We start from the raw sequence: 72,089 nt of genomic DNA on the forward strand, positions 1-72,089 counted from the left end.
AGAGGAGGTTCGTGAGGTATGATCAGGTACCCCTGGGGCTCACCTGAGCTGCCCAGAGATGGCTTTTTAAACACAGATTTCCTCAGCTCTCTACACCCAAGTTTTTCTCCTTGATGAAAAAGCCAAGACTCCTGTGAGCCGAGTCTCGGCGGTGCTACGCTCCCGCCAAGGAGGCTCTGGCTTAACACGGCACTCGCTGCCGCTCGAGGCAGCCCCGGGCTGCTCCCTCAGAGGCGCCGCTGGGGGCCGGAGCCGTTCACACCGTCCCGCCGGAGGAAGACGCACCCGCCGCTCCCCCGCAGGCCGCCGACCACCGGCGCTGAGGGGCGGGAGGCGGCGCGGAGAGGCGCGTTGCCGCCCGCGGCGGGCAGGGTTACACAATCTCCGGCGGCGGGAGCGCGGCGGGCCGACAGCGCCGGCTCGAAATGGCGCCGTTCCTCCGCCGGCCCCCGCCCGCCCGGCCTCTCCGGGCCTGCGGTGCCGGGACAGGGTCCCCGCGGGGTTCGGCTGCCGGCCCGGGGAGGGCGCCCCCGGCCGCGTTGGGGAACGGGTCTCCCTTCCCCACAGACGGCTCCTGTGGGGGCTCCGCCCTGGGCCTCCCCCCCGTCCTCCCCGGGGAAAGCCCTCGCCCTGCCGCCGGACAGGCACCGTCCCTCCCGCCCCTTCCCTCGCCCTCGATGACGGGAGGCTGGCAGGCGTCTGGCGGGGCACCGCCGCCCCTCGCCGCGCGCGGCTCCCCGGGACGGGTGTGCTGAGGCGGTGGGGGGGGGGCCCGCCGCCTCACACACTCGGCTGCCGGGCACGGAGCGGTCGCTCCTGACAGAGCCATCGCCCGGCCCGCTCCCGCCTCAGCCAACGCCGCCGAGACGGAGGGCGGGGGCCGCCCGGAGAGCGGGACAGGCGCCCGCCCGGTGGCATCCCCTGCGGCCGGGGCTCAGCCCGCCCTGCCCGGGCGCCGCGACCCGGGGGCGCCGCCGGGGCAGCGCTCACGGGACGGGCCCCGGCCGCAGGGGTCGGCGGGCCGAGCGCCCCCGGGGAGGGCCGGGCGGCGGCGCGCTTGGATGCCCGCCCGCCGCGGAGTGGAAACGGGCGGGGAAAAGTTTCTCCCGTGCTCGCCCTCTCCCTCCCTCCCCGCGCGCAGGCACAGGCGCGCACACGCACTCGCACACCTCTGCCTTCGCAGGCGGCTGGGGGGCACTTTCGAAAATTATTTTCTTTCCACACCCAGCTCGCTTCTGACATCATTTCTGCAGGAGGGCGGGCGGGAGGCACCCGCCGCCGCCGCCGCCGCCAGACGGTCGCAGCCCGCGCGGAGTGCTGCCCGCCGGCCCCGCGCCCGCCCCGCGCCCGTGAGTAGCCTCGGCCGGGCGGGGGGCGCGGGGGCGAGCGGGGCGGGGGCCGGGGCCAGGGCCAGGGCCAGGGCCAGGGCCGCCGCGGGGGGAAGGGGGTTGCTTTGCCAACGAGGGGAGGAAGAAACCGCAAAAAAAGGCGGAAAAAATAAAAATCAAGGGTTTTGTTTACTACAAAACAAATTTTATTTCGGCGCCGCTGTGCCGAGCCGTCTCTCGGGGCTGGCGGGCTAGCTCTCACGCCGGCCGGGGAGCGCTGCCGCCGCCCCCGGCGAGCCGCGGCCCCCGTCCCGCTCCCTCGCCCCGGCCGGCCGGGGCGCTCCGGGCCGCGGGAGCCGGGCAGCGCGCTCGGCATCGGGGGTGGGGGGTGGGGGGAGCGGTACAGGGCGGGAGAACTGGGCTCATCGCAAGCGACTCAAAGGCTGGGCCAAACCAGCAGAAAGTTCGCGGTCTCCACAGGATAGTTCTTGGGGTTTTTTAATGTACTCTAAGCGGAGTTTGCGTATACGACAATAACAAAACGATTGTTTTTGGCAGCTGACCCCCCCTAGTGGAAGGAAAATGCATATAATTCAGTGCAGATTTCGGTTTATGAAGTTTTTGCCAGCGTTAAACGTTTTTCCACTTGAGTGGAAAACTACAGTTTTAATAAGCTAGTCTGTCTTTCTCACTGGTGTTTTTTTTCTGTCTGTAATGTGCAACTTATACCCGGGAGGTTATGTGCCAGATACCAGACGGACAGCTTTCAGTAACATGGGTTGCTTGTAATATTGAGTATTGAATTTTAGAGGTCAGCTCCTTGTTTGGACATCTCTAGGAAGAATGGTGCACCGCTGTCCTTTCCTCGGCAGACATACCCAGGGCTTGCTCCTGCTCACAGAATGCTGCCACCAAGAAACCTGCAGTTTGGCCTCTCCGTTAATTCCTTGGCAGAAATACTTTGTTCACATGGTGCAGGAAGGTCTTTTTTTTTTTCCAACACCTGGGAATAATATGTAAATGATCAGTAATTATTGCAGTTGAGCATCTTGGAAGTATCTTCTGACTTGATACAGGGCTGTGAAGAAACCCACTGAATAGCTGTAAAACACACACTAGATTTTCTTAGAGTTTTCTTTAGGAACTTTGGAAGTAAACAGCTATGGTTGGCTAATCTCCATCAAAAAAGAAAAAGTAGCACTTTCTCTTCACTTACTTTCAGACTCTGTACGTACAGTGCTGGTATGTTAACTATGTAAAATAAGTCTTCTTGCCTGCCCGAGCAGATGTTTTTTCTGTCAAATAAAATAGTCTGTAATGACTCTTCCATCCAGACCTGCTCTCTGATGTTGATTTTTGAAGGCTTTGCTGTCCAGGCAGGGTAGGGTAGTTCAGGTAGTTCAGAGCTGTGAGGCTGGGCTGCCAGGACTGAGATGGCAGGTGGCTGCAGAGGTGGATAGGCAGGAACCCACACAAATGGTGGGGGAGTACTGGACATGAGTTTCAGTGAGGGGAGAAAGGTGAATTGCAGCTTACTGGAGAGCGCAGCTACGTTTTAGTAAGAGAGTGTGTGACAAATTAAATGCCATGCTAAGGAATGCAGCTGGGGCATAGGTACCACAGCTGGTAAAATCAAAGTGGGAGTGGAAACAAAGGTATATGGAAAACATGTTCACCAGAAGCTGATGTGAGTTTAGTCAGTGTAAGATGTAAGGACTTGACCTTTGCTTTGAAGACATTGAAAGAAAGAACTCTTGCTATCCTCTGTATCCCTTTATGAACTTGTAGAATAAAGTTGGAGAATAGACTGTTGGGATACCTGGGGGAGGATTCATCCTGCATGCTGAATAAAGATGTGTACAGATTTTATCATGTCAGCTGCATGGCTGACATGGATGTTACCAGGTCAGCTGTCTGCCCAGCCAGGAAACCAGGAATTATTCTGCTGATGGCCGTCAACATTAACTCAAGGTGAAATGCAGTAATACCATGAAAACTCTTAGGAGGTGATCAGTTTCTTGTTAGTATGCTCATTTGGGAAGGAAAATGGTCTGTTAATATCATTTAAAATAAAAACAACATACTGTCAGTAGGCAAGACACTACTGGTGTTGTATTCTTTATTTGTGGTCTCTGGAAAGACTTCTATCCTAAGCACCCAAACAGTGTTGATTATGCTGTGGATCTGCCAGTGAGGAAAAACAGTGTATTCTATTTGCTTACACAGATTTAAAACCTTGTTAATAAAGGAAGTTGTTCAACAGACTGAGCAGGTCAAGACTGAAGGCTGCTGCAACGTCATTCTCTTAGACAAGGGTTCTGTCTCAATTCTTAGATGCTGTGGTTATTGTTTCTGGCCAGCATTGCTTAAAAGAAGTTAACATCTCTACCTTCATCTTACACCCGTTTTCAGTTAATGCGCTCTTCACACCCTGATTTATTAGCATCTCTCGCTTCACAGTTGCCTTGTGTCTTTCTCTTACTTCCATTGTCATGGCTTTTCTTTTGTTGTCTTGTTTGTCTCAAGGTTGTTTCCTATCTTGGGTTTGACGTTCCTACAATGATTAGAAGAATGTTGTACTGATGAGTCCCATACAGATATTTAGAGGAGCAAGACCTTCCTCCACTTCCGCTAAGTATATTAGTCATAGTCTGTCTCCTTTCATAATGCTGACTCCCTGTCCATTTAAAAATGAGGTGGATGGCAGCACAAGGAGACTCTTCCCTTTTCACCTCAGTGGTTTGTGTATATTTTAGTTTTCCACTTACACTTCATGTTCTGTTTGTGTCTTGAGCATCATGTAAGACATGACACCACCACATAAATCAGTACAAGAATGTATTTAATTAAAGAGATAAGTAGGTCTCTGGGGACAAGATCTTTTATATTGCTAGCTGGCAGAAGATGTACTTTCCAGGTCCTACTGCCATGTTCCTGTTGGAAGAAGACCCAGCAGAATGAGGCACTGTGTTATACAGGAACTAATAAGAAAGAGATTTACTCTGAAGAGATTTACTCTGAAGTGTACCAAACACTTTATATAAAATCCATGCGATACTTCAGCACAGCCAAATTTGAAAGTAGAAAGGAATGCACAGCTTTTATTGAAATCAGATTGGTCTCAGAGGGAAAGCAGGGGAAACATAAGCACAGCACTAAGGAATTCCATTCATGGAGCTGTTCAATGTTTGTTAGGGTTGGTTCGGTTTTTGGATGCTCAAAGCAAACCAGTGATGTTTGTGGTGGGGTCTCAGTCTTCGCTATTTTTGTTGAAAGCTTTACTATTTTAGAGAGAAGATAGTTTTGTAAAATATATCTCAATATGTCAGGTGATGCTCATGACTTCATTAGGAAGATAAGCATCTTAACTTTTAGAAAATAGAACTTGCTGGGTGGGATTTAAGAGAAAGCCTGATGGCCTGAATTCGTCCATCAAAGGAATTATTATTTCTTCACTGAATGGGGAAAATGTAATTACGCCTTTTTATTTTGCCTATGAAATTTCACGGGCAGGTTTAATGATGGTATGTGCATGCCAGGTGAAGCCTCATAATTTGGGTGTGACCTTAAAATACAACCCTCTGGCTGTGTAGAGATGTTCACAGGAGTCTGTAGGTGGGGCAGAAAGTGGACTGACTCAAATGCCCCTTAGAGATGGCTATAGGATATATATTTATGGTTTACTTCACTGATTCTTAAACACTATGCTGTGTTTGAAATTGCACAGGCCGCAAACAGCCAAGGTGGGCAGTATGAACACTCCCTCAGGTGTTTAATGCAGGTGTTAAGTGTCCTGAAATACATCAAAATTATGGCCTTCTTCCAGGCAGAAGGTGACCTTCCAAAGTCCCCAGATGTCCGTGCTGAGATGCATGTGCTGATGGTGGCCTCTGCAGCCAGTCTGCAGACTCATCTGGTCTCCAAGGCTGACAGTTCCCAATCCACAGAAGCAACAAAGCAGCCGCTTAATTCAAACGCAGAAACAAACCAAAGTCTAGAGACTGCAAGAAGAGTCTAATGTAGAGCTGGAGAGCCGGCTGAGCCTGCCCGTTTATTGCGTGCCAGCATGCTTGACGGGGCCTTTACCTGTCACTGTGGCTAGTACGAAGAGATGTGGCTCTGCAGTGACCCAAGCACTATATGGGCAGCCAGCCTGGTCGAGGTGGAGCCGTAGGGTAGAGCAAAGTTGACACAGGGAGTAGCAGGAGGTGACTGGGCTCCGTTTCCATAGAGCAGCCGGAGCGTAGAAGAATAGTGCAAATAGTGTGCGCAACTGTGCAATGAAACAAGTGCTAGAAATCCTTCTACCTGAACTGGTAAAGTTCACATGGCAGCCTTTAAGTTTTACTTCAATTGCACCAATTACAAATTAGAATGTAAAAATGAGATTCTGAAGGTAGGCTGAGTATTAAATCCAATCATATGCTACAGTATTGCTGTGAAACAAAATAGTAGTAGTTGTGGAAGAGTTTGCTCTTTTTATTTTATAGCCAACTGTTGCACTGTCAATAGAGATGTATTTTCACACTCTTGATAGATGATGTGTAAACTCTGAAATAACTAAAACCAAAATTTCTCAATACAGAGCTAGTTGAAGTCAAATCAAAACAAGCAGTTTGAAAATTTTACAACAGTGAATGTAACACATTTAATTGCTAGCAATTTCCATAGAGCATCTGCCAAAGTTAAAACAATATCAGCTTTCATTTCTACTGAATTAAACGCATTGCTTTCAATCTGGAAAGACAGACCTTTTCTGCCTTTGTTTGTTGGTTAATTAGGTGGAACAACATAAATCACTCGAGCTGTTCTGTTGTATCTGGACTAATCAGCAGCAGTCGGTATTCAGTAGAGCTCAGGGTCTGAGATTTGCTCTCAGAACTATATTAATGTCTAGAGTTAATGCTGCAGGTGTGCTTTTTTTTTCCTTTTCATTGGATCAGACTGAGGACATATTTAATCTGTCAACCTGATGAAAAGGTCTGGTATTATACTTGGTCTGTCCCTCCCTGCCCTGCTGAGGTATTGAACGGGGACAACCTCGACACCAAAATGTGGTCACACAGTGATTGAGCAGGGGTGAGGCCAGGCCACACCTCAGTTCAGTTATTTGCTTCAGAAGCAGGTTCCCAGGAGGCTTCTCATAGCTTGAATAGCTTATTGGTACACCCCCATGTCATTGTCCCAGCTCCATGAAACGGCTGTCTGATTCCCCGAGCCGGAGGCAGGGCTGTGCCAGCAGGCTGCAAAGAGCTTCGTGGTTCCTGACCACTGCTCTTGAGTGTTGGGAGGCAACGGTGGCCCTTAGGTCACCCTCAGAAAAGGGGGACAGGCCCCGCTCACTCTTCGTAGCTTTACCACCCACCTGAGAAATGAGTCCTCCCTTAAAGCTGATTGTGTGTCGTCAGTCCCATGTTCACAGCTTATATTACTCCGCTGTACGGATCAACAGTTGGCATTGCTCCCAGCATTACCTGAAATCTTTGAAAAACAGGAGAGAATTCAGCAGAGTGCCAGGGGCATGGGTATCATGCAAAAGCATGTTGCAAAACATACGGAGACCTCAAGGAAACTGTTGGGATAGCCTTCACAGGAGTGGAGAACTGGAGGGACCTCTCGGGTCACCAGGTCTACTGCCCTGCTAGCACCATCACTGGATCAGATGGTCCCTTTTTGTGGAGGTGGGTCTTTTTTTCCCGTGCTGTGGTGATTGTAAGGTTGTTCCAGAACCTGGCAGCTCTAAGAGTTAGAATTTCCATCCTAAATGTGCTCACACCTGATTTATAGCCATTTATTTTCATCTTTAGGTTAAACAGTTCTTTTTCCTTCCATGTGTTTGCCTTGACCTGCAAGCAAGTATATCCCCAGTCTGTCTTCATCTTTGAAAATGAACAGGTCAGAATGAGAAGTTCTTGCCTTGTTTAGCTTAGGAAAAAAAACTTTTAGTACTTTTAGACCAGCTTGATTGTTAGGAAGGTTTTATTGTGTACCACAACTTTGTTTATACTGAAGTGGTATCTGGTGCACAACTTAATGCAAACTGGCTGAACAGAGAGGATGCATTGAATGCCTGAAATGATGTGTGCTTTTTTTCAATTTCTAAGTGTACAATTAAGCTTTACCCATACATGCTTCAAGTTACAAACATTTTGTAACGTGTTTTGCAGATGCCTCTGTGAAAGCTGAAAGAATACATTTATGTTTTGTAAGAAACCAGAAACTACAGTATACAAACAGTTCCTTCTTTCAAATTACTGCTGGGTTTTCTCAAACTGTATGTGCCCTTTGAGAGCTGATCCCTTGAGCAGATTGCTTCCATGGGTTATCTTTCATTAAAGACCAGTTTTTGTTAGCGTTTTTCCAAAGGCACGTGACTCAGCATAAGCTGAAGGTGGATGAGCAGACGGTGCAGGGCACAAGCAACCACTATGATGGGAATTAGAGAGGAATTGTAACCATTTCAGGTGTTATTTTCAGGGAGCCTACCTTATACCACTGTGGGTTGTGTTGGGATTTAGAAGCAGACATAGAACAGGTTAAATCTGAGATTATGATTATCTAGTGTAAAAGTGCAGTTACAAGAAAAAGTGCTTAAGGGAAAAAGAAGAATATATAAAAGATTTACTTCTGAGGAAGATGCTGGTTTGTGCTGCTACAAGAGCACAAACGTCTTTCTGCTGAACACACAAAAACCTCTAAAGAGCAGTTATGAAAAGATAAAGGCTTAAAGACTATTGTTCAAATATGCCTGTAGTTGAGGGTCTGTTGGTGTAGGTAGCTGGCTTCTGTACCTGCTAAATTGTCTTCTCAGCATATAGTGGCTGTTACATTCTCTTCCAGGTTTTGCTGGAGTATTTGAATACATCTATCTTGAATCTTTTAAGCTTGAGGCTATTTTTTAGGATTTTCAGGTAAGACATGACAAGGCTCATTTTCCCTGTAAGTGCCACTTCCCCACCCTGTGACAGGGCATTGTGTTCGTGTTTTCCCGTAGGTCCTGCCTGTTTTCTTCTGCTCAGTCTTCCCACAAAGGCTTCATGGCAGAGTGACTTCCTTCTGCAGTGCGCACAGTAGGGCTATAGTGAAAGGAGTGGTAGGGCAAGTCTAAACCCAGTCCGAACTTGTTTGCAAATAAATGACTGACAGAGTTACAGAAGTGGCAGCAACGCTGGCATCCCTAGGTCAAAACTTTATTAAAAGCATTCCTAAGAAATTAGAAACATCAGCTGCTTTGGGTCTCAGTACTCAAAGCTAGCACTTTGCATTTTTGCTGCAATTTTTTTCTTGTTTTTGGTTGGATACATATGGGATAGCAGGGTTATAATTTCGCAAACTTTGGAGTTCTGGCTTAATAGCATAGATCTATGAGGAGGACAGGGTGAGAAGGAACGGAGGAAGTCCAGGGAAGATCTGCCAGGCCTAACTGTAAGCACGATCTGTTCTACTTTTGGTAAGTAGGTAGGGTTTCTGAGGGGGAGCTAAGATTTAGTGTTTATGAAATAGATTCAGAAAGAGGTGACAGGGTTCTTCAGTATCCCCTCACACATAGGTGATAGGTAGGCCAAGAACATGAGCTTGTTCACTGTAAGTTTACTATTGTTCAGGCAGTCCCACACAGTACCAATAGGATGGACAAACACCCAACCGCCATAATAACAAAAGGCTTTATTAAGCTGTAGGTGCACATTTATATTAATCTTGGTGCACACAAAAAGCAGACCTCAGGGCTTTCATTGCAAGGCAAGATTTTCTGAAAGAAGCTGGATAAAAACTAGGTCAAATCTTGACAGTTTGTCTCCAAGCCCCTGTATTTCACTATCAAAATACAACAAGCAGACTGCTTTAATTGTGCTGGAGGTTGCTAGCTCTTAACACAGCCTGCTGCAAGGGCACCAACAAGCCTAGATCTGGCAGAATGACCCTACTTTCATTTTCTGCCATTGAGTTAAAAAAGCATAAATGTAATTCAAATAGAGCTCTAGAAAATACTGTGAATTAATTTTTGCTGTCTTGAATTTTTTTTGCCTACATACAGTGATTGTGTGGAGCGAACATTGTTTCATTTTCTTCTGATTTCCTTGCTTTGTGATGAAGGACTTTGAAAAGCAGCTGGAAGTGTAAGTGAGAAGGTCTCTTCCTTCCACATAAAATAGATAGCACAAAGAGCTACAGCTTGAGTGTGTTCTCAATTAACTGATTGCTCGTAACAAAAAGAGCTGATGGTGTCTGTGCCATCTAGGGACTGACAGGACACTTAGCCCTCTTGATTCCAAGTCCAGCATCAAGCAGGGGCCTGAAATTTTATTTCTTGAAGAGCGTATATTGTTCTTCATGCTTAGCTTCATACCAGGAAAAAATTGGGTGGGAGCCTGTCTGCTGCATAGACTGTTAGTCTTAATTTGCACTTCTCTCCCAGGTTCCCATTCAATATTGTAGAGGTCTAGTCAGAGCAAGCAGCACTTCTTGGAGGTTTGCTAGCTGGCTAAAGAGATCACTGGTTGAAAGAGAACGTTTCTGTATTGACTGTTAGCTCTGTAATACCTGAGTATGAAAACAGGTCAGAATTTGAATCTACAGCTGAACATGAAGAATAGGTCAGCTAGGGTCCAGTTCTATGATATATACAATTCCCTGAAAACAGAGAATATGTGAGCACAAATACAGAGACTTCCACATCTGTTGGTGGACCTATATTTTTAATTACTGAATTACACTATAAATAAGACTTTAATAAAAGAGAAAACTCATTTTCTGTGTAGTTTGTACACCTGTGAGCTCTAACAGTAGCAGCTCACTTCATGCACCAGAGAACTATCAATATGTTTTTCAGGGATTACTGGCAGCAAAACCTTTGCATGCTGTTTATAAATCTGCATGTGATGTTAGCTTCAAGATTAGCACTCCTGTCCTATGAAATGTTTAAAGGCTGGTTCCTTAAAGTAAGGCTCCCAAGTCATCATCTAAATTTGAACTTGATTGCTTTAGTTGTATTTTCTTTTCTTTTCCAATATGCATTGGTGACACAGGAAAAAATAAGAAAGAAAGGTACAAGGATGTGCTTATCCTTTCCAGACTTCTCCTTGCATGATGGAAGGATTCTTCTGTAGCTGACATGGAAAGGATCCAAATGTGTCACAGCTGGGGTATGTGCACAGCAACACACAGGGGTGTGCAGAGACACAGGACAGGGAGGACGGGCTGCTGCGCTGGGCTCCTGTGTCAGGACAGCCTTGCATCTCGGGCATGTGGCCAGGTTAACCCTGCAGCAACAAAAAATGACAGGTGATCCAATGGAAATTACTGAAAGGATGGATTAATGTACAGATACCACAGACTGTGAATAGGGTCAGAGCAATAGTCAGCTTGGAGAACACTGAAAGGGCAAAGTGTAGGAAGAAAGTATAAGAGTTTGGATATTATCTGCCTCGTTTTAAGGAATATCACTCAGTAAATTATATATTGTAATGTTGGTGTTCCCAATTGTTAAATTAACTCAGGCAGAAGGAGTAATGAAATTGGAGTGAGTTGTTTCAACTGGTATAATTATTCCCTTGGTGTTAAATTTCCTGATTTTCTTGTCCTTTATGTTGTTTGATATTTAGGCATTAGAGGATTGTTGAAATCCTCAAAGCTTTTGCTAGTTTGGGAGAAACTCTGCTGTCTGAACTTACTTCACTTTTGGTTCCAGTTCTGAGAATCACACAAGAAAAACAGAACTCTTCATATCTGGTAAAAGGAAAAAAAAAAAAAGAATAAAAAGAAAAAAGTTAACAGTATCACTCTGTTCCTTATAAACCAGGGAATTTTATGCAAGTTCAGAGACAATGGTACAGGCAAAACATGAGCCAACTCCTGCGTTCTCTGTCATGAGACACCATGAGATGTGGCACAAGAACGCTGAGCAGAACGAGGTGATTATCATGTAAATCCAAACATCTTATGATGCATCACAAGATGACAGACTTCTCATGCCACCAGTGTATAAGCTTTTTCTTCTAATTTCACATATGCAGACATAATTATAGCACCGAGGGACAGAAGAATTGATCATTTAAGAAGGCTTGCTTTGATTCAGTTTTACACCAGTGACCTCAAGAAAGTTCAGCTGAATCGAATGCTTATTGATGGCCCGAAGACCTGCTGTTCTAGTTGCAATGAACAAATCTCAGTGCAGAAAGCTGCAGGTATGGTAACTTGTTTAGCAGGATCCTCTACCCCTTCTTTTGGGTGTGTCTTTTCAGCACACTAAAAGCGGGTGATGAGCAGTCTGCACGCTTCAGCCTTGGTCTGTACAGAGCAGGAGCTGTTCTGTGGTGTTTTCACTGTGTTTCTAGGAGTATAAACCAGGATTGTCTGTGTTAAGATTTTCTTCATACATGGACTCAGATGAAGATGATAAAAAAACTGACTTGATCTCACGAAGTGAGGGCAGCAGGCAACCTTGTAGGATAAGCTTTAGCCTTCTCAATGCAAATGAGCACAGGATAAACATACTGTACTATGTACATGTTTCTCTGGTTGCAAAAATCAAATATGCACAAACATGAGAAGTAGTCTGGCAGCAGAATTTAACCGCATGGGAAGAAATGAAAGCATGGGTTGCGGAGATGACATCTGGAGTGGAAAGTAGTGATAAACCTTCTGCTAACAACTGTCAAAGACAGAGTTTTCCTTTTTGCTTGCTTGCTTGCTTGCTGTACTAAACAGCAGAAAAAATTCAAATAGGCATGTTTCTTTGTAATGCTGGACATTAAAGATAAACTTTATCTTAAAGATAAACTAAGGCTTTTTTTGTGGGGGGTGTGGAGTTTGACATAGGGAGGCGATCCGGTTTTGTAACGTGTTTGCTTACTACAGTACAGAAATGTTGGGAACCCTGGACTGGATACTTTTTTTTACTGTGCAGTTCTGTGGTTGTTGTACTGTTTTATCTTGTAAAAAGGTACTTGCCTCTGCATGTCTAGAAGATGATAGCAGAGGCCCTTCTTAGCCACCCCTTGTAAAGCACATCAGGCGCTCATAACGAAAGTGCAAATTACTGCTTCCAGTAGTCTGTATTACTGAAAAGATTAAAGAAAAGTGTGACTGCTACATTATCCTCCCTGTGCAAAATAAGGTAGCACTGGAGTATTACCCAGAAACAGTTCTTCCACACTAATTGAAAAAATCTTTGTTGTTAATATAACTGGCCTTCTGTTTTCAATGTGTTTTGTGTAAGTGTCCTGCAACTTAACAGCATTTGTGGGAAACCCTACTACCACAGCAAATCTGGATGTGTTCAGTAGGTTTCTCATAACTTACTCTTTCTGCATTGAGTCTGCACTTCTAACTCAGCTGTACCTGCACATTTCTGCCTTGCAACATACTTTGTAAAGTGGTATTACATGGTGAGGCTTGCAATTGAAGAATTCATGTTGACATCCAATGTCATTCTTACTATAGCCCCGAAACCTGTTTTTAATGTCAAGTGATGAGCTAAGTCAAATTTTATGTTCTCTTTTGAGAGATTTGCTGGAGATTAGTACAGGGAGGTTCCTGAAATAGCTACATATTGACAGGAGGGTGGAGCTGGAAGGGGCCTCTGGAAGTCTCCAGTCCAGACTCCTGCTCCAAGTGGGGAGTTATTTCAGGATGCTCTGGGCCTTGCTTCAGTCAAGTTATGAAGATGTCCAAGAATGGAGATCCCACAGTCTTTTGGGCCCTGTTCCAGTGCTTAATCATGCTCATTGAATATAATTAATACATTTTTCACAATTGGAATATTCCTTGTTGTAACTTGTGACTGTTGCCTCTAGTCTTTTCATCGTGTACTTCTGAGAAGAGTGGCTCCATCATCTCTATTAAAAGACAACTGTAGTGTATCCAAAAAGCTTTTCTTGTGTCTGTGTGTGTGTGTAAAAACTATTAAAAGAATTCCAGCCACTTTGGGGAATGATGAATAATACCTGCTGCATCATCCCAGTCTTCATCTTAATACTTAAAAATTATAAACACCCTGACTTGAGAGCATAGTGCATATTACTTCAAATGATAGAAAGTAAAAAATGACTCTGCCCAGGAAGCTTTTTTTGATCAATACAAATAGTCTTACCTATAATCAAGAGCCTAAAACAGAAGAGCTGAGCAATGGTTCATTTAAGAGCAAGACTCCTGTAAGAGCAAGAAACCTTTTCATAGCAGCATGTATTAGCACTGATAATAGGGCAGTGCTTCCAAAGCTGCAAAACAGCAATGGAAAAAAATACTACAGAATCCCCTATCACATCACACATTGATACCAAAGTTTTACTTGAAGAGTCTGATCATTTCTATGCATCTTCTTAATATAGTTGTTTGCAGATTCTTGTTCAGTGCAATAGTACAAAGTACTAGCGTCCCAAATTTATGTGATTTAAAAATGCATTTTCAGTTCTTATTAACAACCCCTTTTAAGCAGTATGTTCTTGTGGCTGCATACATTAAATGTAAGAGATGATAGGACTTTAACCTAAATTGCTGGTTGTTCTGTTGAGCAGAATTAGTTCAGCCAGGTTAAACAGTAGTGCTAGCTTATTTGTTCTTGCAAGTACCCTCCATTTCAAAGAGCGAGGCAAAAGCTGCTGCCAGGTGGCATGCTGTTGGTTTGGCAAGCTTTGGCAGAGGTTTCAGCTGCTGCTAAAACAACCGGGAACAATTGTGAACCTGAAGAGAGCCCTTGAGAAACAGTTAACGTTGAATAAGAAACAAAGAGGACTACAGCTAGTATGTGGAATAGGATGTTACCGAAGTGTTTGGTCAGTAACAAATTATTAAAGTAAGAATTCGGAATGTTAATGCAAACAGTGTTCTCTGAAATTCTCCATGTGAAAACAAAACTGCATCCTTCCCTTGCTCATAGAGAGAGGAAAGGAGCTGCCTGTTGCTAGGAGAGGTACCCAGGCAGGCTGTCCTCAGAGGATCGGGGAAGGAAGAGCTTCTTGCTGAGGGATTGGAAGGATCTTGAGTCCACAAAATAAACTTTTAAATTCCAGCAGTGTCTGGAGTGGAGGAGGACTGGTTGCTAATAGTCTCCCCTGAGAGGTGAAGTCCAGAATTTCTGCCTCGAGAGGGATGCAGATACTGTAGGAGCTTCTGCATCATTGCTGGCTGCATCTTAGAAGAAGGGAGCTGCTCTTTGCTTCCTGCGCACAGATCAGGGTTTAGCTGGAAGACCCTCCTCCCCTCATTACTCCTTGCGCAGGCTGTGATGAACCAGAGGCACTCCTTGGTCTCCACAGGAATAGAAAGTTGCTAGGCGTGATTGAAGTCCACAGATCTTTTGGTGCACTTCTGGGATCCCTGCTCAGGTGTGACAGATTGGGTAACAAGTTCTTGTTGTCTTTTCCTGGTATTGATTACTTGGAATCGGTCTGTCTCCTTCCTTTCCCCCAGCGTATTTAATTCCCATATCTGTGTATAGTTGTTGTAGCACTGTGTGCACAGAAGTTGTAGTGGCTCATGAAAGGAGCCATTGCCAGCAAGTCAGTAGGAAGTATCTGAAAATGGCTGTTACGAAGGTTCTTCAGAACAGAAACTTCAAACTATTGTTACTGTCCTTTATTTTTTTGTAAAGACAAACCAAAAAGCTCTTTATTTTAATCTTGGCTTTATTTGGGTAAAACATAAAATGTTTTCTCCTCATCACCCATACATGTTTATCCATCCTGTTGGAAACACTTCTGTTTATGGCTGAAAGCAGTACAACAAAAACATTCACTTGATTGAAGATTAAGTGGATTTTTTTGTGCTGGCAAGTCTTGATTTTGCAAGATTGGTTTTAATTAGGTTACATTTTTCTGTCTCTCTTACTTTATGATGCTTCATGTAATAAGATGAAATTGTATTGTTATTCTTAAAATAATACTGAGTACAATTTGATTCTCTCTCCTTATATGGCAGATGACTTGCATTATTGTCTGCTTAGATACCATCTGTGCAACAAATGAAACTCAGAAAAAAACCCAACCACAAGACGAGAGTGCTGTGTGAAGACTGGTACATTTCACAATGAAAATATTTTGATGTGGCATTATACAAAACCACAAAATGTCTTTTCCTTCTTCCTTCCTTTCATTCAAGAAGGGCTTGATAGAGAGCCATGAATGACATTTCTAGAAGCAGAACTAGATTCAGACGATCTTGAGTCATACAGCAGAATCGGCTCTTTGGAGGAAATTACCACTTCTGTTCTTTGTTGTGGCTGAGACGGCAAAGTTTAACAGTGAGAAAATGGGAAGGTCTAAAAACTTGAGTAGCTGCTTTCCTTATTTTAGGATTTGACTTAGCTTTCCCATACAGTCATTCCAATTAGATACGGATATAAGGTTATCCGATCAATTTTCATTTTCTCAAAAGCACTCTAATAGTTCAGCTTTGTGCTTGTTATAATGCTGTACTGCAGTGAAATGCTATACTGCGGTGTAGATGTGAAGGATTAGTCTGGAACTTCTAGTCTCTATTCAGGATGTTCATATGCTGTCTGTTATCTTTTTGTTAAAGTTTTGCAGAGTAGTTGTATTTTGGCCTGATGAGAATGCCAGTGGAGCTGCTTTAAAAATGCTGTCAAAGTAGTCCTTTTATTTGGTTAAATTCTCCGTGTGGTTCGTGATTCTAGTAAATGGCAGGAGGGGAGAGAGGGTTAGACATGAAAAAAATCATGGAAGTCTTAAAAAAACCCCTAACTGCCTTTTCTTTGCTGTGTTACGTAAGTGGGATCATTTGACATAGGAGAATGTGTCCAAAGCAAAGGAAGTGGAGAAACATGCATTAATGTACTGATGGGTGATAACGTGCAGATAATGCTAGAGAACGGTGCACATTCAATGCAAAGAAAATACCAGCAAGACTGCAGATTCCTTATAGAATATAGCATATATTAATTGGCAAGCATTTTTACACAAGAAGAAAAAGATATACCAAGCAATTGTACATTTCTATGTATTAGTAACAGTAGTTTTCCCTAACCTATTTGTTACGTGGCCACAGATTTCCTGGGGATTTCAGTTCAGATAAAGTTTGTGGTTCCTTTGTACATAAGAATTTTTTTTTTTTCATTTGAGATGTGAAATGGTAATAAATGGGTTAGGTAAGGTATGAAGGTAAGCGGTTGACTATAGAGGGCATTAAGTGACTGAACGTTACATAACTAACTGGATTATTACATGACTAATGGGTTTATTCAACCCTACCAGTCAGGGCAATATATTGGAGAAAGTGGTAGCCTTAAGTCATTCGTCAATGGATAAAACTTGTAACTATATGAACAAAGGGCAACCTATATGGAACCTAAGGTACAACATAGCTGTTACTAAATGTAGGAGGTAGTTCTTGATGCACTTAATTTTGTTCTACAAGCATCCTTTTGAAATCTGTGTTTCTTCCTACTTTGAAAGCATGGCTGAAACAAGACCTTACCAAAGCCAGTGGAAATTCTAGCATCACATGCAAATGAGGCTGTAATTTGAAAAGTACTCCTCTGAAAGTCAACATGAAGGAGTGTTTTATATCCTTGCTGGAGAAGCACATCGAAAGAAACTTCTCTATGTGTTTACCCACTGCAGCCATCCCACTGGCAGGTTGCAAAATGCACCTCTTGTCTTCATTTCAAGTTGTGATTCATTTAACACCAGTGATGCTAGTTACGTGTCACATATAACAAACAGAAAGCTGTTATGCTGATGTAAAGTCTGATTATGTGAAATCTTTTATCTCTAGAGAAAGAATGTGTGCTGTGGACTCAAACTGCATGCGCCGTTCCTGAATCTAATAGCACCTTGCTCTGAAATACACTTCGCGCTGACCTTGACTACTCACAGCCACAGTGAAATAGCATAATGACAGGTGGATCAGTTAACAGCTTTTAAAGACTGATCATATATGCTTTCATTTTTAACAGATTTATCTCAGACTAAAGCCTCCACAGATCAAGGATGTTGATTCTTCTGGCTTTCATTATTGTGTTTCACATAACCTCAGCAGCACTGCTGTTCATCTCAACTATTGACAATGTAAGTGTCATTTCTTCTGTTTTTCTCTCAAACACACAGGTGTTTCTTTGCTTCATAAAAATGAAGTTTTTCTTCTCTAGTTGTCTTCAACTTGCTTACTGAAAGCACGTAACTTTGTTAGGCACACTGCTCTGCTTATACCTTTTTGTAACAAAAATGCCTGGAATATGCATATTGCTGGTATACCTGGATAAGACTGTACCAGTACATGCCATACATTTGTATGGCATCATGTTGTAAGCCCACGTTACACAGCTAATCTTCTCCCCGTGAGATACTTGGCCAGAGAGTATATTTAGAAATACTACCATGCTTGCAGGGTGGAGCTGTGGGACTTGGTTCAGCTAGATATGAGGGAAAGGCGGGGGGGGAATCTATCGTCCTTTTGTGTCAAGTACGTGAAGTCAAATAGCTCATGACTGATGCGTGGGGGTAATTTCAGTCAAGGTATGCTTTGCCTCAGAAGTGGTTGTCCAAGATGCCCAGTTAAATCATGAAAGAGACACCATGAATTTATGTTTCCATTCAGTTATGCAGTTTCAGCAGAAAATTTTAGAATAATTTATGTTGCATTCTTTTCAAATTTCCTTTTTATTTTTGTGGCCAGAAAGAATTTACCTTCCAGTATTTACATCTAGCTCTTAATTGAATTTTCCTCTTTCCGAAACAGCCCACTGTCCTGATTGGTACTCTTAACTGTGCACTGGAGTCTTTCTTTCTCTAATAGGTTCAGTGTATGTACAGGCTTTTAGGATTAAAAAAATGGTCTGCTGAAAAGACTTTACTGCACTCAGTGAAGCCAGTTTGAATCCCATAGTCTGTTCCAAGACTATGCACCAAGTGAAATGATGTGTTACCCACAACTTTTTATTGCAAAATTGTACAAACTCGGATGTTATCTTTCAGTCAGCTGATTTGTTCCATTGAAATAGGTCATTAATTGAGCACTAAAGCAGGTTATCTTACCCTGCTCCTTTGAATATTTAGAAAGCTAGGACAGTGGACAAAGCTACTTATTCTCAGTTCAGATCTGCTGCATACAAATCAAATTATTACAGAAATAAACCCCCATGCACTGTTTTGTGTCATTAGCTACTTTTAAACAATTATGAACTTAAACTGTGTGTCGTGGTTTAATCTCAGTCAGCAATTAAGCACCACGCAGCCGCTCGCTCACTCCCCCCCACCCGGTGGGATGGGGGAGAGAATTGGAAGAGCACAAGTTAGAAAGACTCGTGGGTTGAGATAAAAACAGTTTAATAATTGAAATAAAATGATAATAATAATATGATAATAATAATAATAATACACAAAACAAGTGATGCACAGCACAATTGCTCACCACCCGCTGACCGATGCCCAGCCAGTCCCCGAGCAGCGGCCCCCCCGGCCAGCTTTTCCCAGTTTATGTACTGAGCATGACGTCACATGGTATGGAATGTCCCTTTGGCCAGTTTGGCTGTGCCCCCTCCCAGCTTCTTGTGCACCTCCAGCCTCCTCAGTCAGTAGAGCATGGGAAGCTGAAAAGTCCTTGGCTAGTGTAAGCATTACCTAGCAACAACTAAAACACCGGTGTGTTATCAACTTTGTTCTCATCCTAAATCCAAAACACTGTACCAGCTACTAGAAAGGAAATTAACTCTATCCCTGCCGAAACCAGGACACTGTGTAACCACCTTCTATTGGATTTTATCATCTTCAGAGGCTTTCTATAGCCATGAAGATAACTCTGAAAGGATTATATAGTGCTTAGAGCTGAAAAATGATATATTGAACTTGGACTGCAAAATCCAAATGAATGGCATCCTGAGAAAGTAACGCTTTTTCTTAAAACACTGCGTTACTATTACACATATGCCTACTATCATAACATATTATAGTTTTTATTACAGTATTGTTTGCAAAGCTGCACAGTAAGCTATGAGGTTTCTGGAATGTCTATTTAAGCAGCAGATGCTACCAGGAGTCATATTTAAAAGTCGTATTTTTCCAACTCTCGTCAAAACAAAGGCCTGGATAGCTATTGGAACGGGAATGGGTTTCCTGAGGAAATGCCACTTGTGTGGGGTGCTCGCAGCATTTCCCAGGCTACCGTAAAAATCTGTTCAGTCACTGTAGTACTATTTTGCATTAAATGTTAAAACATCAAAACAGAAATACCACAGGAGGATCTTATTTGTTGCTAGCCACTTCCAGTCAGATGCCATTGTGTACATATTGCATTTGCACATGGACAGCACAGCTACGTTAAGTTGAGATTAATTCGATTCAGTGTCAGGAACCAGAAAATTTATAAAGGGCTTCTGTTTCATAGATGTATACCCTGCTATTTCCTGCAGACTAAAAAATGCTGTGCCTTTAAAGAGTTGTGCATCCTAAACAGGGTCTGGATGAACAAAGCTTGCCTAGGTATCTTAAGGAGTGAGCAATCACTGACTATCCAAAATTTCTGCCCGAACAGTGGAAAATCCCTTGTGCTTTGGGATGTTTAAGATTGCCATCTATTCCCTTTTCCACTTCACACAGCTCTAAAATGAAAATGACATGTGAATAATGATATACCCTTTATTCCAAAATGCCATTAGATCTCAAATTTAGTTTGAACGGTTAATTATCTAAATGAACAGAAATTTGTTGCAGCTGGTGTATCTGATCAGGAGACACTTGGACAACTAAGGAGTTTTGTGGGGCTTTTTTGTTTTTTTGGTTTTTTTTTTCCTGTAAGAGCCCTTTACTTTTATTTTGCAGGCCTGGTGGGTAGGAGATAATTTTTCTACAGATGTCTGGAGAACGTGTGCCACAAATACTAGCACCTGTACGGCTATTACCGATCAATTCAGAGGTATGTGTCTCTCCATGCCTATGTCTCAGTCCCTTTAGCAGGAGATCTGGTGAAATTGCTACGAAATTTGCAGGGGCAATAATATATTTTTTCAAAAAGCTGCATGCTCTAACTACTCTGGCCTTCTAAAGACTTTAATACTGGCTTTTCATTTTGGAAAAGCAAACTGTTCCAACAGTTTCTGTAAGAGGAAAACGGAACTGTCAGGTGCACTTGAAAGCCCAGTGCAAGAGAGTGAACACAAACAACTAACAAGGAGTGCTAAAGAGTTCTTAAAAAATTAGATCAGGTTAAACCAGTGAAGTAATCTGAAAGTGTGGCTGAAGTGATAGAATTTGCCTCAGAATTGAACTTTAACTTCCAAAGAAGAACCTAAAAATACTGGCTGCGTACAGGGATGGGGGAAAAAAGTGGAAGTCAGAACGCAAGCTGAAATTTTAACAAAGTGGACTTAATATACAGCACAGCCTAACATCCTGCTTTACAAAAAATAAAAAAATCCTCAAATGTTACATTTACTTTATTTCTATACTTTCAATCTTTGCGTATATTAAAGAGGTAGATGATTTGAAGAGCCATGTATCCATAAAGTAACTTTGCTTTCCAAGCATCAGGTTGGTCTAGAGCATATCTATGCTGCAGTGAGAGGATCCATTACGCGCAGGTGTATCTAAGCTAACACGAATATAACGAATTTGCATTTGATGTCTGTGTTACTATGCATTCATTGAAATTAGGTACCCGAACTAGCTAGACCATGAGTAGCTCAGGCACATCTGCTGTTCACAGACCTACTAACTGCAGTGCAGCTATGCTAGAGGAGAGGTGCTGTAAGGAGGTTATGTAGCTTAGCTTGGCCATATTATTGCAGCAGTTATACAAAGAAGCTACATGTAGTTACAAATTTATTGGTTACTTTAGCTCCTAGTTATAGGGAAGTAATCGACAGGGTGAAAAACCTTAGTCAAAGGAATCTTTTGTGCCGAGCGTGGCTGTGCTGTCTGGTTACATCTTACCGGATGGAGCTGTCTCCAGGTCTGGTGAGAGGCTCGGGGCTGCACTTGTAAGCCATTTGGGACACCTGGCAGTTTCACTGTGCTTTTAGTACGTAGATGGTAGCAAAGGATGTGGTGTGGGAGAAATAGTCTCTTCAGTATTTTTATTCAGTTTTATGAAAAGCTTTTAGAAGTCCTTAAACCACTGGCTGTATTAATTCCAAGGAAGCAGAGAAGAACCACCCTAGGCGAGGCATGCACAACTGGTTTGCTGTATCTGCTGAACTCCTGCTTACAGAACATAGCTCTGCCCCTCTCCTCATTGCAGGAGTAGGCAAAGAGAGAAACTGTATTTTTAATCAAGGCTGCTTTTGTTTTTGCAGAATATCAATCAGTTCAGGCTGTTCAGGCCACCATGATCCTATCTACTATTTTCTGTTGTGTGGCATTTCTGGTTTTCATTCTTCAACTCTTCCGTCTAAAGCAAGGAGAAAGATTTGTGTTAACCTCTATTATCCAGCTCCTGTCATGTGAGTGATTTTTCAAGACTTGTGACTTTAATGATGTTTATGTGAAAGTAGGAAAGGGAAGGGGAAAAAGGTTTCAAAAAGAATGAGCTGCATGAGAAATGCGTAGGGCTCTTGAGGTCATAGCTTATCCTTCATATTTGTTTAAACAGTGAACTGCTCCATTCTGTACTATTTAGGCAGTTAAAACATGGATGACATCACTGCTCAGAATAAAGTCATTTAAACTTTGAAGGGAAAGAATCTGAGTTTCTGAACTGCTTGAACAAATTAAGTAACTCTGTAATTGTTACAGGCAGGTACTGCCTTAATTTTTTGTTAGTCTTTAAAACTATCCAGATGTTTAGAATCATTTTGTGTTCATTGCAAATGACATAAATACACAACAGGACTTCAAATTTAGTCCATGCCAAAGAAACTGAAAACGTGTCCTGAAATGCTCCCAGATTAGTTTGAGGATGGAAGATGAGTGTCTGCAAAAAAAGGACATTGGTGGAAGCAGCTGACAGAAGAGAGACAGTGAATAGTTGTTATGCATATTGATAACATTTTAAGATGCTAAACTTTACTATTTTCTTCCTCCTCCAGGTCTGTGTGTTATGATTGCAGCTTCCATTTATACAGATAGGCACGAAGAACTACACAAGAGCCATGAATATAGCATTGAAGTTTCTAAAGGCCGATACGGCTATTCCTTCGTCTTAGCCTGGATTGCATTTGCCTTTACTCTGATCAGTGGTGTTATGTACCTAGTACTAAGGAAGCGTAAATAAATGTCAGCAGCTAGTTATTTCTGTCACTACAGTACAAAACCAAATTCCAGTAACCATTTTGTATATAATCATTTACATGGTTTTGTAGTAAAGGTATTGTTTCTCTAAGAATGTAGTGTGTTCTTGATATGAAACAGAATAAAAAATAATGGCAGGTTTAATGGAATGCCAGGCACCTACAGGTCAGGGATCTGAGCAGGACAGAGCCAAGTTGTTTCTTTTACATATTTCATCATCATAAATGGTTTCCCTTTACTAGACATTAACAGTTTGTTCCTGGCCTCTAGTAGATTACAAATAAAGCCCGTGCAAATTAATTTGTAAGCAATGTGCTAACTATATTCCTGGACCAGATGTATCCCTTTGGGAAGGGATGAATATAGGGGGAGTAAAAAATAAGGCCCAGACCACAGTGGATAAAGGGAACCATTACAAAAGCCCAAAGCTGCACTCAGTGCGTCTGTTCTGGCAGAGGACTAGTGTTCTGCTATTTATAATGTGCAGTAAGTGTCATCAAGCTTTTATTAAAACCACTTGCTTTGCAGAAGTAAACAACTCCTTTTTGTACTCCAGCAAATGATTCTCTTGATTCTCTTTCACATTTAATTTAAGCATACAGAGCCTTTGGCGGGAGAATTTATCAGCAAATTCACTGCACAACTTGGGACTGGAATAGTCTGAGCAGTAAGAAATACCCCACTCGAGTCCTATATCCCTTTATTTTTGCATTGTGCATAGTCTTTCTGGAAGGAAGAAAAGGAAAAAAAAAGCATTACCTTGCCTACATCTGCAAATTTCTAAGCAAATTAGTGATCAAGCAATGCCAAATTTAGGTTTTTACAGCCAAACTCAACATGTTTATTACACTGGGCTTTTATTATATAGTGGTTTCATGGCTAAGACATCATTTACAAAAGCATTCCCTGAGTCTGCCCATTAGGAAATTTGCCTTTAAAAAATTCATTCTAAACTCCTCTGTGGATTTTACTTGAAGTAAACACTCCTACTAAATAAATCAGAGTGTAATTACTATGCTTATGAATTCCAGGATAGTTTTTCAGAAAAAATGACTTGGTGATTTTTATTTTTCAATAATTTTGTGAGATAAATCTGTACTGTAATACCAGGCTTAACTGCTCAGCAGTGCAATACTGGCTTTGGCTGATGGTGATTTTGGAGCTGGGAGATCAGTGTGGAGAGTGAATGAAGTGGCTTTTTCTGGTTAGTCACAGCTTTGATGCTTAAATATAGATTTGACTTTGTAAAAGCACTAACCATGTATTTATTTCAGTATATTCACTACAGCTGGCCCAATACACAGGCAATAAAAAAGTAAATAGGTTTTGAATGAGCTTTTACACTTAATGTAGAACAAATCTGTTATTACAAAGTAGTGCAGCTCTACTAAAGTCAGTACTTACTGCAATTATACATCAGCTGATGGTCTGACCCATTCCTTCCAATAATTCATCCTTGATTGCTCACAAAGTAAATGTTCAGGTGCATAACTATATAGGAACTGTCTCCAACATGAGTAATAGGTCATATAGTTCCATCTCCATTCCTTGAACATCCTAAAATGCTTTGGCATGTACTACTTGTCTTTTGGGAGCAAAGAAAGCCCAACAAGACTCTTAGGAAATTAGACGAGTAAGCAGGACAACACATTAAAAGTAATAATAATAGTAAAAAACCCAAATCAGTCTGAACAAAATGCATTCTCACCCGTCTAGTGTGATGCTAGTATTTTGTCAGTTTTTTTTTTTTCTCTTAGTGGGAATGCTCTGAATTTCAAGAATTATTACCCTACTTTTTAAAAAAGTGTTTCTACAGTTTGCTGAATACATTTCAGATTCAAAACCTGAATTTTGCTAGCAAGCAAAATTTGTTTTAAATAAGCAGATGCAGGTTTAAGGTTGAAAGCAGATAGACTATTAGCTAGGCATTTTGCTAGTTTTATTCAAACATGAAATAGTAAGGGAATTCTTAAGCAAATATGGATTAAAACTATCTTATATCTAGATGACAGTCCTGTAAAATTGTAAGTTAAGCTGTTATGCCACTGACTTGAAGAGATGATTCTTCAGGTTCTTGCCTTGATAATGCTCGGGTCATTTCTTGAGCAAATATTTAAAATAAAGATGAATATATACATGAACACACAGCTTAATTCCACAGTAAAAGAGCTGTCCCTTTAATTAAAAGTAAAAAGCATGCACACCACGGTGTACAAACAGCAGCATACGCATGATGCCACATAGAACAGAACAGATGGGAATGCTCTGCATACCAAGAAAACAAATGCCAAAACAGTTTGAGCTAGAGTTCTAACAGGACAAACATATTTTAGGATATTCTTTCTACCTGATATGCCTTTAAAATATACCATTTTCTATGCTCTATATATTCTGAAACTGTACATGAAAATAAAGTTAAAACAAATTCTTGTACTGTAATAGCAAGCTCGATACATTTAGCAATCTGACCTTGTCTTTAAGCTTGGGATATATTTACACAATGTTGGATGAGAAATAGCTGAGTATTTGTGTGAACAGGTAAAATTAAATTCTTCCTGCCTGTACTAGAACCACAAGCTGGTTATTTTTGTCCTTTGTTGAAGACCTTCCAGGGTAAGCAGAGAAAATATTAGTGTATTGAACATTTAAGTATATGGCGTCAAAAGAATAGCTACTGAGTAATGCAAGATCCACAGATGCTCTGATAAGTAGTTTACTTGTAAGGTGGGTTTTTTTCATCATTTGCAGAAACAGCTGTGTATTTAAGATTAGGTTGAGTGCCTTGACATTGTGAGAAAATGTTAGAAACAGGCCAGTGACTTCTACATCTGCTCCAGTCCAAGCTTCAGGTTTGCACTGAGATGATAAAAATACAGATGGGTTTGTACAGATTGATCCAAAACGACCCCCCCAGCTCCCCAGAAACAATTTCCCAAACCCCATAAAACTTCTGCCCTCTAATCATAGTGAACAAAAGGGAAAAGTCCAAACTATTAAAATATTCACTAGCAGCTGTGAATCTACCTTGACATGTTTTTACCCAGCAAGTAAGCATCTGAAAGGAAGTACAGGAAACAATCTTGGAAAACAAATCTAGAATATTTATGTCAATATGCTTTTTTAAAAAATACGTATTATTTTAAGGTATTCCATCCAGGACAAGAGAAAAAGAAGTTCTGCTCGACTTTGCTATGAGGTATCTTTTAAAAAAAAAAAAAAAGCATTGTAGGTAATAGGAACTGTGCTGCTTAGGCATTAACTATTTTATTACCCCAGCGACATCAACAATTCGTTTTACATGGTTCTTAATGGATTCAAAATATTTGAGGGACTACAGCAGTGTTGTCTGATCTTGAGCATTGTGGAAGCTTGTGCCATTTAGCTAAACAGACAAAACAAAATAATCCTTCCTATAATTTCTAAAAATAGAAGTAAGATGAGCCACTACCTTTCCAAACAATCAAGAGATCTAAGATCCCTAAGATCATGGTTCATCAGTACCACTGAAATAAAGAAAATAATGAAGCTGAAAATTTTATTATATTTTTCATTTCTTTCATATGTGCAATAATCCCCTCTGAAGCAATAGGATGAAAGAAAGTGAAATGTGGAAGTATATTAGTTTTAAAAACAAGACTTCATGTTCAAGGCTGTAGAAACACGCTTACAAAATTAATGGAATAAAGTTCATAACAGTCTGTAACAAGTAGGAAATATAAGGAAATTAATACTGTCTGCAGTACAGGTAATGCTTTGACTCGGAACTCACTGCAAGTAACAATATAGTACTTAATAGTGGAACAATAGTAGACCACTTGTTAAGGTAGTCTGGGTCTTCTAAAGAGTTTTTTAAGGAGTTATAGACTGTATATCACAAAATGGTCTGTAACATCCACATATATCTTTTCACTGAATGACAAAGTAGTACTTCTTTGGGATGATAACCTGTGATAAACAGCAAGCCATTGAAAGTGGCAAAGCCCTTATTTTGCCTATTTTCTTCCAATGTGACGCAGAATTGTTACTAAGGTTTTCATGGAACAGATACAAGTGATGACTGTGTAGGGAAGCACAATTTGTATCAATTTCTGTAAGGGTCCATGACAGTGCAATCCCCTTCGGATTTTGCACATAAGCCACTTTTAGTTTCAGGATTCTGAGGAGGGTCTTTGAATTCTTCAGCAAGTTCTGGACAAAGAGGGATCCTTGGCAGTGGAGGAAGATGTGGAAATTGATTGAAAGTCTAGACACCAAGACAAAACCAGTTGTTATTTAAATGATGACAATAACAAATACGCCAGTTGTTACATTACTTCTTATTCATACTCACTTAGCTTCATGTAAATATATAAACTTCTGAATTGTTACTGTCTGTATAGTTTCCAAACTAACAAACAGAAGTGTCACAGATTACCTAATGTTCATGTCTTAATATTCGGCGTGTTGCTGTTTGCTTTCTATCTGTCCAGTAAGCTTTTCCCCAAAGTAGAAATACTCCATTCACGCTAGTAATAACAACTTAGAACAACAACTTGTGTGCTGTCAACAGGAGTGCTGAAGAGGTTACCATTACATCTAGAGGGATATTTGTTTACTTTGAATCATTACTGCACTAACTGAATTTCTAGGGGGAGGAGGGTTGTGTTCTTTTCTCTTTTTTTTTCTTTTTTTTTTCCCCTTAATAAATTTAGCCAAAAAGCCTGTGCATGCTACAGTACCTGTGCATGTACTCAGTTACTTAGTTTTAAAACAGGTATACATTGCACAGATGAGTAAAATTGCAGGTGCCTTCATGAAATTCAACTACTATAATAAATTTCAACAGATACGAAACAATCCTGATGATATCCGAACTATATCACGTGGTGCAGATTTTGGTCTATTTTACTGCTGCTTCTTGGAGAAGAAAGCTCATGTTCTATTTCTCGTCAAAAAAACCAAAAAAGTGAAACTATTTCTAAAAAAGGCAGTTGTGTTGCTATCATAAATGTTCTGGCATAAATGTCAGAAAACGTCATTTAAACCAAATATGCACACATTGCTACAAAGGAAAAGGTAGGAATGTAACACGTGCACATTGCTTCACAGACTCAACCTTTTTAATATATTATCTGCAGAAGTAAAAAAGGTGCCATATTCTCTTTTTCTTGAGAGGGCCTTTTTATATTACTTTAGATATTTTTATTTGCTTTTTAGTAAAATATTTTCAGCAGAAAAACCTTACTTATGCTTAAAGTATCTGTATTGAAGAATTAAAACTCTTTTGGAAGCTAAAAGCTCATAGGGTAAAAGTTTAAATCCTGTTAGCAGATAATGGTTTCACACATTTTTAGGCATGACAAATTTGGAGGGGGAGGGAGGGAAAGGAAGCAAAAAGACAAAGCAGAGGAAAAAGAAAAAAAACGGGGAAGGACGACTGGAAAAAGTTTTGGGGTTAGGTTTTTTTGTGTGTTTATTTCTAATGACGGTATCTCCTGGCATTACTTACTTGCTTCTATAGAAAAATGTTTTCCTGTTCCAATACCGTTACAATAGAGCCTCCTCGTGGCAAAAGAGAAGCCTACTCCTTCAAAGCCCAACTGTTTAAACACTGTTCCCTTCCCATTTGAAAAGGTCTTTAATTTAAAGTCTAACTTTCCATCAAGTTCTAAACCATCCTGCAATATGCAAATCCACAATATGAAAACTGATATCGTACAAAAGTTGAATAAAAGAGTACCTCATCTGATGTTTCTTCTCTCAGCTTTACTCAGCTCAACCCTTAACTGAGGTACACTGGCTTTGAATTCTGTTTGTTCCATAAATATTTCTGATGTTTTTCTGTTCTGCCTGAAAGCAAGATGTAAGCTTTAAATATTATTTTTCTACCTATCAAAAGACAGCTTTGTTAAAATCTTTACTTCATATATGAATGATTTTTCTTCACACGCTGTGGGTTTTTTCCCTATTGTGAAATGTGTTAATTTCAGGCTAAGACTCTTATCTTTACAAAACCATCCACCAAGTGAAATTTTCTTGAAACAAGGATTCCTTCAGTTTAGTCCAGCTAGATTATCATTAAGTGAAACTTGAACAGAGTTAAGTCCATCTTGAATCCTTGTAACCACTGATTTTCATCTTTCAGTCATATAGGCACTAGAAGGATACTAATACATCCCACACAGAATTAGCAGCAAATTTCTTCCACTGACAAAAGAGCTTTCAAATTTCTCCCAAAGCTATATACCTGTTATCAAAAACTGTGAAACCAACTGAATGGCACAATACCAATGGGGCAGCTTACAAAAATGATAATTAATTTCAAGTAATACAGTAATTATCAAATGGATTTAGTAACACATTTGTTCAAATCAGATTTTTCACGTCACTGGATTTAAAAATTATTCTAATAAGAAATGTGACCAGTATCACAAGAATCAGGACTCAATTTTAAGATTAGCACAAAACCACCAAAAACTAGGCCTAGCTTCACCAGACGTACTTATTTGATACACATTCATAGCAAGAACAAGAATCTACCTAAGTACCTGCAAATGGTGCAGAGGAAGATGCCAAATTTTTTCTTTTCCCTTGCATTTAGATACATCTTGGATTACAGGAGCCAAGGAGTCTTTAAACAGTTTTTATATGTCAGACTACTAGTGTACCACAGAAGTTCTTCAAACATGCTTGCAAAGAAGAGTAGTTATAGAGATTGCAAGTATTTCCTCTTAATCCTAAAGCCATTCTTAATCTGTGTAACTATTAGGGGTGTAGACATCACAACCCATGCCTCCGCTATTCCTAAAATGGCTTAGGATTCCCCTGCCCTGGTTTGCACTTGTCCTTCAAGTGTTTTCCAATTAGATTGATCAGCAAAAACACCCTGTAAATGTAGTAAAGAACACATGAATTATCGACAGAATTCTTACAATTTTCATCTGATTTCATCATTACTGATCTGTTTCTTTAAATTGTCCCTAACAAAAATTAAAATGCATAATCATCTTCAAGGAGGAAAGCTCATAGACAGAACTTCTAAAATACGCCAGCTCCAAAAGTAAAACAAACAAAACAAAGGCAAAACAAAATAGGGACACAGTGATACTTATGTGAAACTCATTAAGCAAAAGTCAAATTTAAAACTTGTTTGACATACCTGACAAAGACTGTGGTTTTACATTAATCCCAAAAGGTCCACCTAATATATGCTTTTGTAACATTTTAACAGCACCTTATTTTTCATAAAGTATAATTTGACTTTATCCTTTTGTAGCAATCAGTGTAAGAAAACTCAGTGCCAGACCATACAGAAGGCAAACGTGGTATTTTATTTATCTTCCTACAAAAGCTGACTCTGCCCACTCGCACTCATGTAAACACAACCGCTGAGATACGAATCCAAATAGTCCAGTCAGGATTACTTGTGCGCAACAACAGGGGACGGGGGAACACCAGCGATCACATCCTCAGTGTACCTCCTGGGCTCCTTTTGCTGGTAATAGTGAACTGGTTTTTTATACCCTTTTAAAAATGGAAAGTTAATGTCATCTTTTGCTTCTGTATCTTATTTTACTCTTCGTGAGTCTTCAACAAAACTGCTGAGTCAGATACCGTCCCCTCTTTTCCTTTTCTAGGTTTCCTATGGCTCTACTGGTTCTTTGTCTTCCTGTCATCTTATCTTATGGCTTCAGTTTGTTCTTTGTCTTCTGGCTATCTGGTCACTGAATGAAATTGCACACATACATGCATACACAGAGGTTGTTGTCTGTGAAATGCTAAGCTCTGCTAACAACCCATGCTATCTTTTGACCCTGTTTCTTTTGTTCTCTTGCTCTTTCTTCTGCTACTTCTGCACACACAAATTTCCATTCATGTTTCTTTCATACCAATCTTAATACTTCTTTTGCAAAATTCTATAATCTGATTCTCCCAAACCTCTAGAATCCCATCTCTTACCTCAGCACGAACCTCTGAGGAACTAAGAAAGCAATGCCTCTTTTTAGTACAAGTAAGACATATCTGGGCAGTTCCTATCATCCCGAGAAGAAGTCTCCACTTCGCTGGATGAAGAACAGGACTCCCTTTTGTTTGTATTCAACACTATCCTTTACAAGCACATAGTGTGACTGGCTTTATTACCAAGCAGTTAACAAGACTGTTCAGTGTAACAGCTTGTTTTAGTGACAAAGTATAAGTTGGTAACTTTTCCTTGTAGGAGTAGGGGTTGTGACAGCAATAGACAGAATTTTTAGTCAGTAAGCACACATCCCTTATGAGAAGACAAATTCTTTAAATACTGCTTTTGATTGCCAAAACCAACTTGCTGTTATCATGGAGATATGCATAGGCAGCTGCTATTGCAGGAGTGTTTTTCTTTTGAGAAATTGTGGTGGGTTAACCTTGGCTGGCTTTCAGGTGCCTACCAAGATGCTCTCTCACTCCTCCTCATGAGCAAGATGGGGAGAAAAGATGAAAAAGCTCGTGGGTCAAGATAAGGACAGCTAGATTGCTCACCAATTACCATCATGGGCAAAACACACTTGACTTGGGGAAGATTAATTTAACTTATTGCCAATTCAAAACAGAGTAGGATAGTGAGAAATAAAAACAAAACTAAAAACACCTTCCCCCTACCCTCCCTTTTTCCCAGGTTCAACTTCACTCCTGACTTTTCTACCTCCTCTGCCCCCCCCGACAGGCACAGAGGGATGGCGACTGGGGGTTGTGGTCAGTCTGTAACACTTCACCTCTGCTGCTCCTTCCTCCTCATGCTGTTCCCTTGCTCCAGCGTGGGCTCTCTCCTACGGCATACATTCCTTCACAAACCGCTCCAGTGTGGGTCCTCTCCATGTACGGTCCATGAGGAGCAGATTGCTCCAGCATGGGTCGCCCATGGGCCACAGGTCCTGCCAGAAAACCTCGTCCTGCATGGGGTCCTCTCCATGGGCCACAGCTCCTGCCAGGAGCCTGCTCCAAGTGTGGGCTCTCCATGGGGTGCAGCTTCCCTCAGGGCGTATCTACCAGCTCCAGGGCAGGGTCTTCCTCGGGCTGCAGTGTGGGTATCTGCTCTGATGTGGTCCTCCATGGGCTGCAGGGGGACATCCTGCTTCACCATGGTCGTTTTCACAGGCTACGGGGGAATCTCTGCTCTGGCGCCTGCAGCACCTCCTCCCCGTCCTTCTTCACTGACCTTGTGGCTGCAGGGTTGTTTCTCTCACATTTTTCTCACTCCTCCCTCTCACAGCTGCTGCGCAGCATTTTTTACCCTTTCTTAAATATTTTATCACAGAGGAGCCACCAGCATTACTGATTGGCTCAGCTTTGGCCAGTGGAAGGTCCATTTTGGAGCTGGCTAGAAACGGCTCCGTCCAATATGATCCAACTGATCCATCTGATCCAACTCCTGGTCTCCTCATAGAAGCCATCCCTGCAGCCCCCCGCTACCAAAACCTTGACAGGTACAGCCAATACAGCAATGGATACAGTTTTACGATTCCACAGAATTATCTTCTTCTTAAAGTTACCTGAATTGTTATATAGTTAACACCTCAGGCGTTAAGTTTAGGGAGATGCTGAAAAGTAAATAAAAATATTTTTCTCTTTTACCTTTGCTACAGTTGTGATTTTCTTCTGTTAGATCGATCAATTTGAGTTTTCCTTCCTTCATTTCACTCTGATAAAACAATATAGAATGTCACTGGAAGGCTTCTCTTTTATCAAGTATCTCCAAGACTACTTAACAAGTAGCAGAATGGAACACTATCTGTTAGCTTAGATTTCTTACAACAAAAGAAAATTCTTGTAAAAATGCAAAGTTATAGAGCCAGGCATAGTATATATCCAGAAATTCAAGCAAGTAAAAGCAATACTTGACGGTTCATGACAAACTCTTTAGAATGTCATCTAATTGTTTGAGGACACTTTCTAATACAATCAGACCTAGTACCAGATACACCAATAATAATTTTTCCTTTGTTATTCTTGTGGAAAATAGTTACTCAATTGATCAACTTAATAAACCATTAAACACCATGTTTTTGTAGCAGTTTTTACACAAATTTAGACCAACAAAGTTTTGTCTACTCTCCCCTCCCATCAAAAAAACCCCACAGTTAACTTTTTTCCATTGACTGCGCTGCTGTCACCAATATAATTGCACTGACTTAATACACTGGGAAGAAAGAGGTTACGAAAAACACTTCAGACCCATCATGATCTCTAGATTTCTCTGAGGATGTATAGATTACCATGGTAAAAGACATGCTCCTCAGGACTTGGATTTTTGCAATTATCTATGATTATTTTCCCCAAGCAATCAAAAAATTTCAGAGATGGACTACTCAGAATCAAAACTGCTCAAAAAGCATTCTGAACACATACTAACACAAACGTGTCCTTTCAAATGGGAAAGCATTAGCTTAGTTTTCTTTAAGGGATCAAAAAGCAAGTTTATCTAAGCTGTCAATGCTGGGAGAGACAGACCTATTTTTTTCTTTAAATATTCACCTTCTATCCAAAATGAAGAATAAAGCAAGCTGAGTAAGTGCTTAAAAAACTAACATAGTTCAAGATTGACCAACATCTCTTCCCCTCTCATTTGCTCAACTTTCTGTGCCCTGCAACCTAATTGTTTCTGTAGCTTTCCATGCAATACAATCACCCGGGAGACAAGGTCTCCATTTCCAAGGGGAAAAGCGGCGTGACATTTCATCATCACTTTTCAGATCATTCTTTTCCCTGTAAGTTCACCTTTAAGAAGGTGATAGAACAATAATAAAAGCAAGAGGTATGACAGTCCACATGCCTACATTTTGTGTTCATATGTTTGCCCCAAATCTAAGCACCTATAATAGTAACTCAAAAGCCAGGATATTGAAGCAGTCTATGTACCATCAACAACTGGTTTTATTTGAAGAAAACATGAAAAATATCCTTAGTTTATTTTTTACCTGAACTGTTGCTGACATTTCTGCTTGTGTAGACATTTGATTATTTGGAATAGCTGTAACAGAAGTTTAAAATATGTAAACGTGTTTTATCTAAAAGTCTTAATTTACACTGTGACAAGAATACTTTTTAATCGTTGTCAGAGCAGCAGAATATTACCAATCCCCCCTCCCAAAACACAGGGGACAATAGTCTTATGGAAATGACAGAGTTGCCAAGAATGCTCAGTATTGCCTCTGTCCAAGAAGTAGCTATCTAGCAAGTCAACTCAACCTGCCCAGAATTGTCTTAGATGGGTTCTAAATATCAAAGACATCTCTGTAAGGGGGCAGTGTGAGGAAGTGTGCATTCTGAGATGCTGTTCAAGATTTTGTGGGCTAGCGATTCTCTAGAAGTTTTTTCCCCAGTAAATTAGTCCAATTGCAATGAAGAAAATATGTGGGTAGAGAGGACAAACAGCCTACTGGGTATTACTCTTGATTAAAGGGTGATACTTATTTCCTTTAAGCAGCAACTGCTATCAGAATGAGGAAAGAGCTGCTCAGAATGCTCACTTTGTCACTACATTATTTATATGACAGAGTCAAGCTCGGTAAAAAAATACAGTGTTTCTACCGTTTTAAAATATCTATTAAGTTACAATAATTTGATTTCAAAAAAATTAAATTAATCTTCTCCTCTTTCTATGCTACTCCCTGAAAAGAATGTTCTAATAATAAAACAGTGGGTTGGATGTATAAAAGTTTGCATTAGTGCACCTCATACTAGACTTTTTATTGTTTTAATTTAAACATTTCAAAAATAATGCAACTACGGATAGACATCTTGATGAAGTGAAAGCATGCTAATGTATCAATTAAAAAAACACACACAAAAATCTGGTGCTTCTGTAAGCGTTTCTGAATCACAATTGGATTTTAATGACATTTTAAAAAAGAAGAGACATGAGTAGCTGGCAATATTCTAGATGTACTTTGTATATTCTGTAGTAAATTCATTAGCATGCATGGATTCAACATTAAATTTCAATACCTGAATTATTTGCAGTTGCTGAATTTTGGTTTTCCACAGAGACCAGTATGACTTCATCAGAACTGATAAAACAAAAAATAGACAAAACTTGTTTGGAGATACACAAGGATGAATTATTTTCAAAAAAAAGCATTAAAAATAGCTACACAAATATATCAACCATTAAAAGTTGAACTCATTGATTAAGACATAATTCAAACAACAAAATAATGGCACAGTAAACAAACTTTAATAAACCACTTAATAAATTATGGCATTGAGAAAAAATTTTAAATCCATTCAACTTACTAACTTGTGCATTGCTACATTTTACTATTTAACAGTGGAATATGCTATGCACCAGGAACACTCAGATTCTAGACTTCTTTTATAATAATAAACCCTAGTTGCTTCCATCTTAGTAAAATAACAATGTTATTCTGTTTGCTTTATGAAAATAGGGGCACACATTAATTGTACTACGTTTCTGTGCCCTCTAAACTGTAACCATCAATTACTCACATTACCCAAAACCCAGCAATTTCATGATCTCGGACTACATAACAAACACTTGATCTGAGGTGTAAAACATCTGTCTAAGATTAGAGGGACTAGAAACATATGAAGCGTAATTGTACTTGGAGAAAAAGCTAACATCAACGAAGGGGACAGTTGTTTGACATTTGCACTGCCCATATTGTGGTACACTTGTCTAGGCTTTCCTGATGCCGGTCATCAGGATATTGTGTAAGTAGAGGAAATTTTAAGTACCCAGGGTGCATTAGATCTACTGCATCTGTTTTGATCAACAGAACAGCAATTTAACACAGTAGACTCACTGTAGAAGATTTCCCAAAAAGAAACAAGGGAATCCTAGCCACATTTTGTGATAGTTGCAAGCACACAAATGTCAAGTCTTATCTTCTTTCCTCTGGATACCCTGTTGATTACTGGTTACAATTAATAAACTTATAACGAAACTACTCGAGCTGTGTCAAATTAATGTTCTGGATCTTATTCATATTCAGTTATAAACCAACAAATTTTCTTTGCTGGTTTCATTTTTGCAATAAGCAAAGATTAATCTGGATATTCAGAAAGTAAAAAGAAATACATTTTTCTGTAAAATAATAAAAAAACCCCAATTTGAAGTGAACATACTGAAAAATAATGCTGATGATTACTACCTTCCAGAGCAAGCTAAGAAATCTTGTGCATGCTTTGAGCAATGTAAATTTGACTTTGCAACGAAACCCAAAGGCTGAAGATATAAACCTGGTGTCAGCCATGCAAATGTCAGCCATGTGTGATCCTGTGCTAAAAGGAATTTCACCCAGCACCTGGACATACAGACCATACTGTCATATTTTCCCAGTCCTGTATCGCTCAGTTGCACATTCAAAAATCATTGCTTTTTGCAAACAGCAGCCAAATAACTGGCAAGTTATATGCAATAATACATATAATCCCTTTTATTCATGATTCCCACTAAACCTCTTACATGCCTATCCATGATGTGGAGCCATCAGTCCATGAGTGAGACCTGTGAACAGGGCATAGTGACTACAAACACTCAGAAAAACTTGAAACTACCATGAGAATGGAGCATTAAATTAAAAATTGCAGGTGGACTGTGATCATAAATAAGATTCCATACTATTCCAGTTACACAGAATACAAGGGATTTATTGCCAGATTAAATAAAGCAACAAACCAACATCATGTAGCAGATAAGTGGCTTCTTCACAAGCTTGAAAGCCAGATTCCAGCTAAACAACAAGGATTCCTGCAACTTGCACAGTATTTTTTTCTGTACCCACCTTGCTTGTGCACTTTAAAAAATTTTGTTACACTTCTGATGTGGAACAAAAAATATTTGATAAATGGTAGTAAAATCCAGACACAAAAAGATCCAAGTAGAACTGATTCCTGTTTGCTTATAAAATTTCCTCAGGAAAGAAGTTCTGTGATAATCTGTCTCTCATTTTTTACAGTATTAATAATGTCTTTGTTTTACATCATCTTGCAGCTATTTACTTACAGGATCACAACAACAGTAATCAAGGGTCTGATCAAATCTCTCTCCGTACTATAGAATAAGTGGAAAATATAAGAAAAAGAAGGCAGTATATAAAATATCTGTTTAAGGAAATAAAAATGAGTCTATGCACAAGAAATAACATTTTTGTTTTAAAACCAGTTATTTTGGTTTTGTCTATATAGACGCCAAAGTAAGTTATTATTTTCTTACTAGTTGGTGCAGAAAAATCCCATTGGATAACACAGAAGAAAAAATAAAAGGTGGACATCTGGTCTCCAACCTTTCCACTGCAGGGAGCTGGATATAACACAGGAGGAAGACCCTGCAAGTGATGGATGAGGAGTATTGCTCCAGAGGTGACATTCAAATATGCAACAAGTGCCAGAGGATGGGTGCAAACCTCAGTCTCAAGACAGAAATAAACCCACACTCTTTGCTAGCTCTGTGAGGGAGCATCTGAAGATTTCTTCTTTTTTTCCCTGCACATGTTCATGGCTTCAAACTGAGGACTTAGGGTGAGCTTTTGCAGGTTGCACACAACATACATACATGTGAAAAGTATTGTAACTGGTGGAACACTGACATGAACATCAAATTAAACTTCTTTAGGGAATTACTTATAAAAGAAAATGTTGTTTAGAATTCCATTTAATGTTATCTAGTATATACTGACTTAAAATTTCATAATAAATAAAATTATTTCTCTGGAATTTGGATTTCTCTCATTCTAGAAGTGTCCTAATAATGGAAATAGGATTTGTGATGTTCATTTTTTTTACACTTTCTATTAAGAAGTTACCGGGAAGATTTTTCCTTCCACGACCACTAAAATACCTTTACAGAGATTTTTTTTTTCTGTCATTCAGTAAGAAATCAGCGCCCTCACAGACCTTGAAGCACTTTAAGAATTTATCATCTAGCTTCAGCTGCAATGGATAAGCTGGAGATACCAGCAACAGCACTGGACACCTAATGACAATTGAGTTTAAATCCAACTATTAGAATTTAACTGCCAATAAAAAAGTTGAGAGAAAGAGTAAATTTTCTCATAAATGCTTTAAAGCAATATAAGGACATTAACTACATTTTACTATTCAACTCTAGATACATACCTTATATATTCTGAAACATGTGTTGAAGTGAAACCAACGTAAGGTGATAGCAAAAGTGTATTTGAGGAACTTGTTGGTATATTTATGATATCAGGACAGAAAGCAGAGGATCCAAGCTGGTTTAGTACTGTATTTTGATAGTCTGCACTTGGAAGCATTGTCTGACAAAGGAGGAAACAAATACTGCATTGTCATAAAACCTACAGTATAAACCTGGTCATATTTGCAAAAAGTGCTGAAGTAATCAAGGTGTACTTAAACACAACAACAAAAGAAAATCACATTAAATCCACAGTAATACCAAAGCACTTTTTTTTTCCTTGAAGCTTAACTTGTTTTTAAAAACCCCAAACACTTATTTAAATCTTGAGGCTTGTAAGCATCTTACTTGGCCTTATCCTGTTTTATGTTTTGTTTAAAGTTTTTGGGAAAAGGCCAAGAAGATATGAAACTAATTTTGTAAAACATGTGAAAGCCTTTAACAAAAAGACAAGATTGCATGTTTGTCATATGCAATTCTTTTATATGTTTAGATGTGAAAGAACAAAAAGACTTAGACTTCAAAGACTTCTTTTAAACAAGCATATTTCTGTAAAAGTAAGTGAGATTTTTCATGAAATACACAGTCAGCATGAAACAGGAGGCTGACAGTTCACAGAACTCCTTCTCCCATAAGATCAGCTAAAAGAATTTCAGCCCAACAAAACACGATCATGCTAAGGATATGAGAAATTCCTGTTCTTCATAAGAATCAAATGTCCCCACAAAAAAAGATGTTTTGTAATCTTATCAGTTTAGTACTAATGTATCAATATCTCCCATGAAAAATGGCCATGTAATAATCGCTATGTTATAACATTTTCATTTACTCTATCATATTTTCAATTTCATTGCCTAAGGAAGTGGTTTTCAACTTGCAGTTTGTGGCCCCTGTGCAACTGCTGGACTATAGCTAAATGGCTGATGAAAGGTAACTCAAAGAGGCAGGTATGCTGTAACTTTGTAATAAAGAGGTCTGACCCTTCACTAGAAAAATTCCAATGGCTCTCCAGCACCAAAGCAAAAGTTGTCAACACATGTAGTGTGTTGTGTCTATGTCTATGCCCTGTTTTGAGTTTGCCTAATCATGATGACTGAAAAGAACTATGTTGTAGTCTAAAACTGAAAACAAATTCTGAAAAGATCAACCAATTTAAGAGCTCTACATAGATTTTTTCTGTTCTTAATGCAAGCAACAGCAACGTAGCTATCAAAGTCACCGGGTTTCAGTGTAAACATCCACAATCATCTATTAGTTTACAACTAGGCATTAATGCCTATGTTAGCATATGCATCTGCATCACACCTGATGAACAGCCATTTTTGAGAACGCTTCCTCCTTAAATGCTATCACAGCATTAATACGTCTCTCAAGTTTTGATACTTTCTTCTGCAACAGAAAAGAAACATAGCATGGGTTAAGAAACACTTAGAGTTCACCTGAAATAAGGAAGTTCTATATTATTATCATATGAAGAGTAGACAGTGAAACAATTGCAATGAACAAAGGCTAAAAATAGAACTATTATTAACTTATCCTTATGTCACACAAGATGAAAAGATTGCACACAGTTATGCAAAGAAACTTACTAGGAATGTTTTAGCTATTTCTTCGTGGGTTTTTTTGCATTGTACTTGTTCAACTCTTCTATTTAAATTTTCTAGTTTTTTATTAAAGAAGTCATTATTTAAAATATCCATCCGCTCACCAATCATGAGTTTGATCTATAATAAAGAAAAGCTGTGTTTCAAATCTAAAAACATTGACATGACTATACAAACACAGTGCTAAATTCAAAATTTAGCTATGTTTCAGGAGAGGAGGGTCATTTTCTTTCTATTGTTTATGTGGCATTTCTGGCAGGTACAAAACATAGACTTTTGTACCTTGGCACTCTCCATTGGACTTAACTCATTTTGCACACAGGAGGTGTCAAAACATACCTACCTTCTAAAATTTGAAGAGGTAAAATTAGTATGTTTATATTAATCACTACCAGGGCACTAGTATAGCTTTAAACATTTTTTTAAATGTTTATGATTTCTCTATGTACGAAATTTAGGATTTTACTTTCTACAGGACTGATGATCAAAAATTGCTGAGAGGCAAGATCTCTGCTTTCAAGCAGAGAATACTCATGAGCAAGTGAAGCTTGTAATCCTGAGAAATAAAAGTATTCTTAATGACTATATAAACATGAAAAATTAAATTTTAAATAAGTTATAAATAATTTTAATTACTCCTATTAAAATTATTTGTTGATTTTACACATCAGGACAGGTCTCCTTGATGCCAACTACAAGGAAAAAAAGTCTATATAAGTAGGACTGAGAACGTATCTTAATGTCAGGAAAATAAAGATTTAATAATCAAGTAATGGATTTCCTAGGAAAAAAAAAGTTTCCATTAAAAAACACATAAATTCCCGATCATTATTCTCTACATGGAGTACTTGTTTTCTGCCTCTCTGATAAAAAGAAATTGCCAAACCCATTCCTTTCATTCAAGGATTTTACTGAATTGCTTCTGCTTTCTTGCAACAATACAATAGTTCCCTCTTCTTTAGAAAAAGCAAGAGAGCAAAGAAAGTGTTTAGCTTCTTTAATTCTCTTAATTAAAATACTTATTTCCTCTTATACCTGATAATTGCTAAAATGTTGAGGTTTTTAAATTCCTCTCCATCTTAATGCCTTGAACAATGTATTGTCTTGGGTCCCAGTTTGAAATATGCCTCCAAGACAGATATTGATGAACAATAGATACTGATGTTGCTACAGTACTGCTAAATATGAAAGATGCTTGTGTTGATGACGCTCATAGGACCAGATTTTTCACTCTTGATGGTCATTCACTGCAGCCATAAGTTGAGAACTAACTATAGTTTTCCTGTACAGCTGTTCTTTCTCCCTCTTTTCCCTCCTTCAGATATCCTCCTCCGTTTGTCAGTCTTTCCTCTCCAGTTCCAATGCAGACAGGATGAAGCTTTGTACTAGTACGAATTGATGTCAAATGAAGGACTAAGTATCTCTTAAATTCCCCTTCTCCCAAGGACTTCTGGCATCTAATCAATGAATTCAGTAGCACCTGCATTCTCGTGTGTGAGTATGTGTGTGTACAAATATTTCTTTCCCATCCTGCTGGTTGCCAGAACTTCTAATTTTTCACTCCAGTCTGGATCCTCATCCCTTCCTAATAGCACCAAACATTACCTAAGTTCTGTGTCCACAGCCCCTCAGTACTTTCCTCCCACTTTTCTACCCAGAAGTACCTCTGCGTCATCAGGGACTGACTACTGGAATCACAGGGATAACACACTTTGGGAATCACCAGACTGAAAGTTCAATTTCATTTTCATGGAAAAAAGTGCTGAAACTCAAATGCTTCAGTGACATACAGAAGTCATAACGATGCTCTAAGCAGTGTAACATAGTTGAACTATTGGAGTTCAAGTCACATGTTACAATTTTTTTTCATGTGACAATACATTTCATGAAAATCCCCAGAAAACAATAAAATCATGCTTCCCACTGAACACAGTGGGAGTATTACAGCAATTTCAAGACGGCTGGTCAGTGTTTAATTGTTAGTTCTTTGACTTAGAAATTTGTTCAGGACCAACTGAATATAAGTTGCATTTTTTCCCTTAACTGAAGCTGCATAAAGGGTTCAGAGTTCTCCAATCCATCTTAGGCACTATGCTCCTTATTCTAGGTCTCAAACAGTAGCAGCTGATAAAGAAATATTCCCTTAAAGTGGAAAGGAACTAAAGGAGAATTTTCAGATATTCTGCACAAATGGAAAAGGAAATCATTATCCCTCTGAGTAACTCCTCCTGTTTCTATCTTCTGGAAGGAGCATAAGTCCATATTGTCTAAAGCAAATTAGCAAATGCACGAGCAAACTTGCAGTCTGACACACTTTCAAAAAGTTATGGTCAGTTCCACTCACAAAGCAAATGTTACTTCACCTAAAACATGCAAGAATTGGATGCATTCATATGTAAATTTTGTCTTATATAGCAATCAAAATATTTTAAATTTTGGATAAGTAAAGAATGCATTCAAAATAACTTCAGTATTTTCTCCCCTCCAGACACCCATTTGTATTCTCCCTAGGAAGACAGTTACCAACATTGCTAAACTAAATCATCAGTCCTCCCCACAAATATAGCTTAAGTTATAACAGGGTGATCCTATCTGTTTTAAAACACATATAAAACAACAATTCAAACATTCAAATCACTGCATATTACCTTTCCCAAAATATTTTCTTCCTTTTTTGACATTGGACAAATACTCTTTTTCTTGATTTCATCAGAAATCTTAACACATTTACACTGGGTATTTTCTTTGCTTACTGAGCTTACCCTCTTCCTTTGAGTGCTCTCTGAGAAAAAAAGAAAAGCCACCATCAACCTTTCAAACTCCTCTCTACATTACAATATAAATAATTACAACTGAGGGCAGTGGAGGGAGGAGTTGTATCATCCAAATCACTGATGTTCCTCCTTAAATACGCTGCAGCAGTTGGATCTTGAACTAGAGTTGGGACATAGAATTTTGTGCAAAAAGAAACAGAAACCAAAAACTCAGGCAAAAGTGTGGAGAGGAGAAAAGGGGGACAGAAACAAGATCAGGTTTCTGCTATTAATTTTCTCACTACTAAACTTTATTAGAGATACTTATTGAGAGCTATTTTACCCTCTTCCTTTTTTTTTCCCAGTGACAACAACATGCTCTCTACCTTGAGACAAGCAAATAAAAGAAGGCAATGCTTTTTCTGCTTAAATAACACTGAGATATGCCTGAAGGCTTTTCCTACCCTATTCTGGGCCAGTGCCTCTCATCTCTCTTTTACCTAAGAGCTTTCTGACATATCATAGACAGTCCCTTCCCAGGATTAGGGATTTTTTAAGCCCTATCAGCTGAGAAGCCTGCCTCAGAGGCCTGCCAGAACCATCATCATTTTAGAAAAACTCTTTCTTACTATCAGAAAATGAAATGTCTCTCCTCCTACCCCTCTTTTACTAAAATGAAAAATGACATAGAGGAAATTATTCTCTAGGGGTTTTAATGAGGTAATACTTTGTAGTCAAGGAAGGATCTTGCAACTTAAAGATTGTATTTATCTTGCCAAAAAGAACACTGTTCCTGACTCTCTACTTGACCATGCTGCTATATAAATTTAACGAGTATTTTATGACTCTACAAGAGGCGTTTTGCACCACAACCAAGCAGAACAGGGTATTTCTGTTTCACTCCACTGATCATCACTCGAGCAGTAGCACCGGCAGTAGATGCAGTTACTGAAGTAACCGATAGGGCTGGAACTAACTCCCCACCCCCAAACAATGTAAAAGCCAATGAGCTGAATGTGAATAGGCTAGTAAGGACATTGGCCTCCCAGAAAGTTTGAATTTCTACTAATTTAGAAATGTAACTCAGCTACCATTACAATGTGAAAAGTGAAAAACTTAGTTATCTTTTTCTAAATAGAACATTAAGATACAGAGTACTATTAAGCAGTCAAACACAAAACAAGGTAATTAGGACTGCATGTAACAAACACCTTTCAAATGCTTGAGAAAACAATTGAATTAGCTACCTATACTTTAATTTTCTTTAAACAGTAACTTTCAAAGCACTGAGCAATAAAACAGGGTAACTGGGAAACTCAGTGACTATTCCATCCTAGCAAGTTTCCCCTTAAAGCAAGCATACAGTTTTTCATGTGCATGAAATACAAACTATTCAACACAATACAAAGTGGTACTTCATGAGCATTTCAAAGATTCAAGAGAAAAAAACTATTCCGAATTTATAAAACGGTAACTAAAATGTATGACAAAACAGCATTTATTTATTTCAACTCAAAATCCATGTGAGTTTGCAGGAAGCATGCTTATTGCAGTTCTTATTGGAAGTGTACTCCACTTTTAAAGCTATGAAGTGTGATTTTCTTAAGACAATGAAAAGTTAAACAAAGCAATGATTAAGAATATCTTCATTCTCTAGGCCATCAGTGGTTTGAAACCACTTTCCTCTTCCCCACTCCAAAAAGACCCACAAAACCTTGCCTGTTCCACCTCTAATAGCTAGGCTTGTATGATTGTCTTTTACAGTCATTGTCGCTTATTTTAGCCAGTTTGCAGAAAGAAAATTCTCTTGTCTATATGAGACAGGAGAGGGTCTTTCTACTTGTAAACCTGAAGAAGAAAAAGGAACAATCTTCCTCCTAACTCTAAACGTTCAGGAACTTGACAATTAAGGATGCTTCCACACATTCTACAAGTATACCATTATTTTAGCTAATTAATGTCTCGGTACTGGAGCAACAATTTCCCTACTATGCTACTTGGTACACAGCTAAGCATAAATCAACAATATTTTCAGAGGCTCTTAAGAAGAATCAAGACTAGTTGTATGTGGACAAAAATAAGGAACTAGTAATCATTCCAAATTTAAAGTTACTATTAAAGCTTTTTTAAAGTTAACTATTAAGCTTTTTGAAAGAGACCAAAGTCATCATTGGCATCTTTGAAAAGAAGTGTTTTGCTTAGGTCTATTCCCTTATGCATAAACACAATATTACTGAAACATAAATTAGAACAAATCTTACAGCCAGTTGCAATACAAAACAAAAGCGAAGTTGAGAAAACTGCTTTGGTTTAGCCTCATACCTCCAAACTAATCTGTGACCATTTTATTCACTCCTCTATTGTTTCAGATTTGCTTTGATATATTTTATGCAAAGTTGTTAACAATTGAAGATGTGAAATACCTGTTAAACCCTGTTAGGGTTAATGTTCTATCACAGACGTGAATAAAGGTACAATACAGTCCTTATAACCGGAAGTCCCAAATCCAACAACTCCTTCTGCCTAGGAAACCCTAACCCTGACTTGGTAAGTCAGTTGCTGATGCTTGAATACAATTTATCCTGTCCTATGCATTCAGAATAGGTCAAGATATTTCATGATGTTAGGTAAAATGATTATTAAGAAAATGCTACAAATATTCCCATAGCATAGGTTGGTTAAAGTGCAGAGAATTTCAAATAATAAACTACAATAATTTATTCAGCAGAGAAAGTGTTCACTTAAAGGGCATATTTTTGGAAAAGTGGACTTCCTAATCTCATATTTCTCTAAGGAAAAAAACCCCGTGAAAAATAATTATCCTGGAATTAGTTTATAACCGTATTTTTCTTGACTTATTCTTAGACTCACACAGTGTATCCAGCAGCATAATTTCGCCATTTTCCAAAATATTTGAACCGTCATTTCCACCCAACGGTTTACCGCCCACAGCAGTTTTTCTGTCTCTTGTAGTCTTCATGGAAGCAACTAAGCCAGCAAAATCTTCTTTTTCCTTTTTTGAGGCACCTACTTCATATATTTTTTTTAACACTGGAATAAATTTTTCGTTCCAGATTTTGTTCCACGTTTTATGCTCACCTTTTGTAGGATGGTAATGGCATTGTTAGATTTCTTACCCTTCCTATCACTGTCAGTTGCAGCCTCCACAGAAGCACTCTCTCTCATGTGATCAATGGGCAGTCACCTCAGACTCGAGCAAAAATGCACTTCAACTGGTGCTGATCGTGGTATGTTTACATCATTACATCTTTTATGAAGTATATCTTTTAAACATCCAGCATTTAAAAGTTGGTTTGCATCTGAATTTTTGTTGCAAATTATCTCAGGCACAGGATTTTGACACTCTTTAAGTAATATTTTGATCAACATTTACACCAGAAAAACATTCTGTGTTAGCCACTGTTCTGACTGTTGGTCAGAACACCGGTAGTGTTTTTCAGTTAGCACTGAAGGCACATTTGAGTCAGAGAACACTTTTCTTTTGACATAATCCTTACTTTTGCAGATTATATCTAAGGTACTTGGCTGAAGAGAATGATCTTTAGTTTGCAAGCCACATGAAATCTCCTCCTCTGTTGAAGTACTCTTTATTTTATTCAGCTTTTCTACTTGCTTTCGATTACTTAGAGCCATGGATTTTTTTGCTCTCAAACGTTTATGCAAATACTCCATCTTTCGTGCCCTACAACAAAGAACTAGATTTTAAAACCAAATACATGGAGTAACTCTTATCTAAAGTCTTTATTTTTTATGGTTTTGCAAATGCACAATATCTTATAAAACTTTTATTACGGCAGTTTATTAAATCCTATTTTAAATATCTCTTCTTGTTTCAGAGCAGGAAAACACCGTCATCAAGTTGTCATCCCTAATGAAGTAAAAGTGTTCCCACATTAGATTTAGAAATGACAATGGACAGAACACTAAACAAAATGCAAAGAGCTAGCACTAACAGTGCCCAATGCTGTTTTTTCAGACTTCTCAGTCATATTCAGGTCAGCATAGAACACTCACTAGTTGTGCTGGAAAACCTTTGTTCATAGTAAAGATAAATATGTGATTGATAGAAACTTACGGCTGTATTGATTCCATTGCTTCCATTTAACTTCAGCTAGTTAAAAATACTCTTAACAGGGTTTGTCAATCATCTCACTTTCAAAGGTAAATAGGCACCTGTTTCTCATCTTCTGAAGCCCCTACCTCTGCGGTCCAGCTGGATTAAATTCTATTTTCCACATGATTCAGCACAAAATGACTGAGAAGTTGGGAAGACAAAGATAAGCATTCAGAGCTGCTTGATGTTCACTAGATCACTTGCTCATTCCCCAGCCCACGGTATGAAAAATTATACTTGTATTATCCCTGGCAAGCATTTGTCAAAACTCTCAACACCAGCTGAAATTCCACAATGACCCCAACACACGTTTCAGTCTCCACAAGTTTACACTTCACAAGTAACTGGCAATTTAAGCCTGTTGCTTCCCATCCTATCCTCTAGGACCATTAAGTTATTCCCTCCATCTGCACAGAAGCCCCCTTATATAATTGAAGATTAATATTTCATCCAGTCTTCCATTTTCCAATGTATGCAGTATTTTCTTGGAGATCATATTTTCCAGACAATTCTAAATATTCTCATTTTTCTCTTCTGGAGGTGTGCCACTTCCAGTGCATCCTCTTGAAATGCAGTGAACACACTGTGTGAGGTAACATCTTAGCAACACTGAAAAAAATTGAAGAATTTCCTCTATTTCTTCCACAGTTTCCAGATTTTCCATCACATGCTATACCCACACTGTTTTTGCAAATTGCACAAAAGGAGAGATTCCAGCCTCCTCAGACAACTAAAATGGATTGGCTTTTGGCCTCAGAGCTAGCAGATTCTGAACCTACACTGCAAAACAAGTTGATTGAGCTCTTTTCTAGACTCCACGCAGTGCGTTTTTGGGGAAGATCAGTCCACTTACGGCCTTACAGAAATGGCAAGGTGGAGTCAATCTGTCAGAAGGCTTGCATGTCCCATGCCGGGAGGTTACCAGGAGGATGTTGGACTAGGTGACCTCCTGAGGCCATTCCAACCTGAATCATTCTATTATTCTGTTCTATACGCTCAAGTCCTATTCTATACAGTCTATATCCATACTGTTTAGACCAGGCCTGTAAAGAAACCATTATGTGTTCAGTGTGAACAACGCAAAGTAAATCAGGGTTTGGGAATGGGAGTGAAGAAAGACAAGTCAAACCGATCATGTTAACATGCTTTTTCTACAACTGCAACTGACATCACAGCATTTCAGCCAATCACCCTCCCTAGCCTTGCTCTCCCTGCACTCCTTCATTCATAGAATCATTTAGATTTGAAAAGACCTTTAAGATCATCGAGTCTAACTGTTAACCTAGCACTGCCAAGTCCCACTAAACCATGTCCCTAAGCACCTCATCTACATGTCTTTCAAATACCTCCAGGGATGGTGACTCAACCACTTCTCTGGGCAGCCTGTTCCAATGCTTGACAACCCTTTCAGTGAAGAAATTTTTCCTAATATCCAATCTAAACCTCCCCTGGCGCACCTTGAGGCCATTTCCTCTCATCCTTCGTTTCCTTTCTGTTGTGTAGCCAGCAACATTTTACCAAAATCATCTGAACAATGCTTGTTCAGTCTCTGATGCAAATACCATAACTTCTGACAAAGAAAAGCAAAATAAGTGGATTGCACGCTTTTCCCCTTGACAACTTTTCCCCCACCCTGCTGTCACCATTTCACCAGTTTTCCAGTGGTCAGAGACTCTTGTCGTCTCAACCTGTATCTGAAATTCACATTTAAAGATACCTATTTCAGTTACAGCTGTTTTATTTTTTATGAAAATCACACATAACACTTACATACTACTACATTATTCACCTCCCATACAGAAATAGCTATGCTTCCTCATGCCGATGCGACCGCATCCACTTAGGGAGTTTGTTAGAAGTCAGTTACAACAAGACTTTTGGGTATTCACACGAGCTTACTGGTATAAATTAGATCTCATGCCATAATCTTGTTTGACAATATGGGTCATATAGCTCACCATAAAGCCGCAAACCATGCTTCTGCTCCCCACCAGTGGTCCCCATCTCTCACTGCCCTCAGAGTCCCCTGCCCCAATGTCTCGGCAGGACCCTACAGCTGCCAAAATCCCTCCTTGGCCCAGGCGAGGCGGCCAGCCCGGGAGATGCTTCTCCTCTTCCCCTTTGCCCAGGGGGCAAACGGGAGGCAGGGCTGGGGCAGGAGAACCGGCCGAGCCCCGGCAGAGAGGCGGGTGGGGGAGGAAGGGCCGAGCCCGGAGCCGGCTGCAAGCGCTGCTCCATCTCTGGGGATGTGACAGGAAACCACGGGCTCACTCTCCTCCGCTCCCCTCGCCCTTGACCGCCCGAGGAAGCCCGCTGGGGCCGGGCCGGCGGGGCCGCCCCGACCACTCACCAGCGGGAGAAGCGGAGCTGCCCCGAGCGGCTCCCTCAGCCCCGCGCCGCCCCGGCAGCCGCCCGCGGGAGAACTGGCGCCGCCGGGCGGCGGCTCCCACCCGCCGCGCTCACGGGCACCTTCCGCAGGGCAGGAGGAGGGGAGATGCGGCGAGGAACTCCCCCGCCAGCCAGAGCGGTCTGCCCCGGGCCCTCCCCTTCGCTTGCGGGGAGGGATCCCGCCGGGTCCCGCGTGAAGCGGTGAGGCGCCAAAGCGGCCCCGAGCCACCGTTACAGCGTGAGGGGCGCCCGCGGCCTGAGGAGCCGCGCTCGCGCGCAGCGCCTCCCGCCCGGTCGCTGTCCTTCGCCCCTGCCGGCTCGGCCTGGCGCTTCCCGCCACAACCGCCAGCCCCGCGGCGGGGCGGGGGCCGGGCGCCCTCATCGCCACCGGCGCCCAGATGTCGTGACTCCACCGATTTCCCCAGGCAGCCTCATGACCGGTTGGTTACAAATTCGAGCTTTACTGTAGCCAGAGACATTACATCTTGCCTGTAAGAATTAATTATTAAAATGTAGGTGCATCCAAGGTGATGACTGATTTGAGCCAGCTTAATCACTGAAAGGTGAATGCCTGCTCCACTGTGTCACAAACTGGAAGCAAAATGGAGTCTCCTTGCACCTGTTTTCTGTCACTTCTGGTCAGCAACGCATGTATCGTGGAGGCTCATCCCGAGCCAGGCCAGCCCTCGCTTTGCTTGCCTGTGAAGGAGGGGGCACATGGGCTGGCTGTTCACCAGCGTTCAGGGCCAAGCTCAGCCCAGTTTCACGGTTTCTGCCCCAGCTATGTGATCTGGGAGAAGGGACCAAGCACTTGGAAGTAAGTTTTCTGAGACACTTAGGCACTAGAGGAGGAATTAGGGGAATATAACTTCCTTATGACAAATCCCAAGTGGTAGGAACAATTTCTTTCCTCAGTAATTGTCCTACTAGAAATGTGTGTTACTAAAAGGCTGAAGTGGATACGAAAGATGGTGCATATGACAGGTCAGAATACATTTTTCTGTATACTTTCTATGCTTGCTTTCTAAAATAATGTTTATTGCTCCTTGGAAATAAATACACGCAATTGTTATATACTGATTTTCAGTTCAAGCTGGGCATTTATTTATTCTAGTGCAGCAAATTGGCGAATCCTATCCCATGAACAACCTCCTATAACAAATACAGGTCTAACGTTTGTCCTGTGCAGCTCACTATAGTAAGTATAGCTCTCTCCTTGTATGCACGAGAGTCTCGTTTTTAAGACACTCACACACCCCCTTACTTGAAAAATTTAGACTGCCCCATCTTCTCATTGCTTCAGCCTTGCCCTTGATATTCAGAGTCATTTCATGTTAGTTTTGATTTATCTGCTGTTCTTTTAAGTGGCAGTATGCATTAGCTTTCAAGGTTTGGACTTCAAGTAGTATTTCGTATGTTTATCAAAGTAGGGAAGAGTCCAGAGTCATACGAAGCTGTGTAACTTCCAAGGCTTAGAAACTTTGCAGAAAAGGACCTTGGGGTTGTGGTGGGCAAGTTGAACACGAGTCAACAGTGTGCCCTTGCAGCAAAGAAGGTTTATCACACACTGGGCTGTGTTAGCAAGAATGTAGCCAGTGGATCGAGGGAAGTGATTCTTGTCTTCTGTTTGACACTTCTGTACTGCATCTGGAGTACTATGTCCAGTTTGGGCTTGCCAGTGGAAGAAAGAGTTTGACATAATGGAGTCCTACAAAGGGCCACCAAGATGATTATGGGGCTGGAGCACATGATGTGCAAGGAGAGGCTGAGGAAAAACGGTTTGTTTGACACAGCCCTGAGCAACCTGACCTAGCTGGACCCACTTTGAGGGGGGTTCCCACTCAAACAGGGGTTCCTCCCAACCCAAGTAATTTCATGCCTCTGATTCTGTGCTTCCACCTCTTGACAAATTGCAAGCCAGACCATGTTAAAAGGGGTGCAGAGGAGGGAATTTTAGGGAGGATTTGTTCAGGGACTTAGGAAGATACTTGGAAGTCCCCATGGGTACAGGGTGAAAGGATTTGCTGGTTGGCTTCAGGGAAGAGAGTGTCTTGGAAGTTTTCACAGACTGTAGCTCCTTGCTGTCTGCTTGAGTGAGTGCAAACTTTGAGCTCTCAGACCCAGAGTGCCTCTCTCAGGAGAAGATGAATAGGAGTGGCAAAGCTCCAACTGTCCTAAGCTGGTTCCAGGCGTGGAAAATTTCTCTGTGTGAAATTCCAAGGTAAGACAGCCCATCTCTGTAATGTACTGCTGCCTTCATTACATGAACATGTATTCAATAAGCAGGAAATACTATGAAATAAAAATATGAAAAGGCAAACATTCATTTTTTTCATAAAACCCGAATTTTAAAATCTGAATGTTGCTTTGTCAGTGTTTACAAATATAAACCCATTTGTTTCCTCCTGGTATTGTAGGTATTTGTTTGTTTCCATGGATGACAGGACATACAGAACTGTTTCTTTCAGCAGCAGTGCCAGTGTATCCCGGTTAGGTGTTCCTCAGAGTATAGCCTCAAGCTTTTCCCGTTTGGAACACAGGAAAAATTGGAGACCTCCTGGTACAGGACAGAAAGACCATCTATGAAAGGAATCTAGAACTCAAGGGTTTTTTCTTTATTTTTTTTTGAGGTAAAATTTAGTGACTGAAAGAAGTATGATTAATATCGTAGGCTAGCTTTGAAGAAACAGAAAAGTAGGGGTCTCTTTCCTATATTAGTCCTCGTCCATACAATATAAAACCCATCAGTTTGTTTTTCTTATAACAGTGAAGTTCAATTTTAGAACAGTTTTCCTGCGTCAAGGACAACAAATGTTTGAGATTGACCAACGTCGTCTTCTTCAGCCTTTCCTTTGGGCTCTCTTTTCTAAAAGCAATCAGTCTCATCTGTTTCAAATCTGATTAGGCTATCATATGTCATCCTCTGCCACCTTTTTCTATAACAATCATTTTAGCTTTGCCACTCTTAAAGTTAGATTTTAGCATTATCAATACATGAAATGCTGGTTAAATGTTACTGTATCACTCATTGCTGCAATATAGTAGGTATTTAATTTAATAAATTAGGGTAATAATGGTGACTAATAGCTAAAGGATATCTAGTACTTATTATAAGAGTTGCTCTGTTAAACCCAGTGAACATCTTATGATTTATTGCTTATATTGAAGCATTTGATATTGCAGTAAGAAAACAGGCTCCTGAGATGCCTAGTTTTAGTAGGTTTGTTACTTGCATAACAGACTAGTCTAAAACTGTGAACACTGTCATGTTTTATTAATGGTGTAGTAGTGCGTTAAAGCTTGTAATGCACTAATGTGTTAGTGTTGATTTGGAAACAAGAATATTTTGAGTGCATTTGTTATCTCTATGGCAATTTTTCAGATGGTCCTGTTTGTGCAGTCTGAGTCTCCATAAGAAACAAGGATGACAGCTATGTTTTAAATCTGCATTAAGAAAGGGCACTATTGTTTTCACCTATGTAGGAGAAAAGATTCTGCCCTGATTTTGTTTGGGCTTCAGAGGATGCCGCTTTGCATAACTGTGTGTGAGGAGCTGAAAGTAAGAGCACTAGCACTAACCTCTCTAAAATGCTGCTTAAAGACAAGAGGCCCACCCAGTAATAGAAAAGGTCTAGAAGAACAACTTTTCAACTCTAATTAATAGTTAATCTTTTTATGGCTGACAGTAGATTTCTTTTTGATCATGATGATGTTTAGCAGTGCAGACAAACAAGAACTGAACACACTGGAATTCACATTGCAAATCTAAACATTGGTTTGTTAAAGTTGTTCATTCTGATCGTTCGGGTTCCAAAGATCAGGAAAAGCATGACTAAATTTAGAGGAGTTTCTGCTAGCACCAAACTCTTTTGATGTTAGTGTATTGTCACTTTTAATTTGAACAACAATTTTTGTGTTGATGGTATTGTAGAGGAATTGGGAGAGCCAGTCTCAGGAGGTCTGGCTCATTTTCCTTAGAACTCCATGAGAAGCAGGACATTGAGAAACTTACTCTTACAGGCCAAGCTTTGCTGTTGTGTTTTTTTTGCAGGGAGGAGGCAGGACAGGGGTAAAGTTTCAGAAGAACATAATGTCATTTGATGCTGCCTTTTGAATGTCAAAAGTTAAAAGTTTGTTGCTGTTCTAAAATTTTAAGAATGTTTCATTTTCTAAAATGATGCTGTTCATTTTCAATAGCAACATTAATTTTATACATCTTTTCATATATGCATATATAAAAAGCTATTAATGAACATTAGAACAGTAATTTAGAGACTATGTAAGTCTAAGGACATATTTGTCTTCCATTTGTAACTATGCATAATATTTTATTAGATCACAAGCAGCTTCTGAAGCTTTTTTGGAAGGAAGATGATTTGAGATTCTCAAATGCAGTCTGCTGTGAGTAGCGTTGATGAATACAGCTGGGGTGAAAGGCTGTTTGGATACTTAAAAATGTAATATTTTGCATTCAGAGTTTTTTTGTTGTTTTAACCTTAGGTGAAAAGTAGCAGCACAAGATGGATGACCTTTGTTAAGTTACAATCTTTTGTCTTGCTGTGTTTAGTCACAAACTCACAGTTAGAAATGCAGAGGAGTTTGTGGTTTATTTTTATTTTTCTCTGAAAGGACTATAACATGCATGATTTTCATTAATCAAAATGATTTATTGTTTCCAGTTTCTCTAGTTGCTCCATCGTTGCTCAGACTACAATCTTACACAGCAATTCTCATTTCCCAGGGAAGTGTATTTAGAGTGTAAAATGTCATGTATTTTTCCTCAGTGACTATTAAACAAAACCCCCACATACAGAGAAACCCATGTGACTTTAGCTTGGCTATTCCTGTGTAAAAAATAACTACAAAATAAAAATAACTACAAAAAAGTGCATTGTTTCTGCTCTGCTAGGTATAGTAGAGGTCTAGATATTCCTTACACAAATAGGTTATCGGTAGGCTGGATGAGCAAATGATTAGAGAACTACATATATCTGGGATGGCCTGATATCTCCAGGTAATAAAAGAAATTATTTTCAGGCTGTCTGGATTTTAGCTTAAAATATATTTAGTACCCATCCTACAGTTTCTTTCTATTCCTGTAATCCCTTCCTTCTTCATCAAGTTGTTTGAATTTAGACACTAGTTTTTACTTTCAGGCTAAATGTAAAATAAATAAAATAATTAAACAGGCTTGTTCTTTTCACTAAATGACTGTATCTTACTAGGATTATATAGCAAACAGTTAACATCAGCATTGTTACATTTGGTCTCAGGCTCATATACCAACGTGTGTTTCTGTGTACCAAGGCCATCTAGGTCTACTTGATTTTTTTTCAGCATATGACTTTTGTTAGAAGCAAATCTGTTTATAGAAAAGTTGCTCAGAAGCTATATTGCTATGTGATTAACATTGCTGGAACCTACAATTAAAAAGAAAAAAGTTGTATCAGTGAAACCTAAACCAATTCAGCCTAATAATTCTTAATGTGATTTACAGCTTTTCTCTAGGAAGGGAAGCTGAGAGGTTGGCACTTTTAGCAAACAGGGAATGAACACTGAACTAGACCAGATAGAGGTGTTTTAGCTCTACCTAAGAAGAAAATGTCTTTAGAAAGGCTTTGTAAGCAGCAGAAGAGTAACTCTGCTTGCTAAGCTGATGAGCCAGTATTTGGACTTGTTCAATTTAGGTATAGGATAGACTGACTAGAGAATCGGAGTCTCCGAGAAACAGGCTAGGCTTTGAACACCTGCCAGTTTTCAATATTACTGTTAGCCTTGCAAAATAAACTTTGTCTTGCTAAAATTTGTTTTGCAAGCCACAGTGTATGCTGTTTTTTTTTTCCTCCTGGAACTACAATACCCTTTTACTTGCTATTTTGATTTACAAATTTAAATAGAACAGGGAAGAATATTCAAGTTGCTGCTTTCAGAACTTGCTTCTTTTTAAGTATACAAGCTGATATACTAGTAATCTCATATGCTATATTACAGTTGTATTGTGCCCAATGCATGATAAACTTGTGTAATTCACTGTATTACATTGAATACATTATTTGAATGGCTGCTTTAAAGATTTTTTAAAAATCAGAAGTTTGATAAGCATATATGAGTTGAAGCTGGGTTGGCTTCTCATCTTAATCTGTTACGCAGTCATTTCCTCTTCTCTGTCCTCTGGAGGGAAGTAAAAGCACTTGTGTCTCCTCAGTGAAGCTACTTCAGTTCAGACTTTGGCTTCTGTCTGCTTTAGCAGTTAAGTTTACAGCAGTAGTGCAGTTTTGAAGGGAATCCCCTGATTATTTCAATTTAGTTTGTGTCGGTTCAGTTCTTAAAGCAGTGTTTGCATGTATAAATTAGATTCCTTTCAAAGGAAATGAAACCAGAAGCTCTGGTCCAAATTAATTTTGAAGCCTGATGAGACCATTAAGTTCTGAATCTGCCCACAGAAGCTCTGGAGAGGTGATAGGAGCAGTTGGAGCTCTCACTGGAGGTGCTTCATTACCCTTTGCTGGGGCAGCTGTAGGAAGAATCAGAAAAGAAGGAAGTTTGGCCCAGCACTCTGCCCACTCCACAGTGCCAGAAGTTGGCTGGATGGACAAGGTGTGACAGCAGGCTTGGACCAGCTTGAGCACTGCCAGGCCCTCTTCTTTTCTCCCAGCGCACTGAGGTGTTGTGTTTGCCCCGTAGGCCATATTCACTTCAGCAGAAGTGAAACACGCAAAGAGCTATGGGATAATGTTAGCCTTTCTGACGTTCACTTATGCTTTTTGGTTTGTAATATTTTAGCATGATGCTCCATCTTCTGGAGAATAGGTGACATTTAACAGGCTTAGAATGTCTCATTGGCTTCTCCTCTCTCTTTCTCTAAAAACTATGAGTCCTATTGAGCATGTTCTTAGAGGGTTTCTATTGAGAAATTTGTTTACCGGTAATCCACATTGTTTTGCCTCCTTTCCTACTATACGAGTTTTTTTGATCCTCATTAGCCAAACAATTTTTTTGTTTGTTTGTTTGCTTGATTTTTTAGACAGGTCTTTAAAAATAACAATGGCATTTTTTTCCTTTATATGATCTTTCTAGCCAAGTGTTTTAGTGATTGCAAGGTTTTAAAAAAGTGCCAGAGAGTTTTGAATTTGCATTAGTAAGAAAGCAGATGTTTGTCAGCTTCCACTCAGTTCACCCAATCACAAAATGTGAAAGATGAAGAATGATATAAATAAAAAGTAAGCATAACTAAAAATGTAGGCATAGGCTATCAATTAATGAATCAGTGTTACCACTCTCTCCAGCTTCAGGGACCAAATCCCAAAGTTTTTACCATTTTTGTAGTGGAAGTTTCAGCTCTGACCACATTTCAGATCCAGGTCCTGAAGTTAGGGTTTAAAGTCATTTTTATGAAGTTAAGCTGATTCTCAGAGGCCCCAACACCAGCAGTTCTTTCCAGAATTGTGACATATTTATAATGGTCTGCCCTGCTCTATAGAGAAAAATAGAAACAATAACAAGGTCAATTCTTAGTACATGAATTTGATGGAAAGAACATTTTAAATAAAATTGAATGCAGTTTCTGAATGCTACTATAATTCACCTACGCTGAAAAAAAAATCTTGAAGCAAAGAAAATTAATTTTACAATAGTAGTCACAGGTAGTTCTTAACATTTTCCAAATCAGTATTAAAAATATGAAGTAGTACTCAAGGTCGCATTCAATTACTTTTCATCCAGAAAGGCACTTGCAGGTTGCTTGCAGAACAAACAGATTTAGGTAGAAGGAAAAAATTGGATTCTGGGTCCTGATTTTAGACAGCTTTGGTGTCTGACTGGGTGAATCTGAATGGCCACTGAAGGCCATTTAGGACAGCTCCTAAATGACTTAGGCAAAATAACTAAAGTTTCTGATATCAATATTTTTTTTTTTAATTGAATCTTGCAAATTTGGCTGTCCTGTCATGTACTGACTAATGCTGGCTGTGATACTGTCACTTTTGGATTAAGTTAAGTTCTTTGCTCTTGTCAGAAAATGGGAATTCTTATCCTTCCCCCTCCTCACTCTTAGATTTTGATATAAGTTGCTTCAGATTCAGGAGGTTGCTTGCAATACTGCTGACATTGGATAGTTGATTTAGTTCTTAGTTTGTGGTGAGGTTACAGTCTGAGGACCTCATTTAATTTTGCTTAATTTACTATGGAAATAGGTAAGCAAGATATTCTGATACGCTTGAGTCCATAGTACTTAAAAATGTTAATGCTTTTTGAACAGAACAAAACAGCTAGCCAGGAGTGCTTGTCTGCTGTGGCTTCAGTTATATGGCTTTTCGTTCTTTGTCTTTCATAGCAGAAACAGACTTCGTTTGCACCAGGGAAGAGCAGATGAACACTGTATGGATATATGGAGTAGTGCCTTATGTGGTATTTACACACAGATCTGGAAAAATTGGCTTAAAATCACATAAGCCTTATATTCATAAATCAGGGTATAGAATATGTGTTCTTGACTTTTTAAATGCAGGTCATGGTACTGTCTTGTCTTGTCTTGTCTTGTGCATGCCTTAATACACAGAGCTTCGATACTGCATCTTTTCATGTGGCAGAACACGTGCCATGCTTCAAATTCACGTTAATTGATTACCAACTGTAATGACAAGCAGGACATCAAGAATATAAGCAATATCTACTACATGCTATTGTGTACATACACTTCTATTCTTAAATTGAGTTTAGCTCAAAAATTTTCTGAAGCCATGTCTAGCCAGGCTAATAATTGGAGGTAAGTTCTGACAGGCTCTTGGGAAAAATCTGCAGGATAATTGGGATTCCGCTAATAGCTCCATCAGGTGGTGCAAGGGCTGCATGGGCTGGATACAAGATTTTTCTTCAAAGGCTGGGAGCAGGGAGTAAATGGAGTCATCCTCTTATTTTACTGAAAAACAGCTCAAAAGAAATGCCACCCTACAACAAGTAAAATAAATTTAATCATCTCTCATATAGAGATGATTCCACTAGTTCTGGAACAATATTTACAGCAAAAGATGATCTTAACAGTCAAGAATGAACTAGCAGAATTGCCCAAAGATTGACGGTACTAGTAAGTACTCTATATCAGGACTGAAGACAGCATTCAGCATCCTGAAAGAAATACAATCATTCAGATGAACCTTTACATCTTACTTTTCCCAATTCTTGTGCTGAAATTAAAAATACTGAGGTATTTTCTTGTGTGGGAGGAAAGTGATAAAATGATAATGGAATAGTTTTGTATAGAAGTTATAATTTTGTGTAGCTTTTATTTAAAAAAAACACTCAAAAGGATATATGAAATAGCCTAGTATCATGTGAGACTTTTTTCAAAATGATGCTTAAGAGGTCCTCAGAGGTACGTTATGCTAAAGTTTGTCATTGTCCAAAAGATTTAAATAACCCATGGAGCTGACTAGAATCTTCCTAAGAGCTAGAGAGAAACTTGTTTCCCTACAGCATAGGGCAATAAACAACTGGGGAAAATAAAAGCCTTTCGTGCAGAAAATCTGAGAACCCTTCTTCCCCCCAACCCCACATCTCTAGGAGAGGGTATGACATGCACTTCTGTTTTTTAACTGTCATGAAGTGGAGACTTTGGTATAGTAGTAGAGAGGGTGATCAGTCATTGATTCCGAGTGCTACCATATGAGCTGCACAAGTGCGAATGAGACACAAATCAGATTGACCACATCCACTTACGGCTTGTATTTTTTAGCACTTCACTATGTAGTATCTGTAGGAAGAGTCTATATGGCTGCCAGCATCTATCTGTCAGAGCAAAAGTGGGTGCTTAAATATGACTAATAATTGTGAATCTACCCAAACTGTAAAAATATACTTTACAGATAAAGAGCTGGCAGGTATGAGAGAAATATATGAAGATTTATTTGGGAATATAGTCTTACTCTAAAATTAAGAGACATTTGAAGTATTACTAAAAAGAAAATATCCAGCTGTTCTCCTTAACTGTAACAAATCACACTAACTGCAAAAGTCCAGTTCAGTGTAGTGTGAATCTTTGATAAGAAAATGTATTTGATTTTTCCTCCTTACCTCTTGGGGGGAGGAAGATGGAGAAAGAAAGTAAACTTTAAATGTTAAGTAGAAAAGTAGAACTTGAATTGTACAGCGGCCCAGTACAGATCTTTACATAATGCTTTTGCCTATCAAGTAGCTCAGTTAGTTAGAATTAGTGCTGTTGGTTTTTAACAAGCAGTAAGTGTCATATAGTAAGCTGAGAGGTGGGAAGTGAAAGGGAAATGTCAATAGGTGGTGGCAGAGTGCTGATAAATAATTTAACTGTTATCTACCAACTCTTAACTTTTTTGTCTAAATTCTTAATACAGGTCTGGAATAGCACAAGTAGATCTAAGGGAGAACTAATTGAAAAAAACTATATTGATTATCCAGATTAAAAAGTGAAAATAATTTTTTTAATAATTAAATGTCCTACATAAATTTGTAGGGTATGGATATTCGTTTCAAAACTTTGGGAAACTTGTTGCATCAGAAAGTTAGTGGTCATATTAAGTAACCTTCCTTGAAATTGTGCTAAGTAGCATAATTTTGCTTAATTGTTTTGATTTTGTGTTTATTGATTACCTTCCATAATTTCATGACTTGCTTTAACAGCACTTTCAGGCCAAATGACTTATGATTTCCTAGAAAGTCCCATTTACTGCCTTTCATAAAAGCACAACACTAAGCTTCCCTCCAGCTGCCTTCTGGAAATCATCTGGAGCTTCCCCAGTTTTTTCAAGAATGATTTAAAAATGAATATAAATAGTTCATGGAGCTCTCCAGCATATTCTTTAGATGTTCTGTGGTGCATATTATCTGGTTTGGCACATTTGCAGGACAACCAGGGGATCAGGCCCAGCCAGCACGGGTTCATGAGAGGCAGGTCCTGCTTGACCAACCTGATCTCCTTCTATGACCAGGTGACCTGCCTAGTGGATGAGGGAAAGGCTGTGGATGTGGTCTACCTGGACTTCAGTAAGGCCTTTGACATGGTCTCCCACAGCATTCTCCTAGAGAAGCTGGCGGCTCACGGCTTAGACAGGTGTACCCTGCGCTGGGTCAAAAACTGGCTGGATGGCCGGGTCCAGAGAGTTGTGGTGAATGGAGTTCAATCCAGCTGGCGGCCGGTCATGAGCGGTGTTCCCCAGGGCTCAGTTTTGGGGCCAGTCTTGTTCAATATCTTTATCGATGATCTGGATGAGGGGATCGAGTGCACCCTCAGTAAGTTTGCAGACGACACCAAGTTGGGCGGGAGTGTTGATCTGCTCGAGGGTAGGAAGGCTCTGCAGAGGGACCTGGACAGGCTGGATCGATGGGCCGAGGCCAATTGTATGAGATTCAACAAGGCCAAGTGCCGGGTCCTGCCCTTGGGTCACAACAACCCCATGCAGCGCTACAGGCTTGGGGAAGAGTGGCTGGAAAGCTGCCTGTCGGAAAAGGACCTGGGGGTGCTGGTCGACAGCCGGCTGAACATGAGCCGGCAGTGTGCCCAGGCGGCCAAGAAGGCCAATGGCATCCTGGCCTGTATCAGAAACAGTGTGGCCAGCAGGAGTAGGGAAGTGATCGTGCCCCTGTACTCGGCCCTGGTGAGGCCGCACAGGCTCGAATACTGTGTTCAGTTTTGGGCCCCTCACTACAAGAAGGACGTTGAGGTGCTGGAGCGTGTCCAGAGAAGGGCAACGAGGCTGGTGAAGGGTCTGGAGAACAAGTCTTATGAGGAGCGGCTGAGGGAACTGGGGTTGTTTAGCCTGGAGAAAAGGAGGCTGAGGGGAGACCTCATCGCTCTCTACAACTACCTGGAAGGAGGTTGTAGCGAGGTGGGTGTCGGTCTCTTCTCCCAAGTAACAAGCGATAGGACAAGAGGAAACGGCCTCAAGTTGCGGCAGGGGAGGTTTAGATTGGACATGAGGAAAAATTTTTTTACTGAAAGAGTGGTTAAACATTGGAACAGGCTGCCCAGGGAAGTGGTTGAGTCCCCATCCCTGGAGGTATTTAAAAGACGTGTAGATGAGGCGCTTAGGGACATGGTTTAGTGGACATGGTGGTGTTGGGTCGACGGTTGGACTCGATGATCTTAGAGGTCTTTTCCAACCTTAATGATTCTATGATTCTATGATTAAAGTCTTTAATGAGTTGATATTTGTTATCTTCCCTGTCATGAATGTTAAGTGTGCCATTACCATGCTAAAATATGAACTTCATACATGACATGTACTTCAAGAAGTATCAGTTCTTATGTGGAAACTTGGATATACTCTGTAACTGCTGTATTAATATGCTTCTTTCCCCCCATGCTAGCTGCAGACAGCAGTCAGACCTAACTAAATAAACATCAGTAGTTATTACAGTAAATTTACACTGTAATTTAAAATGCAAAGGGACTCTTGGATCCCACTGCTATTTAAAAAAAAAGACCAGTTCATTGATTAAACGTAGTATGGGGTATTTGACAATTACCTTTATCTTCAGGGGAAAAATCCCCAAACTTCCTTCGTACAGGGACTCTCAAATTTGAAAAAGTTACAGCTCAAGTGTATATACAAGGAAGGAAACAAGTTCAGCAAAATTTAATATAAATTGTAACTAGTCATCCTAGTTTACACTTAAATGCACATAGGATGGCACACAGAAAATTCATGTCATCCCTAAAGGCTAGTATTTCCTTGTGAAGTCAGTAACATCATTGTGACATCTACAATCAGATTAATTGGCCACATTTCCTGAACAAAAGGCATTATACTGGGTTCCTGCATTACAACATACTGCGGACATACTTCTTCTTTTGTACTTATGAGAGACAAACAAAAATACCTTTTCTGTCCTATTCCAGTAAAAGTGCGTGTTTGTTTGTTTTTGATGCCAGGAGTCAAAATATTATGGAAGGTGGACTTTGGAACTGCAGTATTGCATAGCCAGAATTAACTGTGCCTTAAAATCAGCACTGTCTGGATCACAAGCTTGGGATCTCAGTATAAAAATATCTGAGAGTTCATGGTACTGTTTTTGTTGACTGCGTGCCCTTCCTTGAACTGCAGTAATGAACTGCACTGTGCTAAGACTGAATGACTACTGAAAATACTAATAAAAATGATACGAGTACCTCATGATGCTATTATGTCAACTTAAAAAAATAAGTTATATTCTTTCTGTATAATTCTGACTTCTTCACGTTCTATTTGGGCACTCCTAGCCTATAATATGAAAAGTTATTTTCCTCATCTGTGTAAGTGCACTTACATCACTTTTCTTACATCTTCCCAAATGGAAGCCCTGAGAGCTGTTGTTACACCAGTAGTGGATGCTGGCATGCTCCAAGGTATACTTGTCTCTACAGATCGGTCATTCTTCTAGGGACCAGCTTCCAAGCTTTTCCATATGTTTTGTTCATTTGTTTTGTCTTCCTGCAACATCTGATAGTGATGTGATAGAAGCAAATGAGAGTATGTTTGCATGCATTTTGCAAGTACCAGTAAGCTGTGATAAAGACACATGCTGCTCAGGTGCATAAATTTCAAAATAACTATATCTTTTCCAGCTACATTAGAGTATAATCAGTAAAAGTCTTAAATTATGAAGCTTGGGATTTTTGGCCACCTTCAATTGGAGGCTAGGTATGCTATCTTTATGCAGTAAATGTGAGAAATAACCACTGGGATGTGGCAGCTTTATTAAGGAGAGGACTGGACACTGTTCCTCAAAACCACCTACAGTGTCTTGCTTAAACATATCGGTTCATGAGGATGTTGGCAGACTGGGGAGAAGGCACTAGCTTTTGAGGTCCTAGCAAGTCTTCAAGTCGTTTTGGCTTACACGGTCACAGTGAGAATTTGAGTCTCATGGTCTCTGTCTTAAGGTTTTTATGGCTGCCTTCCTTGGGGAAACCTTGCACTATCCGATGTCCTCCAGGCTGAAGAACATCTGCTCCTGAACCTCTCATCATTTCTCGAGTTTTCATATCTTTGATTTATTGCTGTAGCTTTTTCCTCTGGGTGGTCTAATCTTTCAGTCATTAACTTGCTTCCTCTGGCAATAATATCTGATAGCCATTTAAAACTTGGGGCTTCTGGCCTGGGAAATAGTAGGGGATGACACACTTTTCTTTAAAATAAAAGCCTGAAGTGAAAGACTTGTGTCTCATCTAGAAAGCACAGTGTAGCTTGTCCTTAATACCTAAGTTAGGTAACATTAAACATCAAGCCTGAGGGAAGCCTAAGTGCGTATTGAGATCGTCTATGCAATTTTTGTGTATGCATCCAGTCTGACAGAATCTGATTCATTCAAGTCTTTATTTTCTAATCACTTTAAGCTACTAAATAAGTAGTTATACGTGCTGTTACTCAACAGCTTAAACTAATTCAAGTCAACACTGCTGCAGTTCCACCTTTCCCCTTCCCTCCATATGACACAGTCTCATAGTCCCTTTACAGGGCACCTGTATAATCCATGCAGAGCTCGTTCAGGGAGCTGACTAACAGGATGTGCATTGTGTTTTTTTTCTCCAAGTCAGCTTTGTTGGGTCAGTGTAGAGCCAGCACCCATGTGACGGACAGACTGATAATTTAGGCTGTGGTAATGCTGACTTACATTATCATAGCTCTTTTGGAAACGCATGGATGGCTAAGCTGATCTAATAGCTTGCGGCTGCTGGGAGGAAGGAAGGAGATATAGCTCTCCTCTGCCCCCCAACTAGACAAGAACTTGGTTATGTTCCCTCCCTGCTTTCAGTGTCAGTTCTGGAGTTGATCTGATAGTGTGGTGTGCTGATGAATTTGCTAACAAGGCAACAAAATAACCTAAGATGTTCAGTAGTTTGCTCTATGTTAGCAGGGTGACATGGTTTACCATACATTCAGATTAACTCCAGAGGCAGTGCAAAAACGGAGGAAGAAAAGGAGGTAACAGGATCATACCTCTGAATGAGAGTGAACTAGTAGGTAGAGTGTAAAGAAACGTATCTGAGCTTGAGTATGGCTCGTCAGATCAATGACGTTTGGCCTGTGGCTTTACAGAGCAGTTCAGAGTAAGTCTCAAAGCAAGTGAAAAGATCTGTTAAGCAACATGAGCAAAACCCATGAGTTACTGTGAAGTTAAATCTCAAGGCAATAGTGTCACACAGCATTATTAGATGGGACTACTTGCTGCTCAGAAAAAGTCACTGTGTCCCTTGAAGGATAAATGTGATGTAGGCCCCTGCTTTTTCCTGTTTGCCTTATTTGCTTTGAACTTGTGCAATTTAGTAGGTAATGAATTTCTAGCATCTGAAGGCTGGGCCTTGCATGATGGAGAAAAGACAATGAGTGATTCTAGAGCAGTTAACTTGGCACTTTATACTGTGTGTTCAAACAGGTTCAGACTTGTATTCTGCCTGTTTATTATGTTTAGGGTGTCCCATTGTTCATAGCTTGGATCCTGCATGTTTTCCTCTTGATTAGCCATTCAGGCCAGAAGTTGCAGGGTGTGGAGATGCCAGTCTATCTTGCCTTGTGCAGGCTTCATTGGCAAAGTGGAATCACTTTTTGTGTGTGACCTGTCTTAAGCTAAATGTTAATAAGGATACTGTTGTACTGTTGCAGTTGAGACATGCTTTTTGGCTCTGGGAAAGCAGGGAAGACGTTATGGGCATGACCCCCGGGTCTTATGCTGATTTGCATATTATTTTGTCCAGTGGAACAATGACCTTGAATGCTTTTTGATTCATAGATGTTTCCCAATCCCTTCTAAGGACACTAAACAGTACAAGTATTTTAACTGCTTTTTTTTATCTTTAAAAGTTGAGATGTATTAAAGTAAAAAAGAAGTGGGATGGTTTTGTCTAAATTGGTGATCAAAAGGTAGTACTCCACACAAAATGTTGGTAGAAGGACTTATGCCCCTTTTTAAAGATTGAGAAAGTACCACGACTGTTTGATGAAAATTCTCATCTCTCACTAACACCTACATCAAAAAACTTTGATCTTCTACTAGAAAAATACCAGGCAAGTTTCATGAGAAAGATATCCCTGAATCAGCTTGGCATGATTGGCCCGTTCATGCAGGAAATCCTGGGATCAGAGCTGCTTGCTTTTGAGAGCGTATGTCCTTTGGCTGCAAAAGTCAAAGGGTCTGTGCTGTAACTCTTCCTACAAGGAAGTGTCTCCTGGTCATGTGGTCATCAAAGCATACATTACTGTTGTGGACAGGGGGCTAAATAAGGTAAGTACTTACATATTGTGTCTAATGCAAAGCTTTCTTGGGAGATACTGTGGAACAATCAAGAAAATGGGTATGTGGGTGGGATCATATGTGTCTTTATCTCCAGTTTCAAGCCACTGTTTTGAGTTGAGGCCACTATATGCTTTTGGGTGTTATGTTGCACTGTATGTTCTTTTACCATAAGTTGTCAAAATAAAGACATGGAGGCACACTGGCTAATAGGCTGAGCAGGAGTCTGGGAATAGAGGTCTTGGCTTCTAATACCTGAGAGGTTTCTGTGGCTCAGGAAAAAAAGCCTTTTCAATTGCCTTAGATAAATTATCACTGCACAGTACAATTCATTTTAATTTTAGTGCTTTCTGCATTCAGTGATTGAAATTTGATCACTCAGAAGAGAAAGAACATACAAAGGCTAGTATGTGTGACTGTCCATATTTGTAAAGAAGATTCATGTTCTTAGGAAAACACTTGCCGTTTGTAGCAAAGCTCTGGTGTCTGCCTCAGGTATCATTTCAACCCTTTCAAACTAGGATGCTATTATATGAGATAGTTGCCAAATTATGTCTGTGGAATTACACAGACTGAATGTCCTGGTTTCGGTTAAACCACGACACTGAAATAGCATCGGGGCTTTCAAAACTGCTTGAACAGTAAGTTTAAGAAAAGGTGAAATGTGAATTCACTCAGTTACTATTTAGCAACATCTTTAATTTCTTGAAATATAGTATAATGTGCCTCAGACTTGGAAGTGGGAGAAACTAACTTGTGTTAATAATTGGTTATTTTAAATAGTGAGAAAAAAATCCACCTACTGCATCATTTAGCATCTGAATTGGTATTCAGAACTAAGAATCAGTGGTGCAGGTTGCTGTTAGGGGTATTATTAAGAGTGTCCCTGAAAAAGGCTGTTTTTAAGAAGAGGCAAAACCGAAGTGTATTTCACCTGTGTATTAAGAAGTTCATATTCCTATTCAGCAGATACATTATTAGAGAGGATAGGGTAAGAAGAGAAAGATAGATCATGGCAGGAAACATTTAGGGCAGAAAGTGGTTGAGTGTAGCTGTAGGCAACCACAGCAATGGACAAAAATATATGCGTAGGGGAAATTGGAAGTGGAAGATCAGAAAAAGTTAACAGATTTTGATAGATAAAGAGTGGGTAAATTATAGGCAAATACAGTGCAAAGTGGAGCAAGTAAACAGTATCCAGGACAAACTTAAATGCAGATGAGTCAGAACAAGCTGACACACCAGAGTATGCCATAGCTGCAATATCAAAGGCAAAATGAGATTCCTGTCTTTGCCTTATTTTAGAAGGCAGGCAGTCTTTAAAGAGAAACAAGTAAACCAGTAAAGAGGAAAGTGCAGGTTTTAGAACTGCTGCTTTGATTGTTGTGGTCAGGGCCCTGAGGGCACTGATAGGCTTTGACAGCCCTGACCAGGCTCACCTGGGGCCTCCACCCACACCCATGGGCCCAGGCCCCATTTAAACTCAGCCTTCAGCCCATACCCTAGTTGTGCTGTTAGGAGTGCTGGTCTCTAGCTTTGCCATGGCTGTGCCCTGCCTGGCTGTGGGTCTTACAGGGCTAGACCCTGACCCATGGGCTGATGTCCTGGCCTTGGCCTGACCCTGTGGACCTGGCTGTCACTGGGCTGTGTCTGACCCTGGGTGCTGTCACCAGGCCTGATCCTGACGTGTGGACTGACTTCTTGGTTTGACCTCAGACCTGTGTTGTCATCCTGATTTGCCTGATGATCTGGGGTCTTGGCTGAACCTGCCCTGCTCCCTTGCTTGGGTGCTGGCTTTGGCTGGCAAGGCCCTTGTCCTGTTGGCTGTGCTGCTGTGCTTGGCTCCCTGCCCTGTGGGGAGTAACCAACCCTTGCTGTGCCTTGACAATTGCTTTATTGGCTGGAGTAAGGAAATCGGGGAAAATCACCAATTTCCTTTTTATTTATTCTTTCAAAGTATTAGGTTGGCAGAGGGAAATCTATCTATTTCTAGAAGTGAACTGCTTTAATGGATTTTTATCTTTTCATTAATTCCTTGCATAATAAAATAAGGAGAAAAAAAAAAATCATATTAGTACATGGTGATTTTCCCAAATGCTGATATTCATTTAAAATAATCACCCCTTCTAGGTCTACAGTTCTGCTAAAATGAGCTGGTTTTTAATGACAATATACGTGACTTGGTATGTTTTTGTAATAGCTGGAGGAATCTAATGGTAGGTGTTTGTAGAGCAGTAGGTAGTAATGGTAGTGTAGCCCATGATCTCAGATCAGAGTTTGCAAGTACTGAGCTTTATGACAGCTTACCTGATATTTGAAACTGTATTCTTAATATCCTTAGAGATTTCAGCTGAAACTGTATAACAGATATTATTAACATGTTAACTCTGTAAGCGTGAGTTACAGTAATTTGGAGTAACTTTAGATCTTGAGACATAGTTCATTCAACAGTTAACAGGTATACAGAACTCTTCTTGCCAATGATTCACTTCTATAGTCTGTTCTATGCTTCTAGTAACGTATGACTTTTCAGCAAGAAAGACTTCAGCCTTTGTAAATACTATTCCTTGCAAAAAGCTTATTGTATTCATTCGTTCTTTATTTTGTTAGAAGAGCTACCCTTAATATTACATCCAGTTTCCTTCCCTGCATTTACAGTATATCCACTTTCTAAAGGAAGCATGCCTGATTTTAAGTTAAATGCTTAATGAAATACTCCTTCAATTGATTAAGATATGTTCAATATCTTTTCTATTGCTTCTAATTACACAACACAAAAAAATGTTTCCGTTCCCCAGAATAGATTTTTCTGTTCAGCTGTCCAAATGATACAGCAAACTGTCCTATTAACTAGCCTGCATTAAAGTGAAGATAAATGGTAAAGCAATAGCAGAGGCCGTCCCCGTCTTCCAGCTCGGGGGGCCGAGTACCCTGAGGATAACTGGTCTGCCTGTTAAAGACTGAGGCAAAGAAGGCATTGAGTACCTCAGCCTTTTCCTCATCCTCAGTGACAATGTTCCCCCTTGCATCCAATAAAGGATGGAGATTCTCCTTGGCTCTCTTCTTGTCATTAATATATTTGTAAAAACTTTTTTTGTTGTCTTTAACGACAGCGGCCAGATTGCGTTCTAGCTGGGCTAATTGTAGCTATTGTTTAGATCTAATGGTAGCGTTATCTGTAGTCTGACCTTGGCAGTTAATCCTGCCTATCCTCCATTTTCAGAGGTGCAGTGCATGCTTCAGCTATGTTATGAACACACTGCAGAGATGAGCAATTACTTAAATTATTTCTTGGCTTTAGCTATGTGCTTACTCATTAAACTAGATGCTTTACTCATCTCCCTGTTAGATATGGGAGGGTGATTCTAGGAGTTATATAGAACTTCAGATCTCTGATAGAGAATGTCAGGAAATGAACTAACACTATAAATGACTCAGTCTTGTGCTGGTTTGATAGGCCCTTTAAAAAAATAAGCCAGTACAAGGGATCATTATCTTTCAGTTGTGTAAGTGCAACAAGCGTTTTCACTTTCCAAACTTCTTTGCTTAGTTTGTTGTCTGAATAATAAACTGTATATACTCATATTTACCGATGAGTATTACAGTGGAGGGGGAAAAAGGGTAGAGCAATAACAAGGTCATCAGCTGTAGCAGAAGAAAGAACTTGCCTTATGCAAGTTAGAATTAGCTGGAAGTGATGAATAAAGTGCTTTATCGAAACCATGGCTCAAAAAGTCAAAATGGAAACAAACTACCTGGGAACTGTGCTACTACCTGGGGACTTTGGCCTTATGTCTTAGGGATTCTACAGGAAGCAATAGTGAAGATAGTCTAGTTAATTGACGTTTGGGCTGCCAACCTACAAGAAGAAAACCAGAGCCAGACTAATACACCGTATTTTGTTGCCAACTGGTCTTAGTATTCTTCTGGGATTGCTATGCCAGTACAAGACCTTGAGCTCAGATTGGTTTTCCTTATCTATGCTTTAGGGGATTGAAGTAACTTGCAAACTTGTTCTTAGGCTTCCTGTGCTTCTTCCTTTTATTCACTGCCCTTTGTGAAGTACAGTTGTTTCTTAAACCCTTAGATTAATGGTGGAGAGTTTGAATAAGTTTGCAAGCTTACTCTCATTTGTGCTGCTGAGGAACAGGGAGCCTTTTGTGTTGCTCTCTAGCTTTCTAGATTTTCAAGTAGTACTGGGTCATGGTCTTTTGTGGGAAGTTACCACCTTTAAGTCTTTTTACAATATACTGCTTTCACATTGCAGAAAATGGAAAGTTGTAAGTAGAGTTATAGTAAATACAATAATTCCAGTCACTCTAGAATAAACAGATCCTAAAGAAGATACATGTGGAGTGAAGGATTGAAAATCTTTTCAAAACTGGGTCTTTGGTCAGTTGCAATGGAGACATAACCACACTGAGATTACTGTAAAAAATTTACCATGTGTCTCCCCATGAGATGCAGCATAGGAAAGACTGAAAACCAGGTCCCAATTTTACTGAAATGTCATAACATTGATAATGTAACTTTAAAAACTGGAAGTGTCAGTTCATTACATATCATCTGCTGATAAATAAAAGCTACTTCAGATGTGATTGCAGGGATGTAGTGACTTGCCACTGAATAGTTGGCTGATTATAACCTCTCTAAAATACTTAAATTAACTTGTTCATGAATTATTGAAAGTATATGATAGCAAAACTGATATCTCGGTAATATTTTCAATGTTCTTTCCTCCCCTCATTTAATCATGTCACCTTTTTACTGTGACTGTACTCCATAGAGCAAGGGAATAATGCAATTTTGTCATTTTCTTGTAGATTTCAAAGGGTGAAGTATTCCATTATCACAACAGCTGATCTAAAAGCTCGATGTCCCTGACAAAAGGATGTTCCCCTTCCACCCACCACCTCTTCCAGGTATGCAGTTCCTTCCTCTTCTCCAGCATTGTGCTGTCAGACCCCTTGCTGAGCCATTCAGCTAACTGAGCTGCACAGCCAAGAGAATTGAAATATTTTTGCTGGGATAGGGAGTTGTATCAATTCAGCAAAGAGTCTCGGGAGCAGAAGCAGGAGGAACTGGGACCGTTTGCTTTTGACTGTGCTGAGGTTAGTTTCATCCTCAGTCATCAGTCTCCAGAGTCCTTATATGATTTGCTGTTGCAAAGAATATCTGACTGGCTTGGTGTTGTTGACTATTACAGTTTTCCTAATTTTTAAAAAAGTCTTAAGATTGGTGGTGTGTTACTTGGAGGGAGAATCCAAAAGTATGGAGGCTGGCAGCTTCAAAGGCAGTGAGCGAAACTGTATTTTTATCTTCAAAGTAGAGATTTAATTGTTTCTGCTTATTCCTGAAATCGATACGAGCCAATTGCTGCTGCCTTGGGCAGTTGTGAGATGCTACATTGCTGATCAGCTAGTGGGCAGCATCTTCTTTGTAAGGGATAGTGGCTACCGGTTCCTCTATATTGTGAAGCTTGGAATTCAGGGGGAACAGGAAGCAAGAAGCAGCTGCCCCTCTCAAAAAGATGTGGCTTCCAACTTCTGACACTGTTCCATGGGTGTTGTCCTCTAATTCTGTCCTTTTCCCCCCAAGTTTTAGCAGCCATGTCTTGGGTTTTTTTACCATGTGCTTATTAATCATTCTTCAGTACTGTCCTTCCTGGTCTTTTTTCCTATTAACAGTGTTTTCATTTATTGCTTTCCCTTTTTTACTTATCATTCCTGTTCCCAGAGCTTTGGTTGCAGAAGAACATTGTGTATAAGTTGTCATGTTACTAAAAATACAGTTTGCCTCTCCCGCTTAATGGCTGTAGCTTTTGGAGAATGTGCAGTGGTTTCCAGAGGTTCAAGTGAAACTTAGCAGTTACTCTGTTAACTGCAAATTATAAAGAAGTTTAACAGACTCTACTACTGCATCTTATGTGGTTTAGTAGATGAAACATATTTGCAGACAGTGAAGATTATTTTGGCTGTGCTAGTCAGGTAGACTTCCTTTACGATGACAGTTAAACTAAAAAGGGTTAATAAAATTCCATTAGTATGGATTTGTCACAGCCCTCCTTTGCATGAATATAAGACACAGCACAGAGTAATCTAGTTCTTTACATAAATAATGCAGTTGTCTCGAGCAAAGATTTATGAATCCTTCCGTAATACACCACATATAAGATTGGCATGGCACTGTTTCTGTCAAAATAGTTCAGCCTGTCCTAAATTTGGATTTAAGGGCTGTGGGGGAAGAGGACGGAGCCCTCCTTCCTTTACCAATACCTCAGGCTGTGGGGCAGCTCCTATATCATAAGACAGCACTGTGCAGTCCGTCATTCATTTTGGGGTTGTATTTGGACTTGTTTGCTGTGTTTTTCAGCAGGTTAAACTTGAATGTTAATCTGTGTCAGGAGAAATTAAAGGTGATTGCCTTCTCTTCCTACTTTCAGATGCTTACAGTTACATATACTTATTGTTCTAGGCAAAAAAATTTCTTTTCTATATAGAACAGTTACAGAGCTATGGGATGTGTCATAATGTTCTTAAGGCTTCAGGTGACTTTTTTCATTTCTAGTCAAATTATAGCATCATGATAGTGAATACTTTTCAAGCATCTGTTCAAATGTATCAATGATGCTAACTTGCCTGCTCTTGCTGTACCTTGGGTGTTTATGATCTATGCTGCAGCAGCACCAAAACAAGGAAATCCTGAATTGCAGAACACTTTCATCTTAATCAGAGAGTAGGTAGGTTAAGGGATCTCTACTGTCTCTGATCAGGAATACTTAACTGCAGGATTCCCACTGTAGGTTATCCAACCATGTTCAGTTCTGTGCATTGCAGTGTCTGAGGAGGTTCAGGATGTCTTTGGATTTTGCAGAATCCCAATATACTCTTGAAATCTCTGATCAAAAGGTAATACGGCGACTTCTCAACTGCAACTGGGCAGGGAGTGTGGTGAGGAGGATATCTTTGTGCTGCATTTCATGGCTTCAGATGGTGACAATGGAATTAAGGAAATCTGTTCTTTAGGATTTTGTATGTTTTCAGCCCTACCTCCCCCTTTCAGTTCACAGCTAAGAATAGATTGACCATTAGATGTGATTGAATTGGTCTGAAGTTAGGCTTTAATGATGCTAGCAGAGGGCAGGTACAGCAGGATTTCAGTTGTTACTGACTAGTCAATGACTTTCTGCAGGAAAGAGAACTCGAAATAGTTATATGTAAATAGCCAATTATTTAGCATCATATATAGGTCTTTTTAAAAATTTTATTGCTCTTTTTGGTAAGGGCAAATTCAGTGAAATGTCTTTGGTTTGTATAATAATTTTCTTAACGCT

General features: G+C 40.0%; 1 protein-coding gene across 2 annotated transcripts; it reads left to right on the top strand.

Moving 5' to 3' along the window:
- Window positions 1-1,149: 1,149 nt before the first annotated feature.
- On the top strand, window positions 1,150-25,083 carry EMP2 (epithelial membrane protein 2). 2 transcript variants are annotated; one of them, XM_076350533.1, is made up of 5 exons: window positions 1,150-1,349; window positions 17,242-17,353; window positions 20,102-20,195; window positions 21,574-21,720; window positions 22,306-25,083. In XM_076350533.1, the coding sequence occupies exons 2-5, from the start codon at window positions 17,276-17,278 to the stop codon at window positions 22,488-22,490; spliced, it is 504 nt and encodes a 167-aa protein (XP_076206648.1). In that variant the 5' UTR covers window positions 1,150-1,349; window positions 17,242-17,275; the 3' UTR covers window positions 22,491-25,083. The 2 variants fall into 2 exon arrangements, with proteins under 2 accessions (XP_076206648.1, XP_076206649.1); XM_076350534.1 differs by lacking the exon at window positions 1,150-1,349 and adding an exon at window positions 11,363-11,512.
- Window positions 25,084-72,089: the final 47,006 nt, after the last annotated feature.

The sequence above is a fragment of the Aptenodytes patagonicus genome, chromosome 13 (assembly GCF_965638725.1).
Source record: "Aptenodytes patagonicus chromosome 13, bAptPat1.pri.cur, whole genome shotgun sequence".
NCBI classification, from domain to species: Eukaryota; Metazoa; Chordata; class Aves; order Sphenisciformes; family Spheniscidae; genus Aptenodytes; species Aptenodytes patagonicus.

Bases quoted from the DNA above. Each gene is read 5' to 3' on its own strand.
- EMP2 (XM_076350533.1), top strand. From the start codon at position 17,276: ATGTTGATTCTTCTGGCTTTCATTATTGTGTTTCACATAACCTCAGCA. The intron at 17,354-20,101 runs GTAAGTGTCATT...TTTATTTTGCAG, and splicing joins TCATCTCAACTATTGACAAT to GCCTGGTGGGTAGGAGATAA. The intron at 20,196-21,573 runs GTATGTGTCTCT...TTGTTTTTGCAG, and splicing joins TATTACCGATCAATTCAGAG to AATATCAATCAGTTCAGGCT.